The sequence below is a fragment of the Cynocephalus volans genome, chromosome 2 (genome assembly GCF_027409185.1).
Source record: "Cynocephalus volans isolate mCynVol1 chromosome 2, mCynVol1.pri, whole genome shotgun sequence".
Classification (NCBI taxonomy): Eukaryota; Metazoa; Chordata; class Mammalia; order Dermoptera; family Cynocephalidae; genus Cynocephalus; species Cynocephalus volans.
In genome coordinates this window covers 186,008,403-186,060,690 of record NC_084461.1, presented here as the reverse complement: position 1 = coordinate 186,060,690, position 52,288 = coordinate 186,008,403, and the positions used below count along the sequence as shown (strand labels likewise).

Below are 52,288 nucleotides of genomic sequence, written 5' to 3'. Positions count from 1 at the left end.
GCATGGTGCTGATAACACCAAGGTCAAGAGTTTGGACCTCCCTACCCACCCAGCCACCAAAAAGCCAAACCAATACCAAACAAAACATATATATAACAAACAAACAAAACATATATATATAAATTACTTTTTTTAAAGACACTACTGCTATGGGTTGAATTGTGTCTCACACAAATTCGTATGTTGAAATCTTAACCCCCAGTTCCTCAGAAAGTGACTATATTTGGAGATAGGGTCTTTACAGATCTAATCAACTTAAAATTAGGTCATTAGGGTGGGCCCTAATCCGAGATGATTATGTCCTTATATATTTTTCCTTTTTGTTTTTTCTTCTTTTTTTTCATTCTTTTTTTTTTTACTGTATCCTTATAAAATGGAGAAATTTGGAGATAACATGCAGACAGGGAGAATACTATGTGAAGATGTAGGCAAAGATTGGAGTGATACTTCTATAAGGCAAGGATCATCAAAGATTGTCAGCAAACCACTGGAAGCTAGGGGAGAGGCATGGCACTGACTCTTCCTCACAGCTATCAAAGGGAACCAACCCTGCCAACAGATTGATTTTGGCCTTCTAGCCTTCAGAACTATGAGACAATACATTTCTATTGTTTAAGCAACTCTGAAGTACTTTGTTACAGCAACCCTAATACAACTATTAAGAACATCTCCCAGAGGGGCCGACCTGTGGCTCGATTGGGAGAGTGTGTTGCTGATAACACCAAGGCCACGGGTTCGGATCCCTATGTAGGGATGGCTGGTTGCTCACTTGGGAGAGCATGGTGCTGACAACACCAAGTCATCTTCTAAAAAAAAAAAAAGATAACATGGGGAAAAAAGTAGTTATATCCATTTGAGAGATGAAGAAAAAGGCGTATACATGAAAACCATTTGTATCTATATCATCTGATGCCAAATTTTATGCTATGGACACCATATTTTTTTGTTTATTCTCTCCACATCCAATGACAATGGCCTGGCCATGGAAACCTGTCTTGAAAAGCTATTTAATAGACAGGTTTTGGTCTCCTTCTGTATTACTCCATTTCTGTTGCTTATAACAGAATACCCGAAACTTGTAATTTATAAAGAAACAAAATTTATTTGTTACAGTTTGGAGGCTGGAAGTCCAAAGTCTAGAGAACACATCTGGGTGAGGACCTTCCTCTTCATTGTGACTCTCTATAGTGATGCAGGGTGAAAATGGGCTGAGAAAAAGAGAGATAAACTTCTCACTTGTCCTCCTTATAAAGGTATGAGAACCATGGCCATGACAACCCATTAAACCATCAACCCGTTACTCCATGAGTGGATCAATCCATTCATGTGGGCACAGTCCTCATAATCTAATCACCTCTTTAAAGAACCCACTTCTCAAATAACATCATCAGATTTCCTACCCTCTTGCCACTGTTACAATGGAGATCAAGTTTCCAACACATGAACTTTGGGGGTACATATTTGACCCATAGCACCTTGTGAGGATACCAAAGGAAAGAATGGGGAAGGAAACGTTAATAACTCCAAATTACAGCAATGACTAAGATGCAATTTTGTAACTTTTTAATTTGCTGCTAAATGGTTACCATTTCAAATTTCTGCATCCCTGTATGCTTTATATTCATTCTTTCATTTAATCCCAACCATAAGCCTATGAAGTACAGAATACTGTTTAACTCTCACTTGCTTTAGTTCTTAATATATTGTATATAGTACATATAATACATATTAATATAGGTGTGTATATAGAGAGGAGATTTTATGTGTTTTTATATATATGAAAGGTATTCAATAAGTTCGTAGAAATGCATATTATGAAAAAACTATGCATGGGTTTCAAAATTTTTTGCATCAAAATAAATTTGTACTGGCTGGCCACTTAGCTCAGTTGGTTAGAACATGGTGCTGATAACACCAAGGTCCAAGGTGGATATCTGTACTTCCCAGCTGCCAAAAAAAAAAAAAAAAAAAAAAAAACCCAAACAACATCAACAACAAAATAAACTCATACTAACTTTTTATGTCTGAGGCACTAAGAAGGATAAGACATAGTCTGAAAAGAGCCCCTATCAGAGCAACATGAATTCTGCTAAAACTGAAGCAAGAATGAACATCAAATTTATGGTGAAGCTTGGATGGAAGAATGGTCAAATCACTGACGATTTACAAAAAATTTATAGGAACAATAACCACCCCTCTCAAAAAAAAGGGATGAGATGATGTTGGAGATGAACCCCATAGCAGCAGATCATGCACATCAATTGGTGAGGAAAAAATTAGTCTTGTTTGTGTCCTAATTGAAGAGGACCAACAACTAACAGCAGAAACAACAGCCAACATCATAGACATATCAATTGGTTCAGCTTACTCAATTCTAACTGAAAAGTTAAAGTTGAGCAAACGTTCCACTCCATGGGTGCCAAAACTGTTGCGCCCAGATCAACTGCAAACAAGAGCAGAGCTTTCAACGGAAATTTTAAACAAGTGGGATCAAGATACTGAAGAATTTCTTTGAAGAACTGTAACAGGAGATGAAACATGGCTTTACCAGTACGATCCTGAAGACAAAGCACAATCAAAGCCATGGCTACCAAGAGATGTAAGTGATCCAATCGAAGCAAGAGTGGACCAGTCAAGAGCAAAGATCACGGCAGCAGTTTTTTGGGATGCTCAAGGTGTTTTGCTTGCTGACTTTCTGGAGGGCCAAAGAACAATACCATTTGCTTATTAGGAGAGTATTTTGAGAAAGTTAGCCAATGCTTTAGCAGAAAAACACCCAGAAAAGCTTCATCAGAGAGTTCTTCACCATGACAAGGCTCCTACTCATTCCTCTCATCAAACAGGGCAATTTGGGGAAAGTTTTGATGGGAAATTATTAGGCATCCACGTTACGGTCCTGATTTGGCTCCTTCTGACTTCTTTTTGTTTCCTAATCTTCACTTGAGTTTAGCCAAAAGGCCAAGAAATGATATGTTCCTAATCTTAAAAAAAAAAAAATCTTTAAAGGGCACCCATTTTTCTTCAGTTAACAATGTAAAAAAGATCCCCATGCTGACCAGCCACCATGAAAAAAAAAAAAAAGTATAAAAAAGACTGCACTGACATGATTAAATTCCCAGGACCCTCAGTTCTTTAGGGATAGAGTAAAGGGCTTGTATTATCTCCTACAAAAGTGTCTTGAACTTGATGAGTCTATGCTGATAAATCAAGTTTATATTTGTTATTTTTATCTTTTAATTCCACTTTTCCACAAACTTTTTTTTTTTTTTTTTGGTGGCTGGCCAGTAATGGAATCTGAACTCTTGACCTTGGTGTTCTGCAAACTTTTTGAAGTCTCCTTGCATGTGTGTATATCTATCTATACATATATATATATATATATATATATATATGTAATAGGAAATATATATGTATTCACAGTAGAAGAATGGGATGAAGTTAATAGACCACAGTGGCCAGTAGCTATGAACTTTCTAATGCACCTGTCCCATTTGACAGAAATCTTACAAGAACTGATACTAACATAAGGTATTTAACAATAACAAATGCCTGCAGCAAATATGAACACAAAGAAGATAACACTAGAGTAAGGAAAGTCATCTCAGCACTAGTGTGATTGCACCGATGTCATGTGGCTGCTCTGGTTTGAATGTCCCCAAAGCTCATGTTGGAGTTTGGTCCCCACTGTAACAGTGTTAAGAGGTTGGGAAATCCAAGTACAATATTAGAAATGTGGGGCATTGTCCTCATGATCCAATCACCTCTTTCAAATACTAAAGGTGGTATTTGAAAGAAAGTACTGGATCATGAGGACTATGCCCTTATGGATTAATTAATCCCTTCATGGATTATTGGGTTAATGGTTTAATGGGTAGACTGGGGGCTTTATCAGGAGAGGAAGAGAGCATGTGGATAACTCTGGCTCTGCCCTCAACATGTAGTACCCTTTGTCACCTTGGGACTCAGGAGAGAGTCCCCACCAAGAAGAAGGCCCTCACCAGATGTGCCCCTCTGGACCCTGGACTTCCCAGCCTCCCAAATTGTAAGAAATAAATGTTATTTCTTTATAAATTACCCAGGTTCAGGTGTTCTGTTAGAAGTGACAGAAAAATGGCAAATACAGCAGCCATCTTAGGAAACTGGGCCTCTATTAAGCAGACATTATGGAAATGTGCCACATTATTTTATGATTCCAAATCTAAACAGATTACAATAATTTATCTCACTCTTAGTAATCAGTTACTGTTTACCAACCTATCTACCTACCCTTTGCTGAAACCCATTTAGTAGCTTCCCACCAGACTCAGAATGAAAGTCTAAGTTCCTACTATGGCCTTTGTGTCAATCAGGTTCCAGTCAGGAAAACAGAAGTTAAAATAAGAAATTTATTAAACAAGTGGGGGAGGCTTGAAAAAGCAGAAAGAGAACATGAGGTAACACCAATAACAACTGCAGGAAGTAGCTACTGACTATAAGGCTGAATAACAAGTTAGGGTTCACGGAGTTAGCAAATTTGGAGGAGGAGTCCTGGAGAGCTGGTTCTTATCCCTCTAAGGAAGGGGCACCACAAGGTTGGTGCTGGCCTTGTCAGAGCCCTGCAAAGCTGGGACTCAGAACTTTGAAGGGGACCTGCTTCTGGCACTTCCAAGGGAGTACACTGAGGCTGTTTCTCAGAGTGTGGAAAGAACCTGGAGACTGAACCAAATGCCTCTGCCAGACTCAAAACATCATTACTGAAGGGACCATGCTAGGAAGAGCAAGCAAACAGGTGTGAGCAAATTGCTTCTTCTCCTGCCTCCCAGCCTTCCTGTATCCCTTCTTATTAAGAGAAACTGACACCACTTGACAAAGAGAATAATGGTTCGCAGCTCCGACATCACAGAGCAGGGTAGAGAAAAGTAGATTTTGAGCTGAGAGACCAGCACAGCCTTTAAGGACCTATGTGTTCTAGTCCCTGCCTACATTTCCAGCCTACCCCCCTCCATCATATTCCAATTACACTGTGTTTCTTTTATTTCCCAAGCACACCTAGGTCATTCCTACCTGTAGGCATTTGCACTTGCTAGTCCCTCTTCCTAGAAGTACGTCTTCACTTGGATTTTCCTTATTTCGGGTATAACTGAGAGCCACCAACTCAAAGAGGATTTCTCTGACTTAGGTCTGAAGAAGTAACCTCTCTCCCTACTCATGTTCTGTAATAGTCCACATTTTCATTTTCATCATAGCACTAATTACTATTTAAAATTATCTTTTAAATAATTTCTTGTTTCTTTTCTAAAAAATGTGAGGAAAGGACTGTGTCTTATTTGCCACTGTATCCTTGGGGACCAAAATAGTGCCAGACATACAGTTCAGTAAATGTCGAATTAATGAATTTTATTTTATTTTGTTTTGGTGGGTGGCCACTTCAGGGATCAAACCTTGGACCTTGTCTTTAGCACCATGCTCTAAACAACTGAGCTAACCAACCAGCCCAAGTTAATGAATTTTACAGAGAGTAAAAACCTCTATATTTATGGAAGCTGGAAGGAAGCTTGGATATCACAGCCTAACTCCATCATTTGACAGCTGGGGAAGTTGAGGGCCAGAGAGCTGAAATGCTAAGGGCACACACTAAGTTGGTGACAAAAGTGTCACTTTCTAAAGTGTCAGTCTTTTCACATACATGACTTTATTTCGCTCTCCTACTTTCTTGGTGCAGTGGTAGCATCCTTGGGCAATGGTGGGGTCTCCAAAACCTACTTAGGGACCAAAAAGAGAATATGGATGAGTGACCTCTTTCTACATCCCCAGGAGAGGACCCCAGGAAAGAGCAGTAACTGGACCTCCCCTGAGTCCAAAGCAAAGAACATCCAGGACCCCTGTGCTTCTCTGGGAACATGCTGCCTGAGGCTGACTGAGGCTCCCCCGAGGTAGGGGACTGTGAAGGGTTGCTTCCCTGGGGTTAAGGTAGTGATCTAGTGGACTAACAGTCAAGAAACTGATCCAGGCCCTGAAATTAAACTGTCGGGTGACCTTGGACAGCAAGTAAGTTACCTTTTGCCTCTATTGCCCCATCTGTAAAATGAGTGGGTTTGTTAGGCTAGGATCCTAGCCGTTCTGGGAGGTTTACCCACTGACCCAGTTAGTTGGTAGTTGTGCTAGCAGATTTTGAATAATGGACTCTCAATACACCTTTCAAAACTAGGAATGGGGCCGGCCCTGTGGCGCACTCGGGAGAGTGCGGCGCTTGGGAGCGCAGTGGCGCTCCCTCTGCGGGTTCGGATCCTATATAGGGATGGCCGGTGCGCTCACTGGCTGAGCGCGGTGCGGGCGACACCAAGCCAAGGGTTGCGATCCCCTTACCAGTCACAAAAAAAAAAAAAAAAGAAGAAAACCTAGGAATGAATGGATCAAATTGATGGAGGGGTCAAGGTCCTGGAAATTCCAAACAGCTAAGAGAGTTAGGCTTCCCAGGTCATAAGGAGAGGTCAAGGGGTCAAAGGTCGAGTCCGGTCAAGGCCGAGAAAAACCGGAAGTCCCAGACCCGGTTCTCTCTGAGTCCGGACCTACAGTCGCGCGACTGAAGCTCTGGAGGCGGAGCTTCAGCACCAGGAGGGGGAGGAGTTTGGGGCCTCCCAATGGCAGCTTGGGTGTCAATCTACCGCAGCCAATCAACGCCGGGAGACGGTCAAATTTAAACCCCCTCCCACCTCCTCCGCCCGGACCTGTCCCGAAAGCGCTTGTGGAAAGTGCGGCTGCTGGCCCCGCCCCCGTTGGGGAGGCGGGAAGAAGGGCGGGCTCTCCTTCCGAGTCCACCTATCATGACGGACAGTCTGCGGAGGGGCAGGCGGCGGCGCCAATCAGGGCGAGCAGCCGGAGCTCTGCGGAGCAGTTGGCTACAGTTGTTGCAACTTTTTTCGAAAGCTCAGTTTCCCGGGAGATCCCAGGCGGTGACAGAGTTGGGCCATGGCTAGAGGTATTTGCCCAGGCGACCAGCGCCGGGGCAGCTGGGTTGGGGGTCGCCCTGGATGGGGGCCGGGGTGGCTGGAGTGGCGGCGTGGAGGTGCCCTCCTGCGGGCTGCTGGGGTGCAGCGCGGAGACCCGCGGTGGGGGGAAGGGTGGAGAGGGCTGCAGCGGTACCTTCCCGGCTCGGCGACCCCCTCCCGCTCCGGAAGCCCCACTGCGTGCCTCAGTTTCTCCTCTCTAAGTGTGGGCACGCGCTGGCCTGCTTTTCCGGAGGCAGCGGATCCATATGTCAAAGCTTTCAAAGCTCTTTGGAAACTAAATCGCAAGGCACCTCCAGGGAGTGGGCGTTATTGATATAAAGGGGGGAGGGAGTGAGGCTTCGCTCACTTTGGGGCTCCCTCTGTCTGAGGAAGGAGGTGACCCCAAGGCGAGGGAGCAGATCGGTAACTTACATCTTGGAGAGCTCGTCGGGATGGACACCGCGGCAGGTGCCTTCCTCCCTTCCCCACGCCCTGAGTCAGCTCTGCGCCGCCGGGGCGAGGGCCGGGTTCCACCGGTCCACTTGGGTGAAATGGGTCCCCTGGCACTTCCTGGGGCGGCGGCCCTTCACCCCGCAGCTGGCCAGGACTCCGGCCCACGAAAAATGGCTTGGGTGGGCATGTACAGCTGCGGGAGGCGATGTCCCTGCCTGAAGTCCTTTATCGCATACTTAGTTTGCTGTCAGGACCGTGAAATCCACGTTATGCGACAAAGAGATAGGCTAACCGCAGGTCATTTTCAGCCGCCGTGTTTTCTTCACGCTAAAGGGCCAAAAACTTGAGTGTGGCAGTTGGGTAAAATTCTTATTTAAAAAAAAAAAAGTCGGGGCATTACATTTTTCTCAAAATTCCAAGGCATCACGTGTTAGTAGGAATTTGCCTTAATTAGGTATCCTCCCTATAGCAATAATAGTGAATAAAATAATGATTCATTCAACAAATATTTATTCGGCTCCTTTGTTTTCAGGCCTTGCACTCAGTTGAATCATTTATTCTCCCAGCATTCCTCTAGGGTCTTTTGGGACAAGACTTACCCAGATTCTGATGAAGAAATGAGGTATAGTGAACTTCAGGTTAAAAAGCTTCATAACCCAATTCACAGAGAAAATTAAGACTAAATTTATCCTTTGAAAAGTATTAAGCATCTAAAAGTATATTTAATATTATCTGACTAACATATGTGACAGATCTTAATAAAACTATGCTTCCCTGGTTCATTTTTCCTATTACAGCAAAATCAATTAAACTATCTGTTTTAGCCTGGCCAGTTAGCTCACTTGGGAGAGCATGGTGCTGGTAACACCAAGATCATAGGTTTGGATCCCCATACTGGCCAGCCACTAAAACAAACAAACAAACAAACAAAAACTATCTGTTTCAAAAGGAGTGCATTAAAAAAACAAAACAAAACAAAAACTTGCTTAATTAATCTATGGGGGAGGTAAATAATAATGGGTAAATAAAAATTACCATTGAGGGCCAGGCACTTTATTATCTCAGTTAATCTTTGCCAATTGTTATTCCCATTTTTCAGAGGTGGAAGCTGAAGTGTAAAGTCACTATCCAGACTCTGGCCATCCTGTGTCTTTGCTTGTTCCACCCTACCTCTCTTATGTAGCCAAAATGGAGATGAATCTTTTCCAGCTCCTACCATGGCAGGCTTACAAATTATTGGTTAGTGATTCTCACTGACTTAGTTGACCCCTGAATTAGTAGTTACCTATTTCTTAGTCTTCATTACTCGTGCAAACTATTAAACTGGATATTTAGAGTTACAAATACCAAATCATTTACAGAACTTCAAATTGAAGGGTCAGTCTTTTTCTTTTAGAAAATTGGTCTTTGTTTCAAACTTGCTTTTCTTTTTTTTTTTTTTTAAAGATGACCAGTAAGGGCATCTTAACCCATGACTTGGTGTCAGCACCACGCTCTCCCAAGTGAGCCATGGGCCAGACCTCAAACCTGCTTTTCACTTTGAGAGTCTTGCTGGGTCACAGGAGCAAACTGGTCAGATACCAGGCAACTCTTTTCTGGTTTTTTTTTTTTTTTTGGTGGCTGGTGGGTACGGGGATCCAAAGCCTTAACCTTGGTGTTATGACACAGCACTTGAGCCAACTGATCTAACCGGCCAGCCTAGTTTTGAAGTTTTATAATCATGTAAATATTTACAACCCCAAGTGCATTAGTTTGAGGTGGATCAGTCGGCTTACTTTTCTCCATCTCTACTGCCACTGTCAAATGACCTGCTAATTGACCTCCCTTCTTCCACTTTTACCATCTCCAATTTGTTATTCCTTAGCAGCTAGAGTAGTCCCCAAGAATGCAGATGTTTGTCATGTGACCCTTACTACTCTCCCTTACCCCAACTTCCCCACTGTTTTTATTTTTATTTTTTATTTTTTTAATTTTTTTTTTAAAAAGATGACCGGTAAGGGGATCTTAACCCTTGACTTGGTGTTGTCAGCACCACGCTCAGCCAGTGAGCTAACTGGCCATCCCTATATGGGATCCGAACCCGGGGCCTTGGTGTTATCAGCACCGCACTCTCCCGAGTGAGCCACGAGCCGGCCTCCCCACTGTTTTTAGAATAAAGTTTACAATCCTCACCATGGCCTACAAGGCCCTACTGACCTCTCTAGTCTTAGCCTCACCATGCCCCATCTGTCTTTTTTTTTTTTTCCATCTGTCTTTATGTTTTACTGTTGTGTCTTTAGCACAGGGCCTGAAACAAAGTAGGTATTCAATAAATGTTTGTTGAATGAATGAATTAGTATGTTAGTGTCTGAATCGAAGAGAAGCAATACACATTCTTTATGGTAAAGTAATCTCATATAGCAGAACTGGGTTCAGATCCCAGCTCCTTCACTTCTTAGTTATATAACTCTTAGACTAGTGATTTATCAGCCTTGAGCCTCAATTTCCACATCTGTGAAATAGGAATAATAGTACCTTCTCATACTTGCTGGGAAGATTAAACCAAATAATGCAGTATTGCAGGGCCTAACACATAGTAAACATTCAATAAATGTTAACTATTAGTGTTATATTTCTATGAAATCCTAGACAACATTAAGAGTTTTTACTTCTGTTGATAGGTATACTCATATTTATTATATACATATAAACATGTGCAGAGAAAGGAAGGACTGTTTTGAAACTTACACTGAATGATTTGTATTTATATCTTCTAGGTACTAGAGCTGCAGAGTTGGGAGGAAAGGGTGCTAGACTTGTACTGTAATGATGTATCCCCTGCATTTGGGGGCTAAAATAGGGAGAAAGCTATGGCTATGAGTGTGGGGGGAGTGAATAGGGGAGCGTTTAAAATACTATGTGAAGTGGACAAGATGATCTGTGCAGCTTCTTCCTCCTCCAAAACCATGATACCCGTGGTAGTTTGGCAACAAACTGCAAAGCTTCTTTGCCCTGTAGATGTAGAAGATACTTTCAAATGGCCAACCTGGGTGTCAGAGAGTCCTTTATTATTTATTTATTTATTTAAAGATGACCGGTAAGGGGATCTTAACCCTTGGCTTGGTGTTGTCAGCACCACGCTCAGCCAGTAAGCGAACCGGCCACCCCTATATAGGATCCGAACCCGGGGCCTTGGTGTTATCAGCACCGCATTCTCCCGAGTGAGCCACGGGCCAGCCCTCAGAGAGTCCTTAAGAATCCTCTGGGCCAGCCCGTGGCTCACTCGGGAGAGTGCGGTGCTGATAACACCAAGGCCCCGGGTTCGGATCCCATATAGGGATGGCCGGTTGGCTCATTGGGTGAGCATGGTGCTGACAACACCAAGTCAAGGGTTGGGATCCCCTTACCGGTCATCTTTTAAAAAAAAAAAAAAAAAAAAAAAAAAAAATCCTCTTTTACCTTCCGGGTAGTCTGTCTTGGGTATTCATGTGTAGCAGGCTGTGCAGACGGCATGGGCAGAGTACCCTACCCATTGGAGTTAGTGGCTAGGGCGGGACCCCGCCTTGAAGGACACTAAAGCATGAGCTGATTTGGGAGGCATTGTCTTGAGCTGTGGCCTGTCACTTAATCCTACTTGGTTTTATCCCTTCTAATAGGAGGCCAGGTGGGGAAGCAGCTCCAAGCAGCCATTTGTTTATCTGTGATTGTTGGAACGGGCCCTAGGTAGGTTATATAATTGAAGGTTCTTGGTTTTTACTGATGAGGACGCAGAAGGCCAGACTCGGGAAGTGACTTGGTCATGGTCACAAAGCACCTCTGGGGCAGATGCAGTGAGAGAAACCCATTTCCTGACTCCCAGGCCACAACCCAGGCAGCAAGAGCTGGATGCCTTGAAGTGTCATGACTTTGCACAAATACAGTGAATCTTTGGCTGTGGGCCCTCAAGCCCTAATGGCTACAGCACAATGTCGCAGGGTAGTGAGCTGTGCGAGACAGCCGCCAGAGTGACTGGGACCCTGTCTGCCTAGAGCATTTTCTCATGGGGTGGATAGGAGAACAAGGTGACTTGCTAAACCTTTCTGTAACACCGTTTGCTCCTCCCAACCTCAATTTCCTCATCTGTTACCAGGAAGGATAGTGGCTGGGAGTGCAGACTCGGGTCAGTTTGTCTGAGTTGGAACCCCATTTCTAGCTCTGAGAGCTTGGCCAAGCTCTTCACTTCTCTGAGTCTCAGTTTCCCCATCCGTAGAAAAGAGATAATTATGGTGTTTACTTTCACAGGGCTGTTGTGAGGGTTGAATGAGATCGTGTATGCAAGAGAAGCATCCCGCAAACTTATAACCCCTGACTCTGGCTCCCCAGGGCCTCCTACCGGTCAAGTACAGACCGCCTGGGTTGCCACCCATCGCTTCCTAGTTCTGTGGCCTTGGTCAAACCCCTGCACATCCCTTGAGACTAAGTATCCCCATCTTAAACGAGATGCCTACAGGACCTGACTCCAATGGGCTTGAGGGGAGGATTAAATGCCTATCAAGACGCTCCATGAGCACAGCTCCGGGCACGCCCGAGAGCCCTCGCCTGTCGCGCTCTCAGCTGCTGATTTCGCCTGGCACCGACGGGGCTCCCAAAATATCCGTTGAACCCGCGAGAGGAGGACCCTGCCGGCCGAGAGCCTGGGCTGTCATTATCATGTTTCCCACCCCTTCCTCCCCGAGTGGTTGAGGACGCGCGAGAGGGGGCGCGCCCGAGCCGGGATTCGTCGCAGCCGCGCGGCCCGCCTTCCCCACTCCCTCAGGAGGAGCCTCGCAGCGCCGCCCCTGTCAGCCTCCTCCCTGGGCCGGCAGCCGGACGGTGGGCGGCGGCGAGCGGGAGGACCGCGGAGGACGCACCGCCAGCGCCTCCCTCCCTGCGTGCCTCGCTCCGGACGGCCCGGGGCTGCCGCGGCGCGCGGGAGCCGGCCCTGCCTCGCAGGCCATGGGGGAAGGGGGCGCCGTGGGGCGCCGCCGGCCCTTCCCCGGGGCGCCGCGGCGGCGCTGGTGGCGGCGGCAGCAGCAGCAGCAGCGGCAGCGGCAGCGGTGGTGGCCGGGCCGCGGCGGCGGCGGCGAGGGCACGGGGCGCGCCGCCATGGGCCTGGCCGGGCTGCAGGTGGGTGTGTCGGGCCCGGCCGCGCGGGGGGCGGGCGGCGCGCGGGGCCCGGCGGGGCTGGGCGGCGGGAGGGCGACGTGGGCCCCGGCCCGGCCCGGCCCAGCCGGCCGGCCCCTGCCTCCTGGCGGCGCGGGCGGCCCACCACCGCCGGGTCCTCGAAACATGGCTGCGGCGGGCGGCGCCGCCACGGCGCCCGGCCCGGGCGGCCCCGCTCCCCGCCCCGCCGCGCCCTGAGCGCCCCCTCCCCCGCTTCCCCGGGTCCCCCTCTCCAGGCAGGAAGATGTCCAAGCCCCGCGCGGTGGAGGCGGCGGCGGCGGCGGCGGCGGTGGCAGCGACGGCCCCGGGCCCGGAGATGGTGGAGCGGAGGGGCCCGGGGAGGCCCCGCACCGACGGGGTAAGCAGGCACCCTCCCGCACTCACGCGGCGCGCCCGCCGGGCCGGGGCCGCGAGCACGTGGGCGCACCACCATCCCCCGCCCGCGCCGCCCCGGGGCGCCTGGCTGGGGCAGCTTCCTTTTCTGCTGCTCGGCTGGGAGTGGCGGCCGCAGGCTCCGCCATGACCCTGGCAGTATTTGACCTCGGAAAAGTTTGATTGTGTCTTTATGGCATTTCCACACCCCGAGACCCAGCTTCCCCGGAGGTGGCTGCCTTCCCAGGGTGTGCGGGGCCTGCCCGGGTCCCTCAGAGAGGTCACGGGGCTCGCTGACTTGGTGTTTGATGGTTCTTTGTGTCTGGGGAAGCCCTCCTCCTGTCTTTGCTTCTTCAGAGGAGAGGCCCCACACCCAGAGACACGACCGCGCCACCGGCCTTTCCCTCTCTTATTAACGCCAAGGTGTGATTTGCAATAGAGTGATCGCCCTAAGTGGGCTGGCTGTAGCCTCTGCTTTCGTTGGCTTCCCCCAGTCTCCCTGAAGGAAGTCTTCCAGCGCAGTCCTGGGAGGCGGCTGGGCGGCAGTGACCCAGTGATTTGAGAGGGGCCAGGTGTGGGCATGCAGGAGGGTTAGGAAGTCCTGACAACCTCTCTCTGCTGACCTCAAGACTGAGCCGTTAATCATATTCCCTGAGACCCGTTCCAATGCTAGAGTCGCTGCAGCTCCAGCCAGGGGAGTTAACTCCTGAACATAGCCCAGCCCTTCCAATTCCTGGTTCATTCTGACCTCCCTACCGTTGGAAGGTTGTCTCCTTCCTGTGTGGACCTTTGTGTGCAGCTGGTTCTCCTGCAGGCCAGATGTCCCCTTAGTGACCAGAATTAGAGATTACATGTGTTCAGGAAACATTTGACTTGGGCCTGAGTATTCTAAACCTGCCTGTGCTTTCCTGAGAGAACTGGGACTGGCATCCTTGGTAGCCTAGTTTTGGAGAGATGATGGTGTCTTTCTTGCATTCTCATTTCCCCTTCTCCCCTTTAATGCTGCTGGATCTTCTTTTTCTTCAAGCCTCTTTCAGAATGTGCATTTGTCGTTTTAGGAGAATGTATTTACTGGGCAATCAAAGATCTATTCCTACATGAGCCTGAACAAATGCTCTGGAATGCGTTCCCCCCTTCAGGAAGAGAACTCAGTTGCACATCATGAAGTCAAATGCCAGGGGAAACCATTAGCTGGAATCTACAGAAAACGAGAAGGTAAGCCTCTGAAATGGCCCCGTTCTGACCACAGCTGAGGGGCTGCAGGAGCCTTTCTCCTCCATTAGAATGCATATGTATTATCTATTTATCCAGCCTTTTCAGTCCCAAGTTTGAGAGGTTTGAACCAGGTTTGAACTTGCTGCTAAGAAACAGACACAGGGGAAAAGAATGGCCTGTTCCAGGGCGTGTGCCCTGTTGGTCTGACAGGTTTTCCCTGCTTTCACAAGAGTTAGCATGTCCTTCAAGCTTGATTGTCTTGCCAAACTGCAAAAGTAATGCACTGGAGCTGCAATTAGAGAAGCTCACAAGTGCTAAAAGTACAGAAATAATGAGTCCAGGTTGTACAGACCAGGCAATTGCAGTCCTAACTAACATGTGTGATGCAGACTCCCTTCCTTTTTTATGAGCTGGCCTTGACCCCATTTCTAAAGTTTCTTTCCACTCAAGCATTCAGTGCTATTCTCTGAAACAGCATAATGTGTGATGAGATTTGGAGTTAAAATATTGAACAAGAAAATACATGGCTGTTGAAAATTGTGTGGCCCTGCAAAACAAGCTGAAACCTCTTAGAACTCTTGCTCTAATCCAAATATTCCCTTTCACAGCTGCACTGGGGAGTGGGAACTTCCCCCTATTCACCATGCTCCCTTCTAATTAAGACTTACCTGAAAGAAGCAGAACTTCTGGCTGTCATCAGCTCCATGCAAGGAAGCCTGATATTCAATAACAGAAAGTGTCATAAATGATGATTTGGCCCGACCTCTGGGGCCAGATCTGAAAACCAGGGGTGGGAAAGCCCTGAACCCGGGGCAGGAGCCCACCCTCAGCTTAATTTTTTGTATAAGGTGGTATTATTTAGTTCCGTCTTCAAGTGACTTTGTTCTAATCTGAACTTTGCCGTTTGTAAGGAGGAGGCTTGGGCAGGTTGCTGCTCTTTTCTGAGCCTCAGTTCTCTCACTTGTAAATTGGGAGAGAGAGGAGTCCTACCTCACCCATAGTGCTCTTCTGAAGATCAGTTGCAGCATAGATGCAAAAGGGCTTTGTGGTATGTTCCATATATCAGCTCTACCTCTACTGGACTGCAAGTGCCACATCCTGTACCTGCAGTACTTAGAACAGCACCTACCACACAGTGGGGGGGGGGGGGAGGGCTCTCTCTATAAATGCGATTTGGCCAGTCTCACATCCTTCTTGGAATGGGGCAGAATGTATATTGTCCTAAATGGTGATGTGGTGCATAAGCTAGCTTAGTTGTCTCACGGTGTTACTAAATGTCAATGATTAGAATTTGGGGCTGGCCCTATGGCTCACTCGGGAGAGTGCGGCGCTGGTAGCACCGAAGCTGTGGGTTTGGATCCTATATAGGGATGGCCTGTGCGCTCACTGGCTGAGCGTGGTGCAGACGACACCGAGCCAGGGGTTGCAATCCCCTTACCAGTCAAAAAAAAAAAAGAACTTGGGGTCTGATGTACTTTGGAGAAAACCACAAGGACCAGGCTGTTGTCTGTGATTCTGCCATGGCACAGACCAATGTGACAGATTGCATTCACAGACATCAGGCACTGTTAGGGTTATGCCTGATGTCCTGGCCTTAATCCCCTTTGGTTCCACCCAAGAAAACATGTTTATTGAGATATAATTCAGGTATCATAAAATTCATCATTTTAAATTGTACGATTCAGTGATTTTTGGTACATTCATAGAGTTGTGCAACCATCACCACTATCTAGTTCCAGAACATTTTCATCACCCCAAAAAGAAACCCATACACATTAGGAGTCATTTTCCATTCCTCCATATCTCCAGCCCTAGGCAATCATTAAACTACTTTCTTTCTCTATGAATTTGCCTGTTCTGGACATTTCATGTAAATAGAATCACACAGTATATAGCCTTTTGCATCTGGCTTCTTTCACTTAGTGTCTTGTTTTCAAGGTTCATCCATGTTGTAGCTTGTGTCAGAACTTCACTCCTTTTTATTGCTGAGTAATGTTCCATTATATGGATAGACCATGTTTTGTTTATCCATTCATCAGTTGCTGGACATTTGGGTTGTTTCCACTTTTGTGTACTATGAATAAGCTGCCATGTTCATGTACAGACTGTTGTGTGGACATATGTTTTTAATTCTTTTGAGCAAATGCATGGGAGTGAAATTGCTGGGTCATGTAGTAACTCCATGTTTAACTTTTTGAGGAACTGCCAAGTGGCTGCACCATTTTATGTTCCTACCAGCAGTGTAATATTTATTTTTATTTATTTATTTGTTTTTGGCAGCTGGAGGGTATGGGGATCTGAACCCCTGACTTGGTGTTACAACACTGCTCTCTAACCAACTGAGCTAACTGGCCAGTGTATTTACATATTTTTAAAAAGTAATTTTTTAAAAAAGCAAGCAGTTCAACACTGGCACTGCCCAATTATTTATAGTAACAAATCATTTGCAGTGTGCCTCACAGCACACTGACTGGGCACCATGCTGAGAACCACTGTGAACATGGGGCTCCAACCCCATTGGAAGAGGGAACTTCTTTTTATTTTATTTTATTTTATTTATTTTTTGTCTTTTTGTGACCGGCCGTACTGTGCTCAGCCAGTGAGCGCACCGGCCATCCTTATATAGGATCCGAACCCGCGGTGGGAGCACTGCTGCGCTTCTAGCGCCGCACTCTCCCGAGTGCGCCACGGGGTCGGCCCAGGTAACTTCTTTTTAAAAGTCCGAAATGAAGCATTCCAGGCAGCTCTTGGGGAAGAATTTTGGCTTTGTCCCCTTACTTCTTTCCACCAACGCTAGTCCACTATTTAGGAATTGAGCTTTTGTCCTCGGGTCTGCAGCCTAATTCCTGAGAATTATTAATTGAATGCTCATGTCAGCTTCACCGTCTGGGGTGCTTCTCCCCACCCCACAACCCTACCCCTGCCAGATTCTTTCCCACATCAAGATACAGAAGCATTTGGATCCCCTTACTGGCCAGCCACCAAAAAAAAAAGATACAGAAGCCCAAAACCTCACCCAGTGTCTTGGTCAAAAAGTAGAGCTAGGCATTTCTGCTGTGACAGCTGTTAGTGACACTGGGCTTAATGGCCGAGGGTGCTACTGTCTGGCACGCCCAAGATCCACCCTTCCTCTCAAAGCCTGTCTTAGAATGAAGCTGACGGTCTAGAAATTGAGAGGTAGAGAGTAGAGAATAAACTCCTGTCTTTTCTTACCCTCTGCCTGCAGAGAAAAGAAATGCTGGGAATGCAGTACGGAACGCCATGAAGTCCGAGGAGCAGAAGATCAAAGACGCCAGGAGAGGTCCCCTGGCACCATTTCCAAACCAAAAATCTGAAGCAGCAGAACCTCCAAAAACTCCAACCTCGTATTGTGATTCTTCCAATGCAGCCATCTCCAAGCAAGCCCTGAAAAAGTCCATCAAGGGCAAACAAGCCCCTCGGAAAAAGTAAGCGCCCTCTTGAGCCCTCCTGCTAATGCAAAGCAGTTTGGTTCTTCTGACCCCAGTGCAGCCTGCTCAGGCGCCTACTAAGGTTAAGTGGTTAACTCCATCGGCCCCTCTCATGTCTAAGACTTATTCCTGTAGTCGTCCCCAGTGAGATGCTATTATTTGTTAGCATCTCACTCTGGCATGGGTCCAGAGTTCAGGAGCCCCCCTCCCTTCCCCTCCCCACACTGAGTGTAAGCAGCCTGTCTTAGAAACTCTCTGAGGCCCCTGTGGTCAGGTGAGCTGACATGCCCACCAGGCCCCAGTGGACCAAGGTGTTTAAGTGACTTCGTTTCCAAGGAGCTGCCTCCTAAAGGAGTTGTGTGCCTCCTGGGTGTAAATATGGTCCTAATATTTTCTCCTCTCCCTTTCTCACCCAGAGCTCAAGGAAAAACGCAACAGAATCGCAAACTCACGGACTTCTACCCTGTCCGGAGGAGCTCCAGGAAGAGCAAAGCTGAGCTGCAGGTAGAGTCATATGATTTTCTTTCCAGCTTTTGGAGGGGCAGGGTGGTCCAGTGGGTGGTGTCTGGCATGCGCATCCTGAGCCTTGTTTGTGTCATCTTGGGGCAAGTCTCTTGGCTTCTGTGGCTTCAGTTTCTCCTCAGATCTAATAGGGATCATCACAAAGCTTGCTCTGCCTTCCTGATGGGGTCATCACAAGGTTTGGTTAAGACGCCTCTGTGAAGGAGCCTTGTAACCTGTAGCATGTGGTATAGAAAGCCAGATGTACTGTGAAGGTGGTTTTTCCAGGACTTGTTAGCAGGGCCATTTGGAGGCTGGAACTGTAGGAAAGGCTGCCTGTTCTCTCAGAGGCTCGTCTTGTCTGCTATCTGGAAGGTTCCATGTTGTGGCTCAGGGTAGTAAAGGACAGTGACTTGGAGCCTCTTACCCTCTCTGTGCCTTGGCTCTCCTATCTGTAAAATGGGATGATAAAGTATACCTGGTGGGGTGGTTGTGAGGATTAACTCAACGTGATCATGCACTTTAGAGCACTTAGAAGTGTGCCTGGCACACAGTAAATGCCAGTTACCTGTTTCCATCATCACCATTGTTTACCCTGTATTGTCACTTCCCAAGGCTCCTCTGCCTTTTCTCACCTAGCCCCTGTCCCTAGGAATGTTCAGAACAGGGTGGGAAGCACAGGCAGGAAGGCCGGCTGGATTGTACAGGCCTCTGCCTGTGTTTGCAGGGGCTGAGCTAGGCAGCAGTCAATCAATATTTGATGCAGAAAGGTGTGGTTATTGCCTTTCTGTTAGGGAAACCTAGGGTGTGGCCCGGTCCCTCTGCCCTCCCACTTGGGGCCTATCTGGGGCAGCCCTCTGTGACTGCAGGGCTGGGCAGGGGTGGTGCTCGGGATTACCTCCCCCACAGAGAGATGGGGACCCCAGCTTGGGCAGATTTAGCATTTCAACCCTTACATAGACCCTTCCAGCATCGAGTGTTTTTTATGTTAAATCTGCAGATGTAGATACAGTGGTCTAGTATTCTCTCTCTTTTTCTATTAATCGATGAGGCTTCATTTAAAAAAAAAAAACAAACCAAAAACGGGGTCATTTTCCCCACAGAGAGCAGCTTTGGCTTTATTTCCTGAAAAAGGCAATATCTTTCAGCCGAGAATGAGCTGTTATAAAATGGTCTTTGGCAGTGGGAGGCTGTGCTAGGTCACTCTTAAAGACAGCACTGCAGAGGGTGAGGCAGTGCCAGGCCGCAGAACCCAGGGCACCTCCCAGCTGGGTCGGACCTCGGCGTGCCCACACAGGGAGCGCTGGGGACCCACTGAGGGCTGCTCCAGGCTTGGGAGGGGGCAGCTGAGTTTGCCTTGTTAATAAAAAGCTAGGGCTTTTCTGCCTGGAGGAGTGAAGGCTGCAGTGGGATGTGGTGCAGGTCTGCCACATCTGCCGCAGCTGAACGGAAGGAGAGACACCTTTGCTTCCCCAAAGCTTATCTGCAGGCACAATAAAGCTCGCCCTGTTACTGGATGAAGAGCCACATGCCAGCAAGTGCCATGCCCTTCACTGTTTGTGCTGGCTCTGCTGAGTGAACGCCGTGCGAGCTGTCGATAGCCAGGCAGTAAAGCTGTTGCTGGCCAAGACAATGAGGCTGTAGCTGGGCAGGACGATGAGGTTGTATGTAGCTGGCTGGGATGGTGAGGCCAGGACAGTGAGGCTGTTGCTGACTAGGGTGGTGAGGCTGTAGCCGGCTGGGATGGTGAGGCTGGGACTGTGAAGCTGTAGGTGGGCAGGTAGTCAGGCGTCAATCTGAAATAGAAATCTTCTCAGACACTTCACTGAGTCTGAAGACAGAGCAGGCAGGTCAGGGTCTATGTTTAGGGTTCAGGTCCAGGACAAGAGGGTGGGATCTGGTCGGGACACAGGGTAGGCCTTCGAGGGATGTCCTGAGCCCCTTGACACCTCATGCTGGGCCCCTTAGCTGGCTGGCCTGGTTGCAAGTTGGGGTGGCAGCCAGCACTGGGACAGGGACTGTGCCTCTTGGCAGTGCCCTGGCGTCTTCCTTTCCAGCTCAGTCTTGGGGCTGCCACGTAGAACAGCATGCTGACTCCACCTCGAGAATGCCTCAGAGGTGTCTCTCCTTCCCCATCACAGTCCTCCTTGCCCTAATTCAGACCCTGGGGCCTCCCACTCCATCTGCCTTGAGGCCCTGCTGTGGACTGCTGCCAGAATTCTCTTTAGGAAGCCCAGAGCTGGTTGTTTGCATGCCCAAAACTGCTGGCCCCAGAATGAGACTTGGACTCCCTGGCTCTGCATTCAGGGCATCTGGCCCAGTCCCAGCTTTCCTCAGCTCATCTCTGCCCTGCCTTTTTGGATCCCAGCAGGAAAGTCCCCCATTTTCCCATGACCACTTCCTTCTCATAGCCCACCGTACTTCTCCTTGCTACTCTGTGCATGCTTGTAATGAATTAATTATGTGATAAGGTGCATGTGTGTGTGTGCGCACGCGTGTGTGTGTTATTGCTTTGAGGGCTCACTATGTGACCCATTTGGGGCCAGGAGATTCCACAGTAAACAAGATCCAGCCCCTGTATGCACAGAACTTGTTTTCAAGTGGGAGATAATTAACAATAAAAAAAAGTCAACTAAGAGAACAATATTACTTTAAACAGCATTTCGATATTTAATAAAAAGGAGTGGTTTGATAGAGTGGCTAGGCTAAGGTTCCTTTAGCCATGGTATGCAGGGAAGTTTCTCTGAGGAAGTAAGTGACTTTTGAGCAGACCCCTGAGAGAAGGGAAAAGGCACCCCAGGCAGGGGAGCAGCAAGCAAAGGCCCAGAGACAGGAACAAGCTTGGCCTTTTGAAAGAGCCAGCAGATGTGGCTGAAGTGTGAGCAAGGGTGAGGGTGGTGGGCGAGGCTAGGCCAGCAGGACCTGGATCCCACAGAACCTCGCAGACCACCAGAAAAAGTTTGGATTTTATCCCATTAGCAGTGGGAAGCTACTAGAAGCTATTTTGTTTTTCTTTAAATAAACTTTCTATGTTAGAATGATTTTAGTTTATAGAAAAGTTGCAAAGATAGTACAGAGAGTTCCCATAGACCCATTCCCCAGCTTCTTCCATTGTTTATATCTTAAGTTACCCTGGCAAGTTTGTCACAACTGAGGAACCATCATTGGTCCATTACTATTAGGTAAACTGACTGGAAGGCTTTAAGCTGGGAAATGATGTGATCTCATTTACATTCTAAAAAGACCCCTCTGGCTGCTGTGTGGAGAACAGAGCATGTTTGGGGAGTCAGAGGAAGCCAGGAGACCAGTGATGTGGCTATTGCAGGTGTCTAGGCAAGCGCCAGAGGAGTAGGGCGGGAGTAGGAATGGAGAGGAGGTGGCTGGGTTTGGGACTGTCCATGAGGATGCAGAGACTGGTTGTCCCCAGCACACACTACAGGGTCTGGGACATTGCGGGTGTTGACCAAGTGACTGGGAAAGCTGCAGGTGTGTGGGGAAGGTCTGAGGTCAGTAGTTGGTAGAGGGCTCCTCATGTGTGACATCTGGATGGTGGAGGTCCATGCCAGTGAGCCATGTTTGGTTTGGGCTTCTGACCTGTCTTTGTATAGTATCCTTTTGCTCCCTACTGTCCTGTGGACGACAGAGCAGTGGGACCCAGGATTGGGGGTAGAGGTAGAAACAGGAGGGGTGGCCCCATAGGAGAGATGAGACGGAGTGTCCACTCCCCTGGCTTCTCTGTTCAGGGTCATGTTGACCCTCATGGGTGGGAGGCCCTCTTCTTAGCCATGGCAGTGTCTTCTGTAGAGATGTAGCTCAGAGATCCTAAACATAGACGTCTGCATGGACCACCAGATGGGAGGGACGTACATGTGTTCTGTCTAACGGGCACAGCCTCTAATCTGCCAAAGCTGATTTTATATGAAGTCAGAGTCCTAATACTTAGATGTTGGCGATTTGAACATTTTTTAAAGCTCTGCATGGGCCAAACAAACCATATCTACAAGCTCCATTCTGTCCTTGGGCCACCACTGTGTTCCTCTCAATCCAGTTGAACCCTGGGTGACAGGTCGTTCACACGGATGGGGGCTTTGGCATCATTGGGGACCGATGTCCTCGAGGCCAACCGTGACCCCGTGGGTGTGGTCCAGGTGGCTGGGGCTTGGGGCCAGCGAGCTACCCAGAACAGCCCAGGAGAGAACGGTGATTCTGCTCTTCTTTTTTCTTTCCTCTCCCCCCAGTCTGAAGAAAGGAAGAGAATAGACAAATTGATTGAAAGTGGGAAGGAGGAAGGAATGAAGGTAAGGGGCAGTAGTGTCTGCTGCATGTGGCTGAGGCTGAGAGACCCCACCCTCCCCGCTCCCCCAGCTGAGAGTGGCTGCCATGTTGCTTTAACCCCTCTCACAGTCCCCATGACTGGTCAGACTCTTTATGTTGTCAGAGCCAAATCCCAAAGCTGTTGTTAAAGAAATATCTTATGAAGGAAACGTAAATGGGCTTTGTATGTAAATCTCATCCTTGAGAAACTTTTTAAAAATGTGGTAAAATATCCGTAACGTAACATTTACCATTTTAACCATTTTAAAATATGCAGTTCAGTGGCATTTAGTACATTCACAGTGTTGCACAACCACCATCAGTGTCTAATTCTAGAACTTTTTTTTTTTTTTTTTTAAGATGACCGGTAAGGGGATCTTAACCCTTGGTTTGGTGTTGTCAGCACCACGCTCAGCCAGTGAGTGAACCGGCCATCCCTATATAGGATCCAAACCCATGGCCTTGGTGTTATCAGCACTGCACTCTCCCTAGTGAGCCATGGGCCAGCCCTTAATTCTAGAACTTTTTAATCCTCCCAAATGGAAACCTTGTACCCATTTCCAGTTGCTCCCCATCCCCCCTCTTCCAGCCGCTGGCAACCACTAATATACTTTCTATCTCCATGGATTTGCCTCTTATTGACATTTCATCTAAATGGAATCATATAAGATGTAGCTGGTTGTGTCAGACTTCTTTCACTTAGCATGATGACTGGGAAAACTTTTAAAATGAGAAACTAATAAATTTTTCCTAAACTCTGTTTTTCTGGATAATGGCAATACTCAAGAAATTTGCTTTTCTCTTAGTGTATTTCAAACATATTTGGTTTGGGCAAGAACAGAATAATCTCTACAATGGTGGTCAGATGAGTCTGGAGGAGTTAGCTGTCATTTGTACCCCACCATCTAGAGGGATCTGAACTTAAGTCCTGGGCCTCTCAAGCAACCACCCTCCAACTCCATTTATAACAGAGCAAGGAGAATCACAGGAAGGCCTATTATGGAATGGAGGATAGATTCAGAACACTGGGTTGTGCTGTTCGCCTAGAGTCATGGAACCACAGTGCTTAGGTGGAGAGGCCAAGTATGTGGATTTAAGTCCCTGCTACAGCACTTTTGAGCTATATGGCCTTGGACATGTGGCTCTGCTTTTCTTTTTTTCTTTCTTTTTTTTTTTAAAAAGATGACCGGTAAGGGGATCTCAACCCTTGGCTTGGTGTTGTCAGCACCCGGCCATCCCTATATAGGATCCGAACCCGTGGCCTTGGTGTTCTCAGCACCGCACTCTCCCGAGTGAGCCACAGGCCGGCCCAGGGTCTGCTTTTCTAAGCCTCAGTTTCCTCCTCTGCAAAATAGGTGACACCCACCTAGCAGATCTCTCATGCAAATCTGATGTAACAGTGCTGTGCAGATGGGCACAGGGAACTTTCTGGGGTGATGGAAGTGTTCTAAAGCTGGATTGTAGTGATAGTTGTGCAGCTGTGTACATTTAATAAAACATCAAACTGTGCCCACAAAATGAGTGAATTTTTTGGCATACCTCAAAAAAGCTGTTAAAGAATATGGTACAAGGGCCGAGCCCGTGGTGCACTCGGGAGAGTGCAGCGCTGGGAGCGCGGTGACGCTCCCTCCGCTGGTTCGGATCCTATATAGGGATGGCCGGTGCACTCACTGGCTGAGTGCCGGTCACGAAAAGGACAAAAAAAAAAAAAAAAAATATGGTACAAGCCCCAAGCTCCCAGGAAGCCTGCCATGCCTGGTGATGTCCATGCTATTATGAACCATCACTCTCTTGTCACCTATTGACAGATTGACCTCATCGATGGCAAAGGGAGGGGCGTAATTGCCACTAAACAGTTCTCCCGGGGCGACTTTGTGGTGGAATACCATGGGGACCTCATTGAGATCACTGATGCCAAGAAGCGGGAGGCTCTGTATGCACAAGACCCCTCCACGGGCTGCTACATGTACTATTTTCAGTATCTGAGCAAAACCTACTGGTAAGTTCACTATTGCTTTGAGTGGCTTTTCTGCCCTGTGGGCCGAGAGCCCCTGATTCTCTTTGTGGGTCAGGCTTCTGGTTTAGTTCTTGCTGCCTTTTTCCAAAGCTGTGATGCAGCTTTCCCCCTTTTCCATTTTTAATATTTGGAATTGGATCTGTTCTAGATGTCCTCTCATCCAGAGGGAAGCAGAAGTGGGCTAGTCACGTGCAAACCTGCTTCGTGGCCCGCCTGGTCTCCCCCTCTTAAGGCCTCTATCCAGAGCATCTCTGGAAATCACCAATTGCTTCTTCCTGTTTATGGCCATTGGGGTCCATTTTTTATTTTATTTTATTTTTATTTATTTTTATTTTTTTAAAAAGATGACCGGTAAGGGGATCTTAACCCTTGACTCGGTGTTGACAGCACCACACTCAGCCAGTGAGCTAACTGGCCATCCCTATATGTGATCCAAACTCATGGCCTTGGTGTTATCAGTACCACACTCTCCCGAGTGAGCCACAGGCTGGCCCGGGGTCCATTTTTTAATCCATTTATTTTGCAAAACTCTAGTTACCCCGCCACCCTGTGCCTCCACAAAGAGCCCTTTGGGTTTTGTCCCCACCCCAAAGCTCCTACCCGGGGCCTTTCTAGGCTCTTTTCTAGCTTTGTGCATTGAATCACCTTCCCAATAACATGGCTGCAAATTGACATCCCACCAGAGTGGAGAGCAAGTGAGGCTTTGACTGAGCTAAAGAACATCTTTATCAATTAAATCCTCCATTGCCCCCCCACCCCCCCCAGCGTGGATGCAACTAGAGAGACGAACCGCCTTGGGAGACTGATCAATCACAGCAAATGTGGGAACTGCCAAACCAAACTGCACGACATCGATGGCGTACCTCACCTCATCCTCATCGCCTCCCGAGACATCGAGGCCGGGGAGGAGCTCTTGTATGACTATGGGGACCGCAGCAAGGCTTCCATTGAAGCCTACCCATGGCTGAAGCATTAACCGGCTGGCCTGCTGCCCTCCCCACCCCACCTTCCCTTCTGCAAAGGACAAAGTGCCCTCAAAGGGAATTGATTTTTTTTTTTTTTTTTTTACACACACTTAATCTTAGCGGATTACTTCAGATGTTTTTAAAAAGTATATTAAGATGCCTTTTCACTGTAGTATTTAAATATCTGTTACAGGTTTCCAAGGTGGACTTGAACAGATGGCCTTATATTACCAAAACTTTTATATTCTAGTTGTTTTTGTACCTTTTTTGCATACAAGTCGAACGTTTGTGCTTCCGTGCATGCAGTCAAAAGACTCAGCACAGGTTTTAGAGGAAAGAATCAAACATGAACTAGGAAGCCGGGCGGGTCTCCTGCCTCCAGTTGAACAGCCAGGACTTTCCCCCACACCTGCCGTCCACCTGAGGGCAGGAGGGTGTGGGACGACGCTGCCTCCCAGCGGCCTGGACGGGATGTTTCCAAGCTCTTGTTCTCCCAACGTCTCGACAGGCGCACATTGAAGTATATGACTATTTTTTAAACAAGGTTTTGCAGTAAGCTAGTCTTCCCCTCTGCTTTCTCAAAAGCTTACTGACCCCGTGGCTCGTGAGCACGGGCCGGGCGTAGATTTACTCTTCCACGGGCTGCCGCTTTTTTGGGCACCTCGAAGCATCAGGGCCGGTAATCAAACTAGTCGTGGGCAGGGAAAAGCATTGCTTCCCTTCCCCTGCCAGGGCAGGGTTTCCTGAAACTGGGTTAATTCTTTATAGAAATGTGAACACTGAATTTATTTTAAAAAAAAAATAATAAAAATCCAAAAAACAAAAACAAAAAAACAAAAAAAAATCCACAGAAAACAACTTACATGTATATAGGTCTTGAAGTGAGTGAAGTGGCTGCGTTTTTTTTTTTTTTTTTTTTTTTTTGTAGAAGAGATTTGAGATGGTACTCTATTCTAATCAAAAATAAAGTTTTGTAGTGGGACCAGAAATTACTTACCCGATACCCCTCATCCCATCCCCCATACCTCAATTCTGCTGGGTTGAAAGTTCCAGACCTGCCAGTCAGGGCCTTCTGCTTATCAGACCACCTGGTGTCCTTCCTGTGAAGATGCAGCCATGAACTGAAGCGTGAGCCTGCAAGCCCAGGACCCCCCACCCCAGTCACTGCCACCAGTCTCAAAGAAGGGCCCCCAGGTGTGCGGAGGAGCGGGCAGGGCCCAGTGGCCTAGGGATCAAGGATAAGGCTAAAGTTTTCACCTTGACCATAACGGCAGAAGAAATAGGTGGCTTCCTCCTCCCTCCCTAAGGAGGACCAATTCCTACCCACTGCTCACCTGCAGGGGGCCAGGGCTCAGGAGCCCTCAGTGAACCGGGGTCTCCTGCGTACCCTAGTCCCAGGTAAATGTGAATGGAGACAGGTATGAGAGCCTGTCCTTGTCCTTGATTCTCCCACCCCCGGCCTCGCGACGGTGCTACCTAAGAAAGTCTTCCCCCCACCCCACGCTAGCCTGGTCAGTGGTCAGTGAATTCGAGGAGGATCCGACAGGAGTGTATAAATGTGAGATCAAATGTCTTGGTTGTACCTGTTTGTGGTTTAGCTTTGTATTTAAACAAAAAAGGAAATAAACTTGAAAATTATTTGTCATCATAAAAATGAAACAAGAAAAATTAAAATATTTATTGCCAGGCAAGGCCACCTGCGTTGTCTTTGTTTTTATAAGGCAGAGGTAGAAAAAGGGGGGTTGATTTTCTGTATTATTTTACAAAAGAGTCACATTCCAGCACGAGTCTAAGCTGTGGTGAATGTCCTCCTGGGGAGCCAGAAAGTCTTGTTGATATGATTGTGAGCATGTTCCCAAGAACTCCAAGTTCCTCAGTTTCCTCATCTGTATGAGGGGGGTCAGGGTGCTTGTGAAGATGAAAAGTTAATGTATATCGAATCTTAGAACAATGACTAGCACACAGTAAGTGTGGTAAATTTTAGCTGCTATAATTGTCACTGCTTCTATTTGTAATTTACTAGATGTGATTCTCAGGCATCTCAGAATCATCAAATGTGCCTCTCATGCTGACAGTCCCTCCTATCAACTCAGATGTCTGTCTCCACCATACGCCCCACTGCCCACTCTTGATAGGCTATTAGTTGCCTTAGTCCCAGTATTTAGGCACTTGAGGCAAATTGGGGCTGTGGGTAGAGCCCTTGGTTGAGATGCAAGAAATCCAGTTCCAGCATCAGCTTTAAGCAATTATGAGCTGCATGACTTTGGGCAAATCACTTGCCCTCTCTGAAACTTGTCCATCAGATAGGAGTGGTCTCTGCCCACCTCCCTTGGGGTGTCCTGAGGATTCAGGACATCATATATTATTATATCCTTACTTTGGAGGGGACAATGTGGCCTGGTTGCCACATGCACAGGCCCTGGAACAGGACCTCTGGTTCCAGTCCACTCAGCTGTGTAAACTTGGGCAGCTACCCAAACTTCCTATGGGTCAGTTTCCTCCTCTATCATGGACACAATAAGAGTTCTCGTTTGAGATGATGGGAGGGTTTAATGAGTTGATGCATAAGAAGCACTTGGACTAGTGCCTTGCACATAGATAATCCTCAATAATCAATATTAGGATTAAAAATGTGGGTGGTTGGGCCGAGCCCGTGGCGCACTCGGGAGAGTGCGGCGCTGGGAGCGCAGCGATGCTCGGATCCTATATAGGAATGGCCAGTGCACTCACTGGCTGAGTACCGGTCACGAAAAAGACAAAAAAAAAAAAATGTAGGTGGTTTTGGCCATTCATTGTGTACAAGTGCTCAGGACTGATAGCTAATAAGTGCCTCCACATTCTGTTATCTAGTTGCTGGATTCATTTGTTCATTTTATTTTATTTTTTATTTATTTATATTTTTTAAAGGATGACCAGTAAGGGATCTTTTTTTTTTAAAAGATGACCAGTAAGGGGATCTCAACCCTTGGCTTGGTGTTGTCAGCACCATGCTCAGCCAGTGAGCCAACTGGCCATCCCTGTATAGGATCCGAACCCGTGGCCTTGGTGTTATCAGCACCGCACTCTCCCGAGTGAGCCACAGGCTGGCCCGGGGATCTTAACCCTTGGCTTGGTGTCAGCACCACACTCAGCCAGTGAGCGAACTGGCCATCCCTATATAGGGATCTGAACCCATGGCCTTGGTGTTATCAGCACCACACTCTCCCGAGTGAGCCACGGGCCGGCCCTCATTTGTTCATTTTAAAAAGATTATCACTACAGCAACCACTCCTTGTGCCTTGTGAGACCTGGCTTGAAAACCAGCCTGTAAGCCTGTTCCTCCCAGTGCTGGGAGTGTGGGAGTGACCACAGTTGTTATCTGTGATCATGCCAGGCCCATGTCTAGGAGAGATGCTTGCAGGACTTATCTTCCGGAACACCCACACCTCAGCATTGGATTTTACCAAGAGTTGCTCTTCAAACATTTCTTGCTGTAACTTTGTTGGGTTTCTCCCAGGGTACTGGAGCCACCAGGGCTGTCTTAACTTGGCATTTCTTTCTGAGCAGGTTCTCTCGCCCTATCTATCCCCATGAGGGAGAAGGATGCAGGTGAATATGTATATAGGGTGACCCCCAAGTCTGGAAGTGCAAGTGATACACCTAAATGGCTTATTGATAGCAGTACACAATAATCTTATGTCTGCTTCTAGACTTTATGGCCATCCTGCACCCTGGAGACAGCGAAACCAAGGCAAGAATGATTTAGGTTTAGAGAGGCAGCTGTCATAGTTGGGGCTCTGGGATGTAAGGCTGCTGCCCCAGAGGATTGATCACAGGGTGGATTTCAAACACCAGTACTAGGAGCTGACCCTGCTCTGTAGCCCCTCCCAACACTGGAGCTCTAACTCGTGATCTCCCTGCCCCTTCCTACTGATTCCGCATGTGGCTCTGAAGTCAGGATGCATGGATTTGTTTCCCAAGTTGGCTGTCACTTCCAAGGTGCAGAAATCCCTTTCTTCTCTTCCCTGCTGTTAAGAGGAGAGTGCCTAGTCAGGGTTGCAGCATTATACAGGTTTATAGGAATCTAGAACCCCTGATCTAATGACCCTGTCAGGATGGCTTTCTGGGAGGCAGAGTGGTTAAAGCCTGTGTTGTAGAATTTGTACCTGGGTTCAGGTTCAAGTCCTGCTTTTACCATTTTCTGGGTGGGGACAAATCCCTTCACTGTGCTTTAACTTCCGTGGGCATACCCCACAGTATGAACAATAATAATACTGTCTCATAGGGGTATGGTGAGACAGTATGGGCAGGGTACTGAAAATAGTGCTGGGCAAGGCATGCAGTTGTGGGAGTTAACATTATAGTGCTTTTCAGAGATTCTGGGCACATAGAGCTTCACAGCTAAGAACCCAGACCTTAGAATCAGGCTTGCATTTGCATCCTGGGCAGCCACTTCCTAGCTGCGTGACCTCGTGTAAGGTACTTTAACAGAGTCTCAGTTTCCAAATCTGTAAACTGGGGGATCAGTACCAGTCCCCACCTCCGAGAGTTGTTATGAGGGACAAATGAGATAATCCATGGAGCAGGTGAAACATGTTCAGTAAGCCAGTGTCATTTACTAAGGAGACAGGCTCCTGGAATGTGTTTGGCAGGCTCATTACTTCCCTTGCAAAGTGCAGCCACCCACTCTCTATGTACTGTATTTCATTGATTCCTAAATGCACATTTTTTTCACATCTTAATATCTCTGAAATCAGGATGCGCCTTAAAATCAATAGTGTGTTAAAGTTATCATTCGCATCCTTTTGTTTTCTTTAGCAACACAAAATAATGGTGCATCACTTAGATTCAATTAAATATATATACGTGTCATCCACACATGCATACACCCACACTCCACATGTACCATCTTAACACTAAGAGACCACTCTGAAACAGCTATAGAAAGTATAAAAGTCATTTTACTTTAATGCAAAAATCACATAAAGAAAGTCATGTTTGCTAACTCATATATTCACTAAATAACAGTGAAATCACCACTGGAATGTCAATACCATATGTACTAGTCTGTTTCTGTTGCTTATTACAAAATACCTGGAACTGGGTAATTTAGAAAGAAAACAAAATTTATTGCTTACAGTTTCTGAGGCTAGGAAGTCTGAAGTCCAAAGTCCATCTGATGGTGGCAACAGTGACCCAGGGGTCTCACATTGCAAGACAGTGGAAGCAGAGAGAGCAGAGAGCAGAGACAGACTCTTCTCTCTCTCTTTTTTAATGCCCTCAGAATCACACCCTGACCACCATTTTTAAGCCATTCACTATGGCACGGTCCTACAATCCAATCACCTCTTCAAAGCTTCACTTTTCAATTACCATAATAAGATTTCCCACCCTCTTAACAGTCACAGCAGGGACCAAGTTTCTAATACATTAAACTTGGGGGACAGAATTCAAGCTTCAGTGAGTTTTGGGGGGACATAATTCAATCTATTACACTGTATTTTCCCACTTTCTTTTCTCTCTTCTCCTGCATGTCAAAGACCAGTGTCATCTGTGGGACCAGATCAGTAGAACACAGGTCTGCAGGCTGGAGACCCCTGGGAGCAGGAGGTGCTCCCTGCCACACATTCCTTCTGCTTTCTTGATTTCTTTGTGCTGAGTCACCTGCCCTGGCCAAACCTTCCAGCATGTCCAGTTCTGCCGCCAGGGAGAAAGTGATCCTTAGAGAACCTTATCTTCCTCCTTGGGCTGCTTTGAGAATAAAACAAATGAGCAAGCACAGTGTGTAGGTATGGCACAGAGATGGTTTTGGAAGGCATCTTGGCGTGTTGTCTTCATGAGTCACAGCCGTTCCCTCCATTGTGGCCTTCGATCTAGGTCTGCTTCCCTGATCGGAACGAAAATCTGAGTGGAGAGAGAGGGGTCAGAGCATGCAGAGGAAAAAAGCAAGGGGTGCCAAAACCCTGCAAAATCTGTAAGCAGCTCTTGTGGGCCGTTGACTCCAAAATTTATTCAGGGCCTATTATGGGACAGTAACTGTTCTAGGTGCTTTCCATCTTTCAGCTCATTTCGTACTCATAATAAGTCTGTGGTACATAGAATCAATCTCCCCATTTTATAGATGAGCCAACTGAGGTCCTGTGAAGTTAAGTAACAGGTCCAAGGTCATGCAGTAGGCTGTGCAACCAGGAGGTGGGCCCAGAGCCATGCTCTTAATGACTGTGCTATACCAACAGATGGTGTCTGACACCTTTTTTTAATTTATTTTAAAGATGACTGGTAAGGGGATCTTAACTCTTGACTTGGTGTTGTCAGCACCACGCTCTCCCAAGTGAGCTAACCGGCCATCCCTATATAGAGATCCGAACCTGTGGCCTTGGTGTTATCAGCACCACACTCTCCCAAGTGGGCCACAGGCCGGCCCTCTTTTTTTTTTTTTTTTTTTTTTAACTTTAAGAGGTTTATTATGGAGGAAGAGATGACTTCTCAATGTTACCTACAATTATAAAACAGATCTTTGCGATGAATAAAGATCAACACATGAGCTCTTGGGCAAAACAGATAAAACATATAAAGGTATCCCCTGAGACATGAACACCAAACTTTCCATTGTCTTCCCCCTCATCAGCAGACTTTCGGAAAGGAAGAACAGTGCCTGCAGTTGATCATGAAGCACAATCTCAATACTGTCTCCAGTCATGAGAAAGATGGGAAGATGGCAGGTGGGCTGAACAATCAGCGATGTAGACATGAGCTCTCACTTATCAGAGGCAACTCCTGGGCAGCCCTAGTAACTTGTCCCAGGAATGGCGGGGGTGAGCCCCAGACTAGTATTTGGATACAGGCGTTCAGGCTGTGCTCAGCCATCCTCCCCCGAACCTGCACACATATCCTCAGCCCCCAAGATCCTTGTCTCAGGAAATGACATCACCCCCCAGCTAATCATTCACGCCAGAGACCTAGGAGTTGTCCTTTTTTTTTTTTTTTTTTTTTTTAAAGATGACTGGTAAGGGGATCTTTACCCTTGACTTGGTCTTGTCAGCACCACGCTCTCCCAAGTGAGCTAACCAGCAATCCCGATATAGGGATCCGAACCTGTGGCCTTGGTGTTATCAGCACCACACTCTCCCAAGTGAGCCATGGGCCGGCTCTAGGAGTTGTCCTTAACTCCTCCCTTCACCTGCCTTATTTTAATCATCACAACCAAATATGTTCCTGATCCCACCACTTATCTCCTCCACTGCCATCCCCTAGTACAGGCCACCACAATGAGTCAACAGCCTCCCTGTCAGCCCCTACAATCCACCCAGCAACCAGCATGACCATGTCACAAAGCAGAGCTGACTAAGTCATTCCTTAGCTTAAACCCTTCCATGGTTCCCCAGTGTCCTCACAATAAAGACAAAAATCCTTCTTAGCATGACCTACTTCTCCAGAAGTTGTTCATTCATTCATTCGTTCATTCATCCATCCATCCGTCCATTCATTCATTCTATTAGCTCAGTAAGCTTATCTGACCATGAAAGTGTATATCCTTGCTCATTAAATGTGTGTCCTCAGGCTGGCTCATGCCCAGAACAAACATTTTGTTTTTGCCCTGTCAGGCTCAAACTCCAATTAAGTGACCCAAGGAAATCCCCTAGAAACCAGTAGTTTATGCCTTCTAGAAGCCTTATTTACACTGAGGTACTCAGCCAGTGAAAGTCCTAATGAACACCTTCAGATTTGACACCTGGTGTAGTGTGCTTTTTCATTATCTTACCCCAGAAGACGCTTCCTTGGGGGAGAAACCCCCCCCCCACTGGGCCTGTTTTGTCCCTGTCCCCCCAGTCCTTCTCCACAAAGCAGCCAGGGTGGGCTTTTTAATTTTTTTTTTGATGACCTGACCTTGTTGTTACAAGGCTGCACTCTAACCAGCTGAGCTAACTGGCCTGCTCTAGAGTGGGCTTTTTTTTTTTTTTTTTTTTTTAGATGACCGGTAAGGGGATCTCAACCCTTGGCTTGGTGTTGTCAGCACCACGCTCAGCCAGTGAGCAAACCGGCCATCCCTATATAGGATCCGAACCTGTGGCCTTGGTGTTATCAGCACCGCACTCTACCGAGTGAGCCACGGGCCGGCCCTAGAGTGGGCTTTTTATATGTAAATATAGTCATGTTACTCCCCAGCTTAAAACCCTCCAATATCTTCCCAATGCACTTAGAATGAAACCCAAAATCCTCACCAGATCTATGTGGCCCTGGGTGACCTGGCTCCTCCCACATCTCCATCCTTATCTCCATTCTCTTCACAGTTCCGGCCACCAAGATCTTCTGTTCCAGAAGCTATCTCCAGCCTCAGGCCTCTACACCTACTGTTCCACCTGCCAAGAATGCTCTTCCTTCAGGTCTTTATGGTCCTTCAGGGCTCACCTGGAATGTCAGCTCCTCCAAGAAGCCTTTCAGGACTCCCCAGATCTACAGTCACCCCCTGTCACTCTATCTTAGCATCCTATTTAATGCTCTTCAGAGTACTTATGGCTATCTGAAATTGTCCTGTTAATTTACTTCTTTATCTGTTCACCTCTACCTCTCCCTACTAGATCATAAGCTTCATGAGGGCAGAGACTTTCTCTTGTTCACTGCTATACCCCTAGAACCTAGAACAATGCCTGGCACATGGTAGGCCCTCAATAAATATTTGTTGAATGAATGAATAAATGAATTTGGTTTCAGATGGTCTTGTCTGACAAAGCAGTTTTCATGCAGCCATTGAAGAAAGTCTGGTACTACTTCACTAAATTAAGTACGTGTATGCTCTATGGGCTGTTTGCCCCTCCGGATCCATCTCTTCCTTCTCTACTCTGCTCTCAGCTCCCAGTGGGAGGCCTCCTGGGACTATATCCACAAGCTCCCTCGTCCTCTAGCTTCTGTTTGGGCTCAGCCAATGGGAAGGCATCAGCAGGAGACGGGAAGGCAGGAGGAGGGGTATTTCTTCCCCAGCCCCCTCCCTGCCAGGCCTTGTTCTAGCAGTCTCTGTGTTCCTCTGCTGAAGGCCACACTCCTGTCTGACTTCCCCTCCTCAGTTAACAGTTCCCTCACTTCACGCCTTCACGCCTAAGGACAAGTAAAATCTCTCCTTTGTTGCCAGCCCCTGGGCACTCATCCATCCCCTGCTGAGTTCCCTTAACCCTGCTCACACATCTGTAAAACGTCCCCCTCTTTTGAGTATGCCATTTGTTTCTTGCCAGCCCCTGCGCTGACATAGCCTAGGACCCAGCAGTTGCACTCCTGGTTATATATCCCTGGGAAAGTCACCTGCAGGTCCATGAGAAGCCAGGACAAGCAGGAAGACATTCACAGCAACATCACTGACAGGGGGAGATTGCTGAAGGCACCAGGGAGCCCATCATGGAGTTAGAAGCAACAAGCAGGTGTCTACACTGCTGTATAGATGGACATTAAAAATAGTGCTTAACATCCATCAACAGGTAAACAAAATGCAGTCTGTTCATACAAGGGAATTAAAAAAGAAGGAACTTCTGAAGAAAAAAAAGGAGAGAAAAAAATGAAAATAAAGAAAAGAAAAAAAAAACATACAAAAAAAGAAATTAATTTTTAAACAAAGAAAAGAAAAAAGGGGCCGAGCCCGTGGCGCACTCAGGAGAGTGCGGTGCTGGGAGCGCGGGGACGCTCCCGCCGCGGGTTCGGATCCTATATAGGAATGGCCGGTGCACTCACTGGCTAAGTGCCGGTCACGAAAAAGACAAAAACAAACAAACAAACAAACAGCAACAACAAAAAAAACAAAGAAAAGAAAAAAGAAGGAAATTCTGACCCACACTACAACACGGATGAACCTTGAGGACATTATGCTAAGTGAAATAAGCCAGACACAAAAGGACAAATTCTGTATGACTGCACTTATATAAAGTCCCTAGAGTAGATAAATTCATACAGACAGAAAGTAGAATAGAAGTTACCAGGGGCTGGGGGAAAGAAAAATGGGGAGTTAGTGTTTAATGGGTACAGAGTTTCAGTTTTACAGATGAGGAATCCTAGAGATGGGTGGTGGTGATGTTTGCAACAACAGTTGTGAAGATACCTAATGCCACTGACTAGTGCACCTAAAAATGGTTAAAATGGTAAATTTTATGTTATGTATATTATACCACGATTTAAAACAAAAACAAAAATCATTCAAACTCAGTTCTCAAAGCCTAAGTATTCTCACCACGTATCAGTTAAGTCTGTGGTGTCCAGTATGGTGGCCAATAGCTGCACGTGGCTTTTGAGCCCTTGAAACATGGCTGGTGTTACTGAAATGTGCTTTCAGTGCAAAATATACACCAAATTTTGAAGGTTAACTAAAAAAAAAAGAGTAAAATATCTCATTAATAATGTTTTATAGCAATCACATGTTGAAACAATATTTTAAAAAGAAAAAATTTTAAAAAAGAAAAATATTTTGAATATGTTGGGTTGATAAAATATATTATTAAAAAATTTAAATGCAAACACAGGTGCTTAATGAAAAAAAGGAAAGCGTTTAGTGAAAAAAACTGCTAGGAAACAGGATGAGGTGTTAAACAAAATATCAGTTATATATTGAAAATACATCCACCGTATCCAGGCCAGCAACAGAGCCAGCCCCAAGCCTGGGATCCTGTGAAGGGCTGGGCATCCCCTCCCCCATCCGCAACCAGATCCTAGAATGTATTTATTAACCACGTGTGTTTTTCAGGGTGTGTGTGACTTATCTGCTCGTGTCCTTAACCAAATTTCTGCTTAGAGTTTTCTAATTCATTTTTAAGGGTTCTTTTTGCAATAAGGATGTTAATCTTCGTGTGTTTAGAAAAAAAAAAAAAAAAAGTAGAGAGTAGAATATTGGTTACCAGAAGCTGGGAGGGTGAGGGTGAGAGAAAGACTAGGGGTGGACTTACCCGGTACAAAACTATGCTGTCTACCCTAAGTGAATCATTGTGCAGGATATGCATGTATTGAAACAATATACTGTACCCTACAAAAATAAATATAAACAAAATTGAATTTAAAGAAAATAAAAGAAAATACATCCACACCAAACAATATACAATTATTAGGAAGCATTCAAATAAAAAGACACATTAATAACCATCTTAGAATGGCTTGGGGGGAGGGGAGCTGGGAAATAGAATGAGAATGGGGGATGGGGATAAGAAGGGAATAAATAATAGCCAAGAAGAAAGGGGTTTCTCACTAACAATGAACAATGTGGACCACAAGCTAGGGATTATGAACTCAGCGCTGTTCCTGAGTTCAAAAAGGAAAAAGGCTGGTTCGCTCAGTTGGTTAGAGCAACAGCTGGTGCTGAGAACACCAAGGTACAGGGTGTGATCCCTGCACTGGCCAGCAAAAAAAAAAGAAAAAGAATTTTTCTCTTCTCTCTTGAAACAAAGACATCTTAAATCTACCCCAGAGGGTAACCCAGAATCTCTGAACCCTCAAAAATATTTCCCTGTGAAATAGGCGCCAACAAAGTCCTTGTAAAACAAATCATTGCTATATCCCCAGTGCCCAGCACGACACCTGGCACACAATCTATACTCAGTGAGGGTTTGTTGACTGACTCATGACCAAATGAGTGAAAGAAAACAAGGTCCTCTCAGCCACGGATAAGCAGCCTTCCCTCAGGAAGCACTAACGTAGCAAGAGCGGAGGTGGTAGCCTGGTGGCCCTAGACCCAACACAGCCTGCAGTGGTGGTTCATTTGGATTGCACAGTATTTTTGTTTTTAACTTAAATTATCCACTGACATTTAAAAATCAGATTCTGTGAACAAACCTGGTTTGTTGGTTTCTCTCAAGAATCAGAAGCTCTGGCAGCATGATACCCCTTGGCCACTCAGAGCTGAGGGGCAAATAGACCCCTGCCCATCTCCACACCCCCTCACACATCTACATGAAGTGGCATTTGAGATCGAGATCCCTGATCTACACTGTTTCTCAGTTTCCATCCAGGAGACCAGGGGCTGGTCAACTGTTACCAGGGCAGACATTCTTGAAGCAACCAAGGCAAGCAGGCTGTTTGCTTAAAGGCTGCCTCTAATTGTACTGACTCCTGGTGACTGAGAACGCAGATACCGAAGTGTGGCTCAAGGGTCTCCCACATCAGAATCGCCCAAAGAACATGCAAAAAATCTAGATTTCTGGGCCTCATCCTGGAACCACTGACTTGATTCCTGAGAATCTGAGTGTTACACGGGTGCCCCACATGCAGGTGAGGATGCAGCATCTGAAGAAGTGACAGATCAGCAATGGTGCATAGACTAAGGGAAGTATTCAAAGGAAACCACAATGGGGTCACTTGAGAGGAGTGGTCCTACACAGCACAGGGAGAGGTCCTCGAGTACTTCCCACAGGCAGGCTGAAATTGCTCTTTCCTCTGATTCTTTCTGGTTTGCAAGGAGATTTGGACTACTGATTCCATTTCCTGGGCATCACCATGTGCAGTAGGAAACATTCTGGAAAGGGGTTTGCCTTGCTGTGGGTTCCGTGTAGCACAAGATTAAGGGCATATACACTTAGGAGTCAGGTAGATGTGGCTTCATGTCCCAATTCCACCCCCATTGACCAGCTGTGTAGCCTTAGCAAGTTATTGATCTTCTCTCAGTTTACCCATCTGTAAAATAGGGCTCCTAAGTAGATGTTTCACTGAGCTCAGCATCTGGCGTACTGATTCTTAGACGTTTGGTTTTCTTGATTGGTTTCAAAGTTGGAGGTAAGAGAGGTGATGAATTATCCCCCTTAACTCCAATAATTATTGTTACTGTTTTCATATTGTTGTAATAACTTCACTATTTACCATCTGTGTGACCTTGGGCAAATTACTTTAGCTTGGTATCTATTTCTCCACCTGTGAAATGGGGATAATAACAGTTCTACTTCACAGGGTCATTTTTTTTTTTTTTTTTTTTTGCCTTTTTCGTGACCAGCACCCAGCCAGCGAGTGCACCGGCCATTCCTATACAGGATCCGAACCTGCGGCGGGAGCGTCAGCCGCGCTTCCAGCACCGCACTCTCCCGAGTGCGCCACGGGCTCGGCCCTTCACAGGGTCATTTTGATGATTCAAGGAATTAATATATGTCAAGTGCTTAGGCTACTACCTGTTAGAGGTCATTATAATACACTGTCATTGGGTTTTCATATCGGCTGAAGCATCCCCACCAGAAGAGAGGAGGGCCTTCCTGCCCTGGGCAGCCTGCCAGCCTCCTCTCACCCCCCACTACTTCCCTTAGCAATTATTTAGTGGCAATGGGGGCAGCAAGGTGACTTACAGCTTCCTTATGATTGTCTTCTCTTCTTTGTTACTGCTGGCAGGGCTGGTCCTGGTAACCAGAGGATTTTTTTCTCTTCTCCTTCCTGGGCCTTCTCTTGGTGGAATTAGGCCACTGGGGTAAAGAGGGCAAATAAACGGGTTGTTTTATTGCAGACCTCTTACTGTGCAGCTCTAAAAGTGAAGGGTCTTAATAATTATTAGTATATCAATAATATTATGGCTGAAAGGACTAGAGTCAGAGAGATCGTTATTCAAATAATGAGAATTTCCCTCCACCCTTCTAATGTTGATGCCTTCTAATTCTTTTTCTTATCTAATTACATTGGCTAGTACTTCAAACTTCTTCACTCTCTAGGAATATGACCACGTTCATATTCTCTAACGTAAGCTTTAGTTTCCTAACTTGTAAAATGAGGATAATGATATTACCTACCTCCTAGGACTGGGGAATTAAATGAGAAGATAGCGGCTGGCTGGTTAGTTCAGTTGGTTAGAGCACAGTGTTGTCATACTGAGGTTGAGGGTTCAGATCCCCTACTGGCTAGCCTCCCCGCCCAAAAAGATTCATATGTTGATATGTGATGGTATTTGGTGATGGGCCCTTTGGAAGATAATTAGGTTTAGATGAGGTCATGAGGGTGGGGCCCTCATGATGGGATTAGTGTCCTATGTGAATAGACACTATTGAGCTTGCTTCACATTGGTGAAGGCAGTTGTCTACCAGGAAGGGAGGCTTCATCGGAAACTGACCATGCTGGCACCTTGCTCTTGGAGTTCCAATCTCCAGAACTGTGAGAAAATAAGTTTCTGTTGTGGAAGCCATGAAGTTTGTGGTATTTTGTTATGGCAGCCCAAGAAGCTGACTAAGACACCCTTTTCAGCGTGAGTGTCAGAGGGTAGGATTCGCCCTTTTCTCTCCTTCTTCACAAAAGCATTTGGCAAAGAGTGGGCTCTTATTATTTAATATGTGTGTGTGTATATATATTTATATATACATATATTTTTTTTTTGGTGGCTGGCAAGTATGGGGCTATTTATATTCTTTTTATATATATTTTTTATTATAATAATGATATTATTTAACAAGAAGCATCATCTAAAAATCCCCTTTTCCCCTTATCTATTATTACACAAATAAAACTTAGTAACCTAAAACAATAATAATTTATTTTTATTTATTTTTTTTAAAGATGACTGGTAAGGGGATCTTAATTCTTGGCTTGGTGTTGTCAGCACCACGCTCAGCCAGTGAGCAAACTGGCCATCCCTAGTGGGATCCGAACCCGTGACCTTGGTGTTATCAGCACCACACTCTCCCGAGTGAGCCACAGGCCGGCCCTAACAATAATGATTTATGATCTCTCACAATGGCTCTATTTCTGATGGTTGGCTGTGTAGTTGGTTCTCCTGATGGGCTATTCAGATGGTGGATCAGCTGGGGGATGGGCACAGCTGGGGCTGTCATCAGGGATACCTCGGTTCTCCTTCACGTGATCTCTCCATGTGACTACCTTGAGCTTCCTTACTGCATGGTGGTCTCAAGGTAGCATTCCAGGATCACAAAAATGCAAGCTGCAAGGTCTCTTAAAGCCCTAACCTAGGAAGCCAAGCAGCATCATTTCCACCTCATGCCATTGGTCAAAACAAGTCACAGGGGCATCCCCGATTCAAAGAGACGGAAAACAGGCTCCATCTCTTGATGAGAGGAGCGGCAAAGTCTCCTTGCAAAAGGCAGGTAGGATGGGAAATACTGTTGTGGCCACCTTTGGAAGCAACCTACCACATCTCCCTGTAATTACAGATTATTATCAGCATATTATCAACATGAGTTTGGACCTCCAAATGGTGGCAGTTGCTAAGAGAACACTTCAGTTGGCATGCTGGTTTCTCCAGAATAGGTAACACTAGAGACTAAGCAGAATCCTGCTTCTGGGCCGAGCCCGTGGCGCACACGGTAGAGTGCTGCGCTGGGAGCGCGGTGACGCTCCCGCCGCGGGTTCGGATCCTATATAGGAATGACCGGTGCACTCACTGGCTGAGTGCCCGTCAGGAAAAAACGACAAAAAAAAAAAAAAAAAAAAAGAATCCTGCTTCTATTGGCCTGTGCCAGATGGAAAGTGCACATCTCTTGTTCTCTGGGAATTAAACACTGGAAATAAACTGTGTTGTTTTGCTCACTAATAAGTTGCTCATGGCATCAGCAGTTAAGTAGTTCCTCTTTTTAACTACCTATGTCTAAACTACTTATTAAATGAAATGAAGATAGGTCGTTCCATTAACATAGTCCCAACCTCAGCAGAAGACAGAAAATTAAATTCCTGTTGGCAGAACTTAGCCCTTTTGGATTTGGTTTCTTACAACACTTCTACTTTACTGCTGCTCTCTCAAAGATGCTCCATTTAAGGAATTCAAAGAATATCACGTGGACTTTGTTTTGTTTTTTCACATTTTTTTGATCAGGGTATGTCCTCGATCCAAACTTCCCAGGCCCAAATGTGGCATGCTAATTAAAAGCACAGGCCGTGATGTCAGACTGTCTGAGGTCACATCCCACTGTTGCCACCACTAGCCATCGGACTTTAAGCAGGTACCAATGTCTCTGAACCTCAGCTCACCATGACAACACTGTCACCTCCACTCACAGTCTTGCTGTGAGAACTAATTGGAAGGATGCTGGGGATCCACTTAGCAGAGTACCTGGCATATGGTAAGTATCAATAAATATTAGCTGGCACTGTGTTTTTATTCTTTTGGTCTTTCCTTCCTCTACCTACAAGGAAACGTGTTTTGTTTAACTCAGTGTTTACCAGAATTATTCGACCACAGAGCCCCCTTTTCAAGAAATACCTACATAGAGGAAAACATTTTGGGAAATGGTGGCAAAAAGGGAAAGAGCAAAGTCCGGTCATGATATGGCAACAGTTTCCTTCCTCTCTTGTCATACAATCCATTCCCTACACAGTACCACTGTGATCTTTTTTAACTTTTAATTTTTATATAATTTCAAAGTTACAGAAAAATTGCAAGATTAGTACAAAGACTTACTATATACTCTTTACCCAGATCTGCCAATTTTTTTTTTTGGCAGCTGGCCAGAACAGACATGGAACCCTGGATCTTGATGTTGTCAGTACCATGCTATAACAAACTGAGCTAACTGGTCAGCTCCTATATTGCTCCATTTTTGCCTTACCAAATCTTTACATGGTTGCCTCCTTCTTGCCATTCACCTGAAAGGGGTCTTCGCTGACCACCCAATCTAAAACAGGATCCATATTCACCTCCCACTTCACGGTCTGTCAGGTCATCCTTTTTGATATTCTTTACTTGCCACCATTATCCTGAATGGTGGTTTTGGGCTACCTTATTGATAGCCTGTTTCAACCACTAGACTAGCATGGACTTTCTCCTCGTCTGTTTTGATCACTGCTGTAATCCCCAGTGCCTGGAATAGTGTCTGGTACATAGTAGGTCTTTAATGAAGTGGTTGAAACATAAGAACAAGTACGCCACATAGCAAGGAATCCCAGGCAGGGTCCAGCTCTGCGGAGTTGGAGCTCCCAAGGCAGCAGAGCCCACCTCTTATAGCACTGTAGCTCTTCCTGCACCAGCAATAACTGCGACTTGAGTTTGTTGCGTTCCTGCAGCACGTCCCTCAGCTCCTGCAGAGTGAAGCGGGGTCGGTTGGGATCGGTCAGATCAACCACAATTTTGTCAGGTCCCAGGTTCACCTGTAAGAAAAGACGCCACTTATATGGTTTCCCTTATGAGGATGGACTGTCTGTCCCAGAAAGGATAGTTCTCTTGTTGTGTGGCTCTCTGGGACCCTGTGAGCTGAGGTGTTGCCTGTTGGAAATGCAAGGTTAACGGAAAAGAAGCAAAAGGTCTAAATACCATTCTCCAAGAAAAAAAGAAGTAGGGCTCCTTGGAGAATGGCCTCTTCCAGGGCTGAAGCAGAGAAAGTATAAACTGAGCCAGGAACATTTTGTTGTGTAAGTGATGGAGACAGATCAAAATGACACAGTTTGAAGGAACTCCTGCTAGCCAAACTGAGAACAATTTTAGTATCAAAGATCTTCCCAGTTAGGTAAGCTGGTTGGAGCATGGTGTTATAACACCAAAGTCAAGGGTTCAGACTTTAGCAGCCAGCCACCAAAAAAAGAGGGCAATTGAGAAGGTTAGCTCTCTCTTGCTCTCAAGCTATCCTTGCCATGTGATAAGCTAGTCACCACAGGGCTCTGTGTAGAGTTCTCACCAAGAAGAAGGCCCTCAACAGATGTGTTCCCTAGACCTTGGACTTCCCAGCCTCCAAACTGTAAGAAATAAATTTAGGGCCGGCCCGTGGCTCACTCGGGAGAGTGTGGTGCTGATAGCACCAAGGCCACGGGTTCGGATCCTATATAGGGATGGCCGGTTCGCTCACTTGGGAGAGTGTGGTGCTGACAACACCAAGTCAAGGGTTAAGATCCCCTTACTGGTCATCTTTAAAAAAAAAAAAAAAAGAAAGAAATTTAATTTCTTTATAAATTACCCAGTTTAAGGTATTCTGTTATAAGCAACAGAAAAGAATACAACCACTTTTACCAAGTGATCAAACTTATCACCAATAATGACAAACATACCATGTGCCTCCTGATAGGGTGCATTGAGAGGGACACAATGTCACTTCAGTGGTGTTCTTGCCAAACATATATGATTTCAATCTATCATGAGGAAACATCAGAACAAACTCAAACTGAAGGACATTTTGCAAAGCAACTGATGTTTAATCTTCAGAAATGTCAGGTCAGGGCCGAGCCTGTGGCACACTCGGGAGAGTGAGGCGCTGGGAGCGCGGCGATGCTCCCGTCGCGGGTTCAGATCCTATATAGGAGTGGCCGGTGCACTCACTGGCTGAGTGCCGGTCACGAAAACGACAAAAAAAAAAAAAAAAAAAAAAGAAATGTCAGGTCACACAAGATAAGGAAAATCTGAGGAATTATTCCAGATTAATGGAGATTAAAGAGACAAGACAACCAAAGGCATCATGTGACTCTGAATTGGATCCTGCATCAGAAAAGACATCCTAGAAAGTACATTATTGCTAGATTTTGAATATAGATGATATATTAGATCTTAATATTCTGCATTTGATCATTTCTTGTGGTTACATAATAGTATGAGGGCACTTCAAAAAGTTTGCGGAAAAATAGAATTAAAAGATAATACAAATCTTTCCATGAACTTTTTCAAGTACCTTCCTATGTCTTAGGAGAAACACACTAAATTATTTAGTGGTAAGGGATCATAATACCTGCAACTAACTCTCAAAGGGTCAAGCAAAAAAAAAATGAGTGAATAATATATAGACACAAATATAGAAGTCTACTTAAATAAACTAAGGCATAACTGCACTCTGGAATATTCTATAGGCAATAAGAGAATGAGGCACACTATCATGAGAAATGCCGTACAGAGTGACCATGTTTCGCCTGACAAAGAACAGCACATCTGAAAACATGGTAAAGGCTATGGGGAAACAGGAACTTTCAGTTATGACTGAGAGAGCAGATCTTGTTAACCTCTTTGGACTGCAATTTGGCAATACTTATCAAAATTTCAAATGCACCTTTCCTTTGACCCAGTGAGGATCCATTTCCTCTAGATATTGTCCTCTCAGGGGCCAAGTGGCAAATGTCAGGGTTATTCAATGTTGTATACGGGAGGAAGAAATGACTGGAAAAGAAAGATCTTTTGGTAGGACATAGGACACTGGTTAAAGCAGAGATTAACCATTTTTGGTGCCAAGGACCCTTTTGGTAGCCTGGGAAAGCCATGTGGATCCCTTCTCAGAACTATTTTTAGGACTGACTGGTTAGCTCAGTTGGTTAGTGTGGTGCTTAACACCCAGGTCCAGGATTTGATCCCTGTACTGGCCAGCTGCCAAAAACAAAACAAATGCTGTGGATTGATTGAATTGTGTCCCCCAAAGTTCATATATTAGAAGCTTAATTCCCACTGTAACTGTTGAGGGTGGGAAATCCTATTATGGCCTTGAAGAGGTGATTAGATTGTAGGACCATGCCAAAGTGAATGGATTAATAATGGTCATCAGAGGTGTGGTTCTAAGGGCTTTAAAAGGAGAGTATGTGAGAGTTTTTCTCTCTGCTCTGCCATTTTCTAGCATGTGAGACCCCTGCATTTCTATAAAGCCACCACTAAAGAAGACCTTCACCAGATTTGTTCTCTGGACCTTGGACTTCGGACTTCCCAGCCTCTGAAATTGTAAGCAATAAATTTCATTTTCTTACAAATCATCTAGTTCCAGGCATTTTGTTATAAGCAACAGAAACAGACTAATACAACAAAGAATAGTTTTAAAATGTCTAAAATAAAATATGTAGAACTACAAGAACATTAACTAAGCTGGCATACAGCTACCAAAACATTTTTAAAGCAAATGTGTGATTAATATAGATGCTTCTTTATTAGATGACACAATCTAGCCACAAGTTTAAGAAAATATTGAACAAAAACAAAGTTTTCAGATATGTACTACACTATAATGTAATATGAAGACATACGTGATTTCTATTGGTGATACTCATGGGTATTGCTCATATTACTGGGGTCTGTTGTCTACACCCATAATTGAAGAAAATGATAAATTTCGTTTGGAGATTGGCAAAAATAAAAATGTAATTTTTTTCTCATGCAAGTTCGTGGACTTCTTGAATTAGATTCATAGTCTCCTAGGTGAATCCATGAACACCAAGTTAAGAACCCTCAGACTAACAATTGATAATACCGTACAATGGAATTTTTCAAAAGCCATTAATAAATAAGGAAGCTCATTATATTCTGGTCTAGTACAACTTTCAAGCTATGTTAAGTGAAAATAAGCAAGAGACAGAACAGTATATATGTTATAATACTTTTTGTGTAAAAAAATGTAAAAAATATAGTCATATTTCAATGTGTTTGCATAAAGTATCTCTGGAAGGATACACAAGAAATCGATCATTTAAATTTTTTCCACGTTGGGGAATTTGGTGGCTGGGGTGGAGAATGATGGGGAGGGAGATTTTTTAAGGCAAATACTTTCATACTTTTTGAATTTTGTTTTGTTTTTTGTTTTTTTGATTTTTTGGGGGGGCTGCTGGCCGGTACAGGGATCAAACCCTGAACCTCAGTGTTATCAGTACTATACTCTAACCAACTGATGTGACCGGTCAGGCCCCTTTTGAATTTTGAACTTAATTTTTTAAAAAAGAAAGAAAGAAGCCACCTCATATCCATTAGGATGGCTACTGTCAAAAGAAAAGAAAACATGGGCTAATCTGTTGGCTCAGTTGGTTACACCACAGTGTAATAACACCAAGGTCAAGGGTTCAGATCCCTGTACTGGCCAGCCACCAAAAAAAAAAAAAAAAAAAAACAAACCAAAAATAAGTGTTGGCAAGGATGTGGAGAAATTGGAACCCTTGTGCACCTCATGGGAATGTAAAATGGTGCAGTCACTATGGAAAACATTATGGTAGTTCCTCTAAGAAATTGAAAATAGGATTACCGTATGATTCAACAATTCCACTACTGGGTATATACCCAAAGGCATTGAAAGCAGGGACTTGAAGAGATATTTGTACAACCACGTTCATAGCATTATTATTCACTATAGCCAAGGGATGGAAACAACCCAAGTGTCCACTGATAGATGAATGAATAAACAAAATATGGTATATACATCCAGGGAAATATTGTTCAGCCATTTAAAAGGAAGGAAATTCTGACACATGCAACAACCTTGTACTGATGAACTTTGAGGACATCATGCTAGGTAAAAGAAACCAGTCACATAAGGAAAAATATTATATGATTCCATTTATATGAAATACTTAGAATAGGTAAATTCAAAGAGACAGAAAGTAGAACAGTAGTTACCAGGCACTGAGGGGAGGGGAATTGGCAAGCTATTTAATGGGTACAGAGTTTCAGTTCTGAAAGATGAAAAAAGTTCTGGAATTGGATGGAGGGGAAGGTAGCACAACATGAATGTGCTTAATGCAGCTGAACTGTACAATTAAAGATGGTTAAGATGGTAAATTTTAAGTTACGTGTATTTTACTACAATTAAAAATAATTTAAAATAATCAAAAGGAAAGAAAAAAGGACAAGGCATATTTTAATAAACTGTCTAATGGCACTAAACATTTCTTCTCTTAATTCATGCCCTTTACTCCAACTCAGTTCTTAAGACTGTGGTTTGGGAAGCAAATGTGCCATCTCATCTGCTTCCTGATGAAATTTGTCCAACTTTGCCCCATATGGGAAATCACCCAGCCCCTGTTCAGACCACACTGTCCCACGTCCTAATGGGGCTTCCTCTTTATCCTTGTGCCTGGAGATCTAGACAAAAATAGCACAGAATGTGGCTGGGCCACCTTGGGCAAGTCACTGAACTTTTCTTGAATCTCAAAAGCAGGCTACTAATCATGATACTCAACCATCTCACATGATGGATACTGAAATAGAACCTTATCTACAAATACAGTTGTCACCGGGACTTAGGAATTGTGAAATAAAACTTATCAAGGAGGCTACTAGAAACCTTCACACTTCCCTGTGAATTTCAGGGACACTGTTCTTGTTCTTTTTTTATTTGTTTCTGTTGCTCTTTCATGGCATGCTTCTTGGTTTGTAATCTTGTGTTCTGCTTCTAGAGGTATGTGTGTCTTACTTCTCCCACCAGATGTGAGCTCTGTAAGGGCGGGGACCTTGTCTAATTTCCCTCCATAGCCCCAGAGCCCGGCGTACAGCAGTCTCTCATCAAATGTTAGTACAACAAAGAAGGTCAAATGTCTATATTTTATTTATTTTTGTTCGCTTTGTGTTTTTGTGGAGGCCAGCCAGTATGGGGATCTGAACCCGTGACCTTGGTGTTCTAAGGATGCGCTCTAACCAGCTGAACTAATTGGCCAGCCCAAATGTCTGTACTTTAGTATAAAATTAAGTAATTAAGACTAGTATCTCTGAGTTCGAATCCTAACTCCACCTCTTACTTGCTGTAAGTCCTTAGGCAAATTAACCGTTCTGTGCCTCAGCTTCTGTAAAAGGGGTATAATAATAGTGTGAGATTAAATGAGATAGTCTGCTTAGAGCAGTTTTTTTTTTTTAAACTGTGGCTGAAGATCTACTAGTAAATCATGAAATTAATTTGGTGAGTTACAACAAGAATTTTAAAACTGGTAGGAAAAAAAAAAAAGAATTTAAAAACTGGGCTGGCCAGTTAACTCAGTCGGTCACAGCATGGGGCTAACAACGCCAAGGTCCAGGGTTGGATCCCCGTACCTGGCCAGCTGTCCCCTGCACCCACCAAAAATGTAAAACTCATAAAAATTGAATAAGAAAGAGACTATGACTTTGCATCATGTATAGCAAGGGCAAGTTAGAGTAAATTGTTTTTTGAAACTTTTGTTACATCAATACTGGATAGTGATATAAAATGTAATTTTGTAAAACCGAGGTATAACATATATACAGTAAAATGCACTAATCTTGAGTTTATAGCTTGATGATTTTTAACGCGTGCACGTGTGTGTGTGTGTACCCATATAACCACACCCTGATGAAGACGTGGAACATTTCTAGCTCTTTATCAATTTCCCTTCTGCTTCCTCCCCCATTCTGCTTTCTATAATTAAAGATTATTTCCCCAGTCTTGAATATTATATAAATATACAGTAGATTCTCTTTTGTGCCTGGCTGCTCTCAGTGTAACATGTGTGAGATTCAGCCATATTGTTGTGTGTATCCGTACTCCGTTCTTTTTCACTGCTGTGTGGTATTCCATTATAGGACTACAGCACAATTTTAAAACTCTATTCTGTTGCATTTGGATTGTTTCCAGTTTGGCACAATTATGACTAAAGCTGCTCTGAATCTTCTTGTATGTCTTTTTGTGGTCATATGCACTAATTTCTCTTTAGTTAAAATGTGCTTCTTACTCTAGGTCAAAGGTTAGCCCAGTGCAGTGTCTGGACCAGCAGCATCAGCATCACACAAGGAACGTGTTAGAAATGCAGATTCTCAGGTCTCGCGTCAGACCTACTAAGTCAGAAACTCTGAGGCTGGGACCTGGCGATCTGTGTTTTAATGAACACTCGGTTGATTCCAATGAGTGCTAAAACTGGACCAGCACTGCCCTTGGTCAGGGTCACAGATGAGGGAAGCCGCTGATTTATGAACTTACTAGGGCCGGGCACCTAGTAGGTGCTCAGTAAATGTGAACTATCACAATGTTTCTAATCTGGGCATTGGATATTTTGAGGAGCTTCATGTTCAAGAGAGGAAAGGGGCTCCCTGCGGGTGGGCGCCCTCCCGCGCATCTCAGGTGGCCGCGGGCAGGCCGAGCCCTGCCCCTCCCCACACTCACCTCCCCGCCAGCCGGCGGTGCCTGTCTCCGCAGCCCCTCCACCTCCTGCCGGAGGTTGTCCCTCTCCATCCGCAGCGCCTCCGCCGTCAGGCTACCCTCGTTCACCAGCGCCTCCAGCATCTCCAGGACGCGGACGATTTTGAACTGCAGCTGTGTCACCCGGGGGTCGCTGCCCAGGGCCATCAGCTCGCGGCCCATCACGTAGGAGATGTCATACACGTCCTCGGTGGTTAGCTGGAAGGGGCTCTTGCCCAGAACCCCCTCGGGCCCTTCCTCCTCCTCCTCTCCGTCCTCTTCTTCCTCCTCCTCTTCCTCCTCTCGCAAAGGGGGCTCCTCCATGGCCGCCCAGACCCCCGCAGCCCCCGGAGCTGCTTTTTCGGAGTCTTCAAGGGTTCAACTTCCTCCCGGCACCGAAAACTTTCCGCTGGGCAGAGACCCTGCCCGCCCAACCAGCGCGGAGCCCCGGAGTGGACCCGGGCTGGGGGAGAAAAGAGCCGCACCGGGCGACTCTCAGGCCCGGACGCCGGGTGCACCGTCCCCGCTGACCACCGTGCAGCACAGCGGGCTCCGGGATGTGGTTTGGGGGCACGAAGGAACAACGGAAAGGGAGGGCAGCAGAGAAGAGGAAGGGAGAGGTTCAAAGGTGACGGCGATCGCTCCCCGCCAGGGAGCAGTCGCAAACCTGGGGAGGAGGAGCCGCCCTGGGCTCCGCCCTTGGTGACAGTGGCTGGAGAAGCCGCGTTTCCGTGGAGACGGGGGAGGAGTTTCCACAGCGTGATCACAGAAAGAGCGTAGAAAGGACACAACTTTTTCCTTTCCACGCTGAGGCTTTCCGGCCATAGAATTTGCATCGTACGTGATGGAAAATCTGGGTCTTTATTTGAGGGTGCTTTCTGGAGCCTGCAGCAAAACAGAAAACAGCTGTTGTTCGCAGCGCGACAGAGTCCGGAGGCCTGGGGTTCCGCAGAGTTCCCAGGCCGATTGTCACCAGGACCTGGGGCATCTGACTTCGCTCTGACCCTTCACTAAATAGAAACTCCCAGCCCTACTCACTTTGCAGATCCCTCGGCTCTTCTACGTAACCAGTGTTGTAACCTCGTTAAGTTACTTAGCTCTTCCCAGCCTCAGTTTCTATCTCTGTAAAATGTGGGCAATAATAGGACCTGCGTGGTAGGTTGCAGGGAGGAATATATGAGATCATGGAGTAATGCATGTGATAAATCAACCATGTAGGAAACCCTTAAATAAATGTTAGCTGCGACCCTCCATTCTTTCCTTCCTCAAGCATTATGGAGGAAATGCTTGTGTGCCAGACACTTTGTTACATGTATGGGAATAGGTGGAGTAATAAGACAAAAATCACTGTCTGCTTTGAAAACTAGAAAGCAGGGCCGGCCCGTGGCTCACTCGGGAGAGTACGGTGCTGAGAACACCAAGGCCTCGGGTTCGGATCCCATATACGGATGGCCGGTTCGCTCACTGGCTGAGCGTGGTGCTCACAACACCAAGTCAAGGGTTAAGATCCCCTTACCAGTCATCTTTAAAAAAAAAAAAAGAAAACTAGAAAGCATTCTACACATGCACTGATAATATTAGTATGACTGATAATATCAGCAGTGTGGGTTACAAAACTTGAGATATTTTAGGTTTGATTAGTGGTTTGTAATAGTCTTAGGTAGAAAGCTCAGCAACCGAGCTTGTCTTTGTGGTAGATGTACCCAGTTTTCTGCACACTGAGATTCTAGAATTACAATGGAGAATGTACAAGGATTAAACAAACAATAAGCAACACAAATAAACAAAACAGACACTATTTTCAGAGAGGACAATGTTCTTTTTTTTTTTTTTTCTTCGTGACCGGCGCTCAGCCAGGGAGTGCACCGGTCATTCTTATGTAGGATCCGAACCCGCGGCGGGAGCGTCGCCGCGCTGCTAGTGCAGCACGCTACCGAGTGCGCCACGGGCTCAGCCCGAGAGGACAATGTTCTAATAATCAAATTGAACATCCTGGACAAAGGCTCAGTATTTCATAAATTATAGAAGAGACAACATTAAGTGATTAAATACTGAGATAAAATATTAGGCTTCCCGTAAATAAAATATGGTATATCCATACAATGGAATATTATTCAGCCATAAAGGAATGAAGGAACAGAATAGAGAGCTCATAGATTAAACTCTTGCATATGTAGTCAAATAATTTCTTTTTTTCTTTTTCTTTCTTTTGGTGGCTGGCTGATACGGGGATCCAAATAAACAATTTTCCATACGAGTTCCAAGATCATTCAATAGTGTATTAGTCCATTTGTGTTGCTTATAACATAATACCTGGAACTGGGTGATTTATAAAGAAAATGAAATTTATTGCTCACAGTTTCTGAGGCTGGGAAGTCCAAACTCCATCTGGTGGTGGTGACAGTGACTCAGGGGTCTCACATTGCAAGATGGTGGAAGCAGAGAGAGCAGGGAGAGAGAAAGACAGACACTCCTCTTTTAAAGCCCTCAGAACCACACCCCTGACCACCATTTTTAATCCATTCACCACTGTACGGTCCTACAATCCAATCAGCTCTTCAAGGCTCCACCTTCCAAATTCTGTTATGGTAACATAATAGAATTTCCCACCCCCTTAACAGTCACAGTGGGGGCTAAGTTTCTAATACATAAAACTTGGGGGACACAGTTCAAGCTTCATTGAGTTTTGGGGGGACATAATTCAATCCACTGCAAATGGAGAAAGAACAGTCTTTTCAACAAACGATGCTGGGAAAACTAGATATCACATACAAAAGAATGAAGTTGGACCTTACCTTACACCAAGTAGAAATTAACTTAAAATGGATCAAAGACCTAAATGTAAGAGCTAAACTATAAAACTCTTACAAGAAAACATACGGGAAAAGCGCATGACATTGAATTTGGCAATGATTTCTGGAATATGACACTGTAGTGGATTGAATTCTGTCCCCCCAAAACTCATTGAAGCTTGAATTATGTCCCCCAAATTTTATGTATTAGAAACTTAGCCCCCACTGTGACTGTTAAAGGGGTGGGATATCCTACTATGATAATTGAAAGGTAGAGCCTTGAAGAGGTGATTGGATTGTAGGAGCATGCAGTAGTGAATGGGTTAAAAATGGTGGTCAGGTGCATGGTTCTGAGGGCTTTATTTATTTATTTATTTATTTAT

At 45.7% G+C, this 52,288-nt stretch overlaps 2 protein-coding genes across 5 annotated transcripts; one reads left to right on the top strand and one right to left on the bottom strand.

The window, feature by feature from the left end:
- Positions 1-6,923: 6,923 nt before the first annotated feature.
- On the top strand, positions 6,924-34,053 carry KMT5A (lysine methyltransferase 5A). 4 transcript variants are annotated; one of them, XM_063087135.1, is made up of 8 exons: positions 6,924-6,958; positions 12,818-12,939; positions 14,012-14,168; positions 17,395-17,614; positions 18,034-18,121; positions 22,357-22,416; positions 24,241-24,431; positions 33,685-34,053. In XM_063087135.1, exons 1-8 carry the CDS (start codon positions 6,949-6,951, stop codon positions 33,875-33,877), a joined length of 1,041 nt encoding a protein of 346 aa, XP_062943205.1. In that variant the 5' UTR covers positions 6,924-6,948; the 3' UTR covers positions 33,878-34,053. The 4 variants fall into 4 exon arrangements, with proteins under 4 accessions (XP_062943205.1, XP_062943204.1, XP_062943202.1 ...); XM_063087134.1 differs by lacking the exon at positions 33,685-34,053 and adding an exon at positions 25,215-27,094; XM_063087136.1 differs by lacking the exons at positions 6,924-6,958; positions 33,685-34,053 and adding exons at positions 12,485-12,545; positions 25,215-27,094.
- Positions 30,396-49,677, bottom strand: RILPL2 (Rab interacting lysosomal protein like 2). The gene is made up of 4 exons (XM_063087137.1): positions 49,099-49,677; positions 42,267-42,418; positions 38,686-38,799; positions 30,396-31,297 (listed from the first exon to the last, which is right to left on the bottom strand). Exons 1-4 carry the CDS (start codon positions 49,435-49,437, stop codon positions 31,267-31,269), a joined length of 636 nt encoding a protein of 211 aa, XP_062943207.1. The 5' UTR covers positions 49,438-49,677; the 3' UTR covers positions 30,396-31,266.
- Positions 49,678-52,288: the final 2,611 nt, after the last annotated feature.

What these genes read in the sequence shown, in the direction of transcription:
- KMT5A (XM_063087134.1), top strand. An exon ending in AAACAAGCCCCTCGGAAAAA is followed by an intron (nt 17,615 to 18,033) that starts GTAAGCGCCCTC and finishes TTTCTCACCCAG; the next exon opens with AGCTCAAGGAAAAACGCAAC. An exon ending in GGAAGGAGGAAGGAATGAAG is followed by an intron (nt 22,417 to 24,240) that starts GTAAGGGGCAGT and finishes ACCTATTGACAG; the next exon opens with ATTGACCTCATCGATGGCAA.
- RILPL2 (XM_063087137.1), bottom strand. Translation starts at nt 49,437, where the DNA reads ATGGAGGAGCCCCCTTTGCGAGAGGAGGAAGAGGAGGAGGAAGAAGAG. An exon ending in GAGCTACAGTGCTATAAGAG is followed by an intron (nt 38,800 to 42,266) that starts GTGGGCTCTGCT and finishes TCTTTACCCCAG; the next exon opens with TGGCCTAATTCCACCAAGAG. An exon ending in AAGACAATCATAAGGAAGCT is followed by an intron (nt 31,298 to 38,685) that starts GTAAGTCACCTT and finishes CTCTCCACTCAG; the next exon opens with ATTTTCGTTCCGATCAGGGA.